The sequence below is a fragment of the Somniosus microcephalus genome, unplaced genomic scaffold (genome assembly GCF_052327205.1).
Source record: "Somniosus microcephalus isolate GS21.2 unplaced genomic scaffold, FLI_Smic_1.0 unresolved_chr1, whole genome shotgun sequence".
Lineage (NCBI taxonomy): Eukaryota > Metazoa > Chordata > Chondrichthyes > Squaliformes > Somniosidae > Somniosus > Somniosus microcephalus.
Genome location: NW_028225179.1, coordinates 51242242 through 51314330, shown reverse-complemented (window position 1 = coordinate 51314330; position 72089 = coordinate 51242242).

The window sequence follows — 72089 nt, the reverse complement described above, 5'->3', positions numbered from 1 at the left end:
ACATTTTCGATATTGTCAATCTGGGTACACGGGCAGCACAAGCGTTGAAGGGGTCTTTCTTGCAGAGTATTTCTGTCTGGATGCAAAAAGCAGGAAATGAATGGCTGAGTAACAGAATAATGTACGATGAAGTGGCCAAGTGGTTAAGGCAATGGACGAATAACCCATTGTGTTCTGAACAAGTGTGTTCCAATCCCCTCTTCATCATTACTATTTTCAACTTTTGATGCAGATAATCATGTATTTTACATAAAATAGGCTTAGGTTCCGAATCTTGTCAGTGGGGATCCTGGTCTGTATCCCTGGATTGTTTCTAACTTTTTTAAAATTAAGACGGCCCATTAGAATTGTTCACCCAATTGTAATTGTATGAAGGTGGAATAGTGCGTTCCCTCCCTCTCTTCCTTCTGCCTTCCTTCCTCTGAGATTGACACCGAATGATAGATTAGTGGGAAAAATTAAAGATTACTGAGCAGAAACATAATATTATCCATTTGGAAGAAATTTAACTTCTAATCATTTTACTAATCATAATGACCAGATAATCCGAGTAGTGTCGTTGATTGAGTGATAAATAATGGATACTACATCAGGAAGAATACTCTGTTCTTTCCGAAATAGTGCCATGGGATCTAAGGCCTCGGTTTAACATCTTATCAGAAAGACGGCACCGTCGACAGTGCAGCTGTCCCTCAGTACTGCACTGAAGTGTCAGCCTGGATTATGTGATCAAGTCTCTGGAGTGGGTCTTGAGTTTGCTACCGCTGAGCCACAGCTGACACCTAAACTCATTTCATTTCGCTAGAGTGAAATGACGGTAATAAAGAGAAAGATGACAGTAGAGAAAAGCTTCAACTTGGCGCCCAAGAATAAACCGGAACTCGATTTCGATTGTCCCTTATAGAAACCGCCCGATTTAAGTTGCAATCGACTTCATAAGCAATGAGAGTCATGCAGTGTCTATAACGAGGGCCGGATCGATTGTATCATAGAATCTTATAAATGAAGCCCTGTATCATCAAGTCCATATCATCATTATTATACATCAAATAGAGAAGTGAATGTGGCCTCAGACAGCGCATTACAGCCCATCCCTGGGAAACGATATACCGCGGCCCAGCCAAACCTTCCCACACACCGTCGTTATTCCATTTGATGTTGATACACCTTCTGAGCATTTCACTGAGTTTTGCGTAAAACAGGCTTTGAATCGCAATCTCGTCAAATCACACTGGTGATTCAGGTCTGTGCACCTGCACTCTAGTTAATATTAGAACAGACCATTGGAGTTCTTCAACTTCTTGAATGATGGTGGAGCAGAAATCGTGAAACAGAGATTGAGAACCATCCCTACCTCTCTTCCTTCCTCTGCGATTGGCACTAAATGAAAGACCAGCGGGAACAAAACCAAATGATTAGGGAGCAGAAACTGATCTGTATCGTTTAGGAGGAAATGTAATTTCAAAAATATTTATCAACCTTAATGACGAGATTTTCTGTTTTAGTGTCTTTGGTTGAGAGATAAATAATGGACAGTACAATGGGGAGAAATCATCATTCTTTTCTGCATACTCTCATGGGATCTGAGGCCTCGGTTGAACGTCATACCAGAAAGACGGCACCGCCGACAGTGCAGCTCTCCCTCACTACTGCAATGGAGTGTCAGCCAGGATTATGTGTTCAGGTCACTGGAGTGGGGATTGCGTTTGCTACCGCTGAGCCACTGCTGACACCTAAGCTCAGTTCGCTTGGCTGGAGTGAAATGGCGGAGATAAAGGGAAAACTGATAATGGAGTAAAACTTCAACATGGCGCCCTAGAAAAATCGTGCATCGTAATCGGCCGCCCGTTATAGAAACCGTCCGATTTATATTTCTATCGATTTTATAAGTAATGATATTCAGGCCTGTCTATAGTGGGCGGGGTCGTAGTCAGTCAATGAGCACTCTGTGTCTGTTTAAACCGGGTGTGCTCACAGTTGCGGATCATTCAGTATGTTAGTCTTTTTAAGGAAAAGCGATTCCAGCTGTGATGACCGAGTTGGTGAGGTTTAACTAAATGTGGCGGGGCTCGTCCGCAATTTGAACCCGGGACCTCTCACATTTTAAATAGCAAAATTCCCTGAGCGAGAATCGTAACACTAGACCAAGGAGCCGCCGATTTTATGCCGGAAGTTGCATTTGCTTTCCCAGCTCTGGTGTGAACCCAGTTCGCAGAGGATCTGTTCATTAAGTGGAAATAGGTTTATCTTATCCTACATCAACTTCTTTATATGAGCAGATTCCCTGAATCTGCTCACAATTCTCTCCATAACAAGAAGGTCGGCGACAACTTAATAAGAATAAGGTGTTTGAGCAATTGTCTGTACGCAACTTCTATCTTTGTAATTCTCAACATCATGTTCAGGTGAATCGTTGTTTGTCTTCAACATGATGTCGGAAACATGTACAGATAAAACGTGCGTTTACACATTTTTTCGTTTCTGTCAAAGGCTTTGTCACTGCGTTGAAACCGAATCCATTCCTGCACGTTATTCTTTGCCTGATAATTGCTGGTTTAACAGTTAATACTGGCCCCATTTCCGTCCTGTCAATAAGTAACACTGAAAGGCTCCTTTAAAACTCCCATCCTTTATTGCAACAAGGTGGGCCTGAGGGACCTAAGAGCCCATGTGGAACAGCTAATAAGTAGATGGTTTGCGGAAACACCAGATTGCACCTTCTGCTCCGGTTGAAATATCAAACCACAAAAGCATTGGCTGCTCTAAGTTGAAGTTCGAATTTACAACCACGGCATTTTTCCGAGACTATACTGTTATATAAGTACCGCGTGCTAACCGATTGCGCCACTAGAACTACACTCGATTTCTGCTGGTTATCTGTGCTCATTTACTTGCACATTTCAGGTTGTCTAATCGTGCAGGGGCGCAATGTTGTTTAATTGAGGCGCATTGGCTGGGTTTATATGAAAGAGTGAAGCAAGAGTTACTCTCATGTGTGAGCGAGCTGGTGAATTTACCAAAGGCTGCACCAGGTCCTGGTGTCATAAGCACTGAACATTTTTACCCAACTCCTAAAATACAGTCTGCAAAATGAGAACCGATGAAAATTCATCACATGCAAAACACAAAAATCCTTTTAAAGTTTTGCCCATGATTCGTTAACCATGTGAGTTACCAGTTGATTAATGACTGTCTCCTGGAATGTGTTGTTCTTTTCACTTTAGAATGGCAGCTCTTATACCATTGCTGCTGACAGAAACAAGCCTTCCAGTGACTTTCCATTCTCTCTCTCCCATGGTTACACAGACTGATGTTACCGGACAGCACCGAGTGTATGCGAAAGTTCCTCAGAGTCTATCGAGGCCTCCTTATCAGGAGCTTCCAGACAATCTGCAGAACACTTTTGAAATTCGGTCAGCAAACCTTCTTGAAGTAAGTTAATGATCCAGGTCTCTCTTCCATAGGGAGAAGATTGAAGAAAATAAATTATTTCAAGTAATTAATTACAATAATGAGAGAATGCACTGCGAGCAGGGTTCGAAATCTACGCGAGAAAACCCCCATTGGATTGCAAGTCTAATGCCTTTACAACTCGGCCATCGCAGCTCACATACCGCCATTTGCCACAAATTAAATTCTTAAATCGCTGACCCTGTTTATTTTTGGTGATGACGGTTTTGTCATATTTAATTTGCTGCAAATTCAGCAAGGCCAGAAGAATCGTAGTGATTATTAGAATAAAAGAAAACTTCCGATATTTAACGGTATTGTAAGATGTTGAGAACAGTATGGAATATTGTGCAGGATAATGAAAATAAACAGCAGGAACATTGTGTTCTGCTCCCACAAGACGCAGATCAGCCACAGCCTCTGCTCCCTGCCCTCCGGCTGCAGAAACCTTGTCTCCAGGTTATAAACTGATTCTAGGTTGGAGATAAATGTTCAGTGTAGAGCTTAAACACAGCGGGTGGGTTCAACTATATAAAGCAGTTATTTTAGACCAGAGACAGCGATAAATGTTCTATATTGCTCAAATGCATCAATGTGTGAATCTGACATTAAATGTGTTTCAATACAATGGAGGATTTAAAGTAGATTCGGTGCCAGCAGTTTCCAAGGTGATCTTTCCTGTGTCTCTCTTGCCTCTGTCTCCCCTTCCTCCCACATGCTGCCAGTTTTTAAATCTTGTTTTAAATCTGCTGCTCTGGACCAGTGTTTCCACAGTCTCACAATCTTTTCTGCAAATACCGTCTCACTGCTTGACTTCTCTGTTTATTAGTTACTAGCTGGGGGAGCCCGGCTTTGCCAGGGCTGTTTTGGGCCGGGTGGTTTTAATCGAGTCCCAGGCTTTGGGGCCTCTCTGTGTCCCTCTGTGAATCTGCTGCCGGGCAACATTTTAAATGGAGTCCCAGGCTTTTGGGCCCTGTCTCTCTGTCCCTTTGTGAATCTGCTGCCGGGCAACATTGCTACCTTTTAATACCTTCAAAGATGAAAATGAAAGTACTTATAAAACGTTTTTGGTAAATCTTTTAAAAATAACATAAGAGATACTAACTTTTACGAAGCTGCATCAGCAGATTTTGAGCTGGAAGTAAATGGTGTTTTTAGGTTGAGGCAATGGCTGCCACATCCCTGAGATGAAAACGATTAGTCCCGCCCACACACACACACCGATTGGCCAACCATCAGGGGACTGTACTGTAGGATTGGTCAATCGTGATGGCACAGGATTGGTGGAACCTTGACGTCAGTCAATCAATGCTAAGTAGCAGATAATAAGTTTAATTTTGAATGTTTTTTGCATAAGGCGCAAACAATTTTCGTCCGACCGAAAAGTAAATACGCTTACGACCGTCCCGGAACCGTAAGCTTTCTTTGGAGGTAACGCACGCGTAGGTATGCTCTATAACTTTCGAGTGGAAGTCGTCAGTTGCTTCCGATTCCTGGGTCTGCAGATCTCTGATGACCTGGCCTGGAACCATAATACTGAGGCTATGCTGAAGAAGGCACACCAGCGCCTTTACCCTCTACGGTGCCTGAGGAAATGCGGCATAAGCACACAGTGGCTTGTGAACTTTTACCGCGGCACCATAGGGCATGTCTTGACGAGTGGTGTCAATGTGTGATTTGGTAACACCACTGCACAGAACAAGAAAGCAATCCAGAGAGTTGTGAATACGGCAGAAAAGGTCATCGGGTGCGCACTTCCGTCCATCGAGGAGATCTTCCAGGCCAGGTGGCGGAACATGGCCCGCTCCATCATTCAGGACCCCAATCACCCTGGGCACAAACTGTTCTCCCTCCTGCGGTCCAGACATCGGTACCGCAGCATCCGAACCAGGACCAGCAGGTTTAAGAACAGTTTCTATCCACAGGCAGTGCGCCTACTGAACTGCTTATCGCACTGCCCCATATATTATAGTTATATGTTTATGTAAATATGTATGTTATACTTATATTACCATATATTTATCATGTTACATTACTATTATTTCCAGTGGTAATTGAGGCTTTTTGGCACTATTCTTCATATCCTGCAACTTGGACTGTTATTGCTATACTTTCTGCTTAGTTGCTTATTGTTTTTATTTCTACTTGTTTTTATTTTTTTGCTTCTATATTATATGCTTGTATTGTGGGAGTGAGTGGGGAGTAAGCATTCCATTGTACTAGTTACATATGGCAATAAAATGATCTTGAATCTTGAATGTTGAATCTTGAATCACCTTGTGGTGAAATGGTGGCGTCTGTGACGGCAAATTAATTGATTTTTCGCTGTGTTCTATCAGCAGGTGGCGCAGAGAACAGAAGATATAAAGCGAGCTATTGGAAACACGTTGGGATCACAGGTTTTTTTGCACAGAATTGAACCTATATAATACAAGATGGAATATTGTAATTTCTGCATCACAATAACCAAATTCTCGTTATAAATGTTGTCTCATTAGTTCCCCAGTGTCAGAGCCATCATTTATTTCTTGTAAGACACAAACACAGGTATTCCTTCAGAATCAACCCACAGATTAAAACTGAGATAAACACAATGAGATACAGACACCATCGGGATTTTAGCGGAACAGACAGGAGAGATGAATCAATCAAAAACGGCCTCAGGCTCCAACAGGTAGCTGATAGATGTCAGTGAGAGGAGGCGGCATAACTACGACGTGATTTGGCTTCGTGGCTTAGCTGGTTAAAGCGCTTGTCTAGTGATCAAGGAGGTTCTGGGTTCAACTTCCAGTCGGGGCCTTTATCCTAATGCACTTCTTCTAATTAGTTTCTTCTCGTGCGAAAGGGCTACGATTATTTTAACTGTGGCTGCACTAGTTCCCATTATGGATTACGGCTCCATTCACTGCGGGTCGTGGGTCGAATTCTACCGCAGAGCTGATTTTGGCAACTTCACCAAAAATCTACCTCTTCTAAGCAGTGCCATGCGTGACTTTGTTGTGGTTAGGGCAGCGCTGGAGCAGCTGATATGTGGTGCTGTGATCATATAATGATCATTGCTCTGCATTGTGACCACAGCAACCTCTGAGCTGGACCAACGAACCATTTTCAAGAAGGAGGATCATCATCTGCTCAGCAGAAAAGTCAATCTGCTGGACGTCCAGCTCTGCCAGACTGCATTTTCTTTCAGACAGCTTTCCAACTGGACACAGGCATCCAACTGCCGTGCGCGCATTGCTGACTGGTTCGAGACAACAATATTAGACTCTCTTTACAAGACTAGTTTTGAAGCTACGACTTATATTATCAAATAAGATATTGCAGAATTAATAGGTCAACATTTTCGTCTGTTTCGGCATCCTCGTATAATACACACTAGAATAGTCAACTGTACTGAAAATGTTGCATTATTTTACTGTGACAGCGAATAATCATTTGAGTGAAGACATTGGCCACGAGGTTTCACCATTTCTTGTCCTATATGCGTGGCTGGAGAGATGGTGCAGCGGGGAGGGCTTTCGATTCCTGAGGCACTGGGACCATTTCTGGGGAAGGTGGGACCTGTACAAGCTGAACGGGTTACACCTCAAGAGAGCAAGTACCAATATTCTCGTGGGGAGGATTGCTAATGCTGTTGGGGAGTGTTTAATCTAGCTTGGCAGGGAGATTGGCACCAGAATATAGGAGTACAAAAGAGGATTAAGGTGCATAAAAGAGTGATAGTGTTGGATAGTACTTGTGAAGAAAGTAGTACTAGAGATGTAAGTAGTACAATATTAGATAGGGGCAGTCTAAGAAAGAGAAAGAAAAATTTAAAAATTGGTTTAGAATGCATGTACGTTAAAGGACAAAATGTGGTGAAAAAGGTTGGTGAGCTACAAGCACAATTAGCCATGTGGCAATATGATGTTGTGGCAATAACCGAAAGGTGGCTTAAAAATGGTAAGGACTTGGCATTTAATATTCAAGGATACAAGGTGTTCAGAAAATATATGGAAGGAAAAATGGGAGATGTGGTGGCAGAGCTGATTAAGGAAGACATTGTAGTGTTGGACAGGGAAGATGTTCTTGAGGGGACAAGATAAGAATCCATTTGGTTAGAGTTGAGGGGCAAAAAGGGTGTGATCACGGTATTGGGTTATTCTACAGGCCCCCAAATAGTGAGAGGGAGACAGAGGAGCAAATCTGCAGGGAAATCGCAGAGATATGCAAGAGCTATAGAGTGGTGATATTGGGGGACTTTAATTACCCAAATATCGATTGGGATAATGCTAGAGTTAAGGGAAAGGAGGAGGAGGAAGTTCTGAAATGGGTTCAGGAGAATTTCCTTGACCAGTATGTTATTGGCCCAAGTAGGAAGGAGGCATTGCTGGATCTGCTGCTGGGAAATGAGGTGGGCCAGTTCGACCAAGTGTTTGTGGGAGAACACTTGGGTATGAGTGATCATCGTATCATAAGATTTAGATTAACATTGGAGAGGAGCAAGGAACAATCTAGAGTGGAACTTCTAAACTGTAATAGGGCTAACTTCAATGGGAAGCGAAATGATCCAGACAGAGTACAATGGAAACTAAGAATGACAGGAAAAACTGTAACGGAACAATGGGTGATCTTTAAGGAGGAGATGTTCCAAGTACAGGCTCGGTACATTCCAACAAGAGTGAAGGGTAAGGGAACCAAAGCAAGGGCTCCTTGGAAGAGGGGGAGATAGAGAAGGTGATGAAACAAAAAAAGGAGGATGTATGATGAATGTCAGGTGCATCCTTCAATGGTGAATCAGACCAAATACAATAAGTTGAGAGGGGAAGTGAAGATGGAAGTAAGATTGGCAAACAGAGAATATGAAAGTAGTATGGCGGTTAACATAAATGGGAAACCCAAAAATCTTACACTGGCATGCAAACAGTAAATGGGTACTAAGAGGCTTGGTGGGGCCTATTAGGGACAAAGAAGGTGATATATGCTTAGAAGCGCAGGGCAAGGCCAGAATGCTCAATGAGTACTTTATATCGGTGTTTACTAAGGAGATGGATGCTGACAAAATATCTGTAGAAGTGGAAAAGATAGAAGCAATGGAAGGGGTGAAAATTGATAGACAGGTTGTACTAGATAGGCTGGGTATTCTGAGAGTGGATAAGTCGCCTGGTCCAGAGGGCTTGCATCCCAGCTTGCTAAGCGAATTGGGGGAGGAGATAGCGGAAGTGCTTGCCATAATTTTCCAATCTTCCCTAGATGCGGGGGAGGTGCCCAAGGATTTGACATTGGCAATTGTGACAACATTGTTCAAGAAAGTGTCTAAGGACAAGTCTAATAACTACAGACTGGTCAGTTTAACATCAGTGGTGGGTAAAGCTTTAGAAACAATAATCAAGGGAAAAACTAACGGGCACTTGGAGAGATTTAAGCAAATTAAGCAGAGCCAACACGGATTTGTAAAGGGCAGATCATGTTTGATTAATCTAATTGAAATTTTTGATTAAGTAACAGGGAGGATTGATGAAGGGAATGCAATGGATGCAGTCTACATGGATTTACGGAAGGTGATTGACAAACTATTAGATAGAAGGCTACTTGACAAAAATTGAGGCTCATGGAATAGGTGGGCCAGTGGCACCTTGGATAAGAAATTGACTTAAGGACAGAAAAGATCTGCAGTTCTTTTCCATATTTCTGTCTATGTTGCATATAACTTGATTCCTAACAACACCGGGTAGATCTCAGTTTTGGAAGCAACAATTGACCCCCAGCATCCAAAGCCTTTTTGGATAAAGAGTTCTAGTTTTCTACAAACCTTTGAGATCAACGTTGCTTTCGGATTTCATTACTAAATGGGGCAGCTCTAATTTTGATATTATGACCCTTTTCTTTGATTCCCCAACCAGAGGAAATAGTTTATCTCTATCTACCCTAGTAATGCATTTAACATGTTAAACACCACAATCCGATCACCCCTCAATCTTTTAAACTCAAGAGGACAGAAGGCAAATTTATATAATCAATGCTCATAATTTAACGCTGTAGGTCTCGGTGATAATCTGGTAAATCTGCACTGCACAACTGCAGGCCAATGTATCCTTCCTGCGTGCCGTGCCCAGAACAGAACACAATGCTCCAGATGTGGTCTACCTAGAACTTTGTAAACTGGAGAATATCAACCTCCTCTTTAGTATTTCAGCCCTCTTGGGGTAAAGGCCAACCTGCTTTGGAAAGTGTGCAGAGGAGGACCACGAGACTAATTCCCAGTATAAAGCAGCTTAGCGGTCAAGATCGGCTGAACGAGTTGCGTGTCGACACTTTACAGAAGCCTAGACTGAGGGTTGATCGGATCGATGTTTATAAGATGATGAAGAGTAGATTTTGTTCCAGTTCACAATTTGTTCCAATTAAATATTTGAGGGAGGAGCAGGGGTGACATTTTAAATTGTATAAGGCCAGATCTTGATCAGATGTCTGGAGGTGGTTCTTTTCCCAGAGAATAGTGGAACTCTGGAACAATCTGCCGGCTCGGGCAGTGGACGCCGATTCGCTGAATTTCTTCAAGCGAGAGCTGGACCTGTTTCTGGCTGGGGCAGATTCACCTCGAACAACAGCTCGGTACTGCGAGGAATACAGTACCAGGGTGATTTCCTGGACTAATTCCGCTCATCTAGATGGGTCAGAGAGGAATGTCCCGAATAGAAACCGAGATGGAAAGGACACACGCTGTCTGAAAGGCCGGCTGATGAGGTGTTGGTGGCAGATAAAATCTACAATGGCTGAACGGCTACGTTGCCAGCGGCTCGTTGTTTTGGTGGTGTGATTCTCGCTAAAGGGTTTCACTGATTGATGTGTGAGAGGTCTCCTGTACAAATCCCGGACAAGTGCAATATTTTCCCATTTGTAGCGAAAAATCATCAGTTTATGGTGCAGCGCAACCCATCTCGCCTCGTGCTTGCTGCAACATTTATGTAATAATAATGACGCACGCATTTAATGCAAGATTATTATGATTCCCGTTCCCAGCAATATCAGGCTCCATACTCATAATTGATCCCAAGCTGCCATTCAGCGATTCTGGTTTGTCTAAAGTTCGACTCAAAATGAAAAATTCCTCGTTCGCTCCGGGTTTCAACAGCATCCAACGTGCCTATAATGACCGATTCTCCCAGGTATTCACACAGAAATTGTTGCCCTGCCAATCCAGGTCAGTAAGCACAGGGGTGATGGCCGGACGGGACTTGGTGAGAGTAAGGACACAGGCAGGCAGGATTACCTCAGTTTTCCGAAGGCGTGCATTGGAACAGTCAAGTTGTGCTCTGTTCTGGGCACTGCACACAGGGAGGATATAGTGCCCTTGGAGTGGTGCAGCGCTGATTTACCAGATTAATACCGAGGCTTACAGGGTTAAATTATGAGGATTGATTGTATAAACTTGGCTTCTGTTCTCTTGAATTTAGTAGATTGATGGGTGAGCTCATCATGGTGTTTAAAATGTTAATAGGTTTAACAGTGCAGATAGAGTTAAACTAGTTCCTCTGACTGTGGAATGAAGTACAAGGGGGAAAACATTAAAACTACAGCCGCTCCATTCAAAAGTCAAATCCGAAAGCATCTTTTCACCTAAAGTTTTGTAGGAATCTGAAACTCTCTTCCCGATAAGTCCATGGGGGTAAATTGTTGCTTCCAAGACTGAGATCGACACGTTGTTGTTAGGTAAGGGGATCAAGTTATATGGAGCAACGGCAGAAAAATGTAGGTGAGATGCAGATCAGCTATGACCTAATATAATGTTGGACCAGGTAGAAGGTTGAAAGGTCTACTCCCGCTCTAAGCTCGTGAAATCTTTTCTCTTCCTTCTCAGCTAACTTTACCCTACATTAGGCGTCGTCAGACTGGATCAATAAATCGTATTTTCACGCCTTCTATTCTGTAAGGTCGCTTCTCCATCCTTCATTCTCCTCTTCCAGTTCTGGCACAGCTAGAAGCAGAGGAGGTCGAAGTTGTACCACGTTCAACCGTACACAGCAGTACTGCGCAGCAGCCAGCAGAGGGAGCAGGTGCTGCAATGCTGCACAGCGGCCAGAGGAGGGAGCAGCAGTGTCAGGTGGTGTAATACTGCACAGCGGCCAGAGGAGGGAGCAGCAGTACCAGGTGGTGCAATACAGCACGGCGGCCAGAGGAGGGAGCAGCAGTACCAGGTGGTGCAGTACTGCACAGCGGCCAGAGCAGCAGTACCAGGTGGTGCTGTGCTGCACAGTGGCCAGAGGAGGGAGCAGCGGTACCAGACACACCTCGATCCTGCAGAACAAACATACACTGGTGGAGGGATTTTACCCCTACCCGCTGGGAGTTAAAATCTAAATTTTCAGCCCAGGACGGAGGCATCTGCGACATGGAATTGCAGAGATCTACAAGAAACTAACTCGTGTGGAATACCAGTTTACATTGTGGGAGAAATAACAAGAAGAAACAGCCTCAAAAGTAAAAGTGAACTCTTTAGGACTGATAACAGGAGAATGATCAACAGTTAGAATGGACTCCAGGCAGGGCGGGGGTGGTCAAAACCCCTGAATGGCTTAGTAAAAAAACTGGATCAAACAATGAAGTGAAGACTACGGATGCTCTGGAGGGCTGTATTAAAAAGGGCTGAATGGCCTACCTCAAGGACCTTGTGATCATTGCGGGTAGTTGTGAAAACGGTGTCCTTCTCAGTCTCAATCATTATGTATCTTAATGGCGGTCTGTATACTGAATAAAACTGGGACATCAATCATTCTGGCCAATTTTTATATCTCAATCAACATAACAAAAAATACCAGATGAACAGGTCATTGTCACATTGCTGTTTGTGGGAGCTTGCTGCGCGCAAATTGGCTGCCACGTTTCCTACATTACAACAGTGATGTACAACAGTACTTCATTGTCTGTAAAGTGCTTTGGGACGTCCGCTGGTGGTAAAAGGCGCCCAATAAATGCAAGTCTTTCGTTCATTTATCTACTTCAGTGAGATGAAAATCCAGAACTGGTTGAATATCGCATTCAACTTCCCGAAAAAACTCGTTGATAGAAAGTGTAGCCGCAGAGATTGCCTCTGATCCGAAATATTTGCACTCACCCTCTTCCCAAACCGCTTGCGTTTCACGTTGAAAGATTTGGAAATTTCTGTTTTATCTTTCCAAATGTTTCAAAGGGAATTCAAGGTCAAAAGTCACAAACAGAATGAGGACTCGTCCAGGATTTGAATGCGGGTCCTCTCGCATATTCTATACTCAGGTCACGGTTAAAGCAAGCAACATACCCCGAGACCAACGAGCCCCTGATAAGCAGATGCATACGTAAAGCGTTTCCATAATCAGAGCACGTGAGACCGAGACAGCTCTGATTTTGCCTTCTCTACCTGTCTTCTGAAACGCCGCACTGCTCCACTCAGACAGTTAATGAGCTGTTAGGATGGTAATGTATCCAGGCAGCAGGTGCCCATCCCGAGAGCAGCAGCAGAGTTTCTGCATTAGTTTGGCGCAAGGCCTCAGATTTGGACAGAGTATCAGCAAAGGCAGTGAGAAGGCATGGAGGCAGTCAGTGACGCAACAACTGCCCCGGAAGTAACCATTCGTTTCTGTGACTGTGGCAAGTTTTGTTTGGGCAGGGGGTTCAGTTCATAGCCCCACCCATCTCCTCCCCCACCGATCGTGATTTCTGCCACATTTGCACATTCAGGACCGGGCCCGGGCATATTCATCCATGTCTCACCCCGGGGCGCGGAGGCTCCTACTGCCCCTGATTATCAATTAACCCATCTGTAAATTAAAACCTAAAAAACTGCTTTACAAAGCACAGGTGCAGACGGAGACGCTGTGACTTTCTGACCAAATCTCAGATGCATCAGACAGATTTTTTTGTCTATAAAGATCAAAGCAGCTCCTATGTAATCCCTGACAGCCCCGATTCAGACCAATAAGCTTACTCAGAACTAGACGGTACCTACCCTGACATAGCGAGCATCATCACAGGCGCATACTTTCCTAGACGGGCCCAGACAGTTCCTACCCTGACACAGGGAGCATCATCACAGGCGCATACTTTCCGAGACGGGCCCAGACAGTTCCTACCCTGACACAGGGAGCACCATCACAGGCAGAGATTTTCCTTGACGGACCCAGGCAGCTCCTACCCTGATACAGGGAGCACCATCACAAGCACAGACATTCATACACAGTCCCAGGGAGCGCCTGCCTTGACAATGGAAGCACCATCACAGGCACAGAATTTCTTACACAGACCCAGGCAGCTCCTACCCTGACAGAGGGAGCACCATCAAAGGCACCGACTATCCTACACAGACGCACGGAGCTCCTACCCTGACACAGGGAACACCAGTACAGAGAGAGCCTGTCCTACACAGACGCAGTCAGCACCTACCCTGATCCAGGGAGCACCACCACAGGCACAGACTTTCATACACAGACCCAGGGAGTTCCTACACTGACACAGGGAGCACCGACACAGGCACAGACTTCCCCACACAGACCCAGATAGCTCCTACCCTGATCCGAGGAGCACCTGTGCAGAACAAATAACTCCTGCACTGACCCATTCGCTCCTACATAGACAAAATAATTCCTACAATGACACAGCCAGCACCTATACATGAGCCCCTACAATGATATGGACACTTCCTGCATGGGCACGGTCAGTTCCAAGAAAGGCACAGAATGATCCTACATGGACCCAGGCATTCCTACGCAGACCCAGACAGCTCCTACACAGACCCAGACATTCCTACACAGACCCAGACAGCTCCTACACAGACCCAGACATTCCTACACAGACCCAGACAGCGCCTACACAGACCCAGACATTCCTACACAGACCCAGACAGCTCCTACACAGACCCAGACATTCATACACAAATCCAGACAGCTCCTGCACAGACCCAGACATTCCTACACAGACCCAGACATTCATACACAAATCCAGACAGCTCCTGCACAGACCCAGACATTCCTACACAGACCCAGATATCTTCTTAATAGAAACCAAAGCAAAATGCTGCTGTTGCTGGAAATCTGAAATATAAGCAGGAAATGCTGGATATACTGAGCAGGTCTGTCAGCATCTGTGGAGAGAGAAACAGTTAATGTTGCTGGTTAATTGCCTTTCGTCAGCTTCTTCATATACACTGGTTACTCCTACACAAACCTAGAAATAACCTACACTGACTCAGATATAACATACAGACTCAGACAGCTCCTATCCCGACACAGACAGCCCTTACATAGACCCATATAAAATATACAGACCAGACAGCTCCTAACCTGACACAGACAGCTCTTACACTGACCCAGATACAATATACAGACCCAGATAGCTCCTACCCTGACACAGACAGCTCTTACACACACACTCTGATATAACATACAGAGCCAGACAGCTCCTACCCTGACACAGACAGCTCTTACACACACACTCTGATATAACATACAGAGCCAGATAGCTCCTACGCGGACACAGACAGCACTTACACACACACTCAGACATAACATACAGAGCCAGACAGCTCCAACCCTGAAACAGACAGCTCGTACACTGTCCCAGATATAACATACAGGCTCAGACAGCTCCTACGCTGACACATACAGCTCTTACACAGACCCAGGTAGCTCCAACACAGACCCACTAAGTTCTTACACAGACCCAGGAAGCTTCTACAAAGACCTGAACAACTCCTGCACAGACCATGACTTACTACTCGGAGAGTTGCTACAAGGACCCAGATATGCCCAAAAAAGGCCCAGACAGCAGGTGAGGTCAGAGAATTCAGCTTAGCCCAGAGATGAAGCCTGGACCTTTCCTGTTCTATAGGCTCAGCAACTCACCAAATAAGATCAGCGAACACCCCACAAGCCGCGGAATGATCCTGGGCCCAACCTGCTCTGTATGGGGCTCAGTACCACACCGGGTGATATCTGCTAACTCAGCACAAACCGGGGTTGAATACAGAGAGTTTACTGATTTGTATGGCTCAGTAGCACACATCATGCGATGATCTAACACACCACAGGCCGGTGATGAAGCCTGGGCCCATCCTGCTTTGTGCGGGTCAACATGATGCCGGGTGAGATCAGCTGATGAAGCACAGGCCAGTGTAGGAACCTCGGCCCTTCCTACTTTCTGTGGAGCCCGGCAGCACACTGGGTGAGACAATCGATCTCAGTGCAGGCAGAAATGAAGCCTGGGACTTTCCATCGCGCCTGTGTTGCCTCTTTGTTGGAACTCTCCATTAGTTCCAATACCCGGATATTTTTCTATAGCCATGTAAAGATTTCCCTTCCAGTATTATTCCAATTCCCTTTGGAAAGTTATTATTGAATCTGCTTCCACCATCCTTTCAGGCAGTGCATTCCAGATCACAACAACTCGCCGTATGAAACAATGGTCCCTTATGTCGCCTCTGATTCTATTACCAATGAGATTCAATTTGTGGTTTCTGGTTACCGGCCCTTCTGCCACTGGAAACAATTTCTCCTTATTTACGATGTCAAAACCGTTCATGATTTTGAACACCTCTGTCAAATCTCCTCTTGGCCGTCTCTGCTCTAAACAAAACCATCTTCTCCAGTCTCTCCACATAACTGAAGTCCCTCATCCCTGGAACCATTCCAGTAAATCTCTTCTATTCATTTCTTCCCTCTCACGAATAATTACAATGACATGTTTATAAAGAAAAGCACGAACATAATAAAAAGGAAAGCGAAATAAATACTGAGCAAAATGGATGTGAATGGTTGGAAGGTGAAAAGAGCAGAAAATCTGAGTTTTATTATCGATCAGTGAGAGGAATCCCTCGATCTCTGGTTCATGGTTTGCAGAACAAGACGGGCCCCTGGGGCGAAGCCAACAGCTGTCGCTCTGCAATAACAGACAGCGAGGGTGCAGTGCTGTGGGACCGGTTAGCTCAGTCGGTGGAGTATAACATTCTTAATGATAGCGTCGTGGGTTCGAGCTTTGTATTACTTTATTTTTAGGCTCATTTCACAGGCGACCCCTAGCTCTGAATTCCTGCAGTGAGTTCAGGGAGTGTTTGACATAAATGAAATTCAACAGCGGTATCAGAAAATCTCTCCCTAATTCGGGACTCTTATCTCTCCAGTATCTCGCTGCTGAACATTGAACTTCACATAATTTCACCTGCAGCTCGGGGTTAGTGTGCTCTGTAAATGTTACAAAGAAACCTTCAGTGTATTTCACTCCGTGTCCAGCCCTGTGAGGTCTCCCCTGGTGTGTCAGCTTTCTGTGTTTATACAACACTTCAGCAGATCACTAACATAACCTGAGCTCCGTAATCAGGTCGGGTCACATTCCCCTGGAGTGAGCAACGAGCGGAGTCCACCCGGGGTTAGATTTTCTTCCAAAAGAGTTACACGAAGCTTCATTAATGTGGGGCCAGAATAGTGCAGTTGGGAGAGCGTTCGACTGAAGATCCTAAGGTCCCTGGTTTCGTCCGTTTTCAGATCTTTTGTGTCTCATCCTTTGGTCCGATTCTCGAACTGAACGATTTACACTGAAGTTATTTATCCACCACTGAAACGTTGGGTTGGAATAGAGAGAAATCAAGGATGGCAAATATTTATATTTTCTGTATTTAGATTTGTTACCTTATCTCCTTCTACCAGTTTCTCTGTATTTTTTCTGTCTCTGGCGGGGGAACATTTGATTTGATGCATTTGTCCTAAACTCATGCTATAGCTCTATAAAGTGATGCTATTGGGGGGCTATAATTACCCAAATATCGATTGGGATAATGCTCGGGTAAACAAAAAGGAGGGGGAAAAATTCTGAAATGTGTTCAGGAGAATTTCCTTCACCAATATGTTCTTGGCCCAATTAGGAAGGAAGCCTTTCTGGATCTGGTGCTGGGGAATGAGGTGGAGCAGGTCGACCAAGTGTCTGTGGGAGAACACTTGGGTATGAGTGATCATTGTATCATAAGATTTAGATTAGCAATGGAGAAGAGCAAGGAACAATCTAGAGTGGATCTTCTAAAGTGGAATAGTGCTAACTTCAATGGGATGCGAATTGATCCAGCCAGGATAAAATGGAACCAAAGGATGACAGGACAAACTGGAGTGGAACAAGGGGGGATGATTAAGGAGGAGGTGTTCCAAGTAAAGGCTAGGTACATTCAAACAAGTGGGAAAAGTAAGGGAACCAAAGCAAAGGCTCCTTGAATGAAGAGGGAGTTAGAGAAAATGATGAAGCAAAAAAGGTGTATGATGAATGACAGGTGAATTCTTCAAGGGAGAACCAGAACAAATACAATAAGTTGAGAGGGGAAGTGAAGAGGAAAATAAGATTGGCAAAGAGAATATGAGAGTAGAATGGTGGCTAACATAAAAGGGAACTCAAAAATCTTCTATCGGCATGTAAACAATAAGTGGGTAGCAAGAGGCGGGGTGGGGCCTGTTAGGGAAAAAGAAGGCAATATATGCTTAGAGGCACAGGGCAAGGCTAGAATACTCAGTGAGTACTTTGTATCAGTGTTTACTTAGAAGGTGGATGCTGACGAAATATCGGTAGAAGCGGAAAACTTTTTTACGCAGTGAGTGGTGATGACCTGGAATTCGCTGCTGCCGCAAGTGGTGGAAGCGTAGACACTCAATGCTTTCAAGCGGAGACTGGATAGGCACTTGAGGGAAATAAACTTGCAGGGCTACGGGGATAGAGTGGGGAATGGGACGGATGGGGTTGCTCTACAGAGAGCTGGCACAAACTCGATGGGCCAAATGGCCTCCTGCACTGCCGTTGTGACTCTATGCTGCCTTTGGCACATCTCGGGACAGTCAGACACGCTGTGTCTATCTGTTCCTGCTTATTGCCATTAACGTGAACAGGCCGCGAGTTAAACATTTATCAGCAAACCGAGGAAAGACAAATAAACGGAATGATGTGTTGCAAAGGTGCAATGGATGTAATTCAAAATAATTTCCACGTGGCATTTTGTGTGGATTTAGTTTTGTAAAGTTTGGATTTTTTATGTTAAGAATATTATAATGAACCGAAATACAGCAGCAACTTGACTCAATATAGCAGCTTTCACAGAATCAGAGAATAGAATGGTTACAGTGTGGAAGAATGCCTTCCAGCACTTCAGCTAGTCCCATGCTCCCGCCCTTTCCCCGGAGCACTGCATGTTTTTCCTTCAGATACTTATCCAACTCCCTTTTGAAAGCTGTGATGGAATCTGCCTCCACCACCTTTTTTGGGAATGCATTCCAGATCATAACCACTCGCTGTGTAAAGAAAGATTTTCTTAAGTCGCCTTTGATTCCTTTGCCAATCAACTTAAATATATGTCCTTTGGTTCTCAACATTTCTGCCAATGGGGCCACATTCACTGTATCTACTCTGTTCAGACCCTCATGATTTTCAACACCTCTATCAAATCTCTTCTCAATCTTCTCTGCTCTAAGGAGAACAGCCCGAGCTTCTCCACTCTATCCACGTAACTGAAGTCGCTCATCACTGGAATCATTTTCTTGAATCTTTTGCTGTACCATTTCTAAGGCCTTCACACCCTTCCCAAAGTTTGGTGCCCAGCATTGGACACAATACTCCAGTTGGAGCTGAACCAGTGTTTTATACAGGATCATCGTAATTTAAAAGCTATTGTACTCTATACCTCTATTTAGGAAGCCCAGCATCCCGAAAGCTTTTATTAACTGCTTTCTCAACCTGCCCTTCCACCGCCAACGATTTGTGCCCATATACCCCAGGTCTCTCTGTTCATGCACTCCTTTAGGATTGTACCCTTTAGTTTACAGTTCCTGCCCTCATTCTTTCCACCAAAATGTATCACTTCTCACTGTTCTGCGTTAACTTTCACCTGCTACGTGTCCGCCCATTCCCCCAGCCTGTCTATGACCTCTAGAACTCTATCACTATCCTCCTCACTGTTCACTATACTTCCAAGTTTTGCGTCAGCTGCAACTTTTGAAGTTGTGCCCTGAACACCCACGCCCAATCATTAATATATATCAAGAAATGCAGTGGTCCTAGAACCGACCCCTGGGGAACACCACTGATTACCTTCCTCAAGTCCGAAAAGCAACATTTCAACACAACTCTCAGTTTCCTGTACTTAGCCAATTTGCTATTCATGCTGCCACTGTCCCTTTTATTCCATGGGCTTTAACTTTGTTGGCAAGTCTATTATGTGGCACATTGTCAAACACCTTTTGAAAGTCCATGTACACCACGTCAATCGCATTGCCCTCATCAACCCTCTCTGTTACCGCATCAGAAAACTCTCTCAAATAGGTGAGAGAGTTATTCAACAATCAGTGAGCGCACCACATTACTTAAACAATGTTCCGATATAAAATTTTAAAAACTACTCTCTAACAGAAAAACTTAGAGTGTAATCAAAAGAAACAAAAAAAGCCCACCTAATTCTGAAAATAATTATTGCCCCAAAACTGGATATTCAATCCTTGAAACACTGCCCTGATATAAACTCAGGACCGCACACTGTGAAAGCTCAGAGATCCCGCCGTGATTCAAACACACAGCATTTTACTGCGAATGCAGATACACTGGCGTTCCGCCACTAGGTCCACAGTTTACAAGTGACGCCGAATCCAGAGAAGGTAGATTGGTGCGGACCGCCGCCCGGGCTCTTGGAGTGCGAGAGGTGGATGCAGCAGCAGCCAGACTGCCTCAACAACAGCGCAGGTTCCCCGATCTCTAATCCAGCCACTGCCGGCGGAGACCTGCTTGAGCCATGCCTGGGAGCCGTTGAAACCAGTGGCTACAAGAGCAGATCAGATGCTGGGTATTCTGTGGCGAGTGTCTTACCTCCTGACTCCCCGAAGCATTTCCACCACCTACAAGGCACAAGTCAGGTGTGTGATGGAATACTGTCCAATTGCTTGGATGAGTGCAGCTCCAACAAAACTCAAGAAGCTCGACAACATACAGGACAAAGCAGCTCGTTCGATTAGCACCCCATTCACCACCTTAAACATTCACTCCCTTCATCAGCGGTGTACGGCGGCTGCAGTGTGTACCATTTACAAGATGCACTGCAGCTACTCGCCAAGGCTTCTTCAGCAGCACCTGCCAACCCCACGAACTCTACCACCTCGAAGAACAAGGGCAGCAGGCACATAGCAACACCATCAACTCCAAGTTCCCCTCCAACTCACACACCATTCTGAGTTGGAAATATATGATCGGTCCTTCATCGTCGCTGGGTCAAAATCCTGGAACTCCCTCTCTAGCAGCATTGTGGGAGTACTTTCATCACACGGACTGCAGCGGTGCAAGAAGGTGGCTCATCACCGCCTTGTCAAGCACAATCAGGGATGGGTAATAAATGCTGGCCTTGCCAGCGATGCCCACGTTCCAGGAAGGTATAAAAAGAACAGCTATGCCACGCACAATGCCACTTAATAAAGGGATTGTTGATGAAGCGCTTGACCTGATCAACGTTCCCTGCATTATCATTTTTTCATTTTGAACTTTGCAGCGAGCATTGATTCGGACAACAACAAAATTAGCCCAATTTATGACAGCGGTGGGATTCGAACCCTCGCCCTCGAAGAAACTGGAGCCTAAATCCAGTGCTTTAGACCGCTCGGCCACGCTACCACGCCAGCAATGGCTTAGTTTTGATACTGGTGACTGATAATTGAAAGCTGGCTCTCCTGTTACTTTTGATTTGAGCCAAGGGCTTTGCAATGCGACATAAGGAAATAAAAGAGCTTTCGGAGGTGTGTTCATGGAGCGAGGTGGTTGAGAGATTAAGGCGGTGGGTCACTAATCGTCTGTGCTCTACACGCATTGTTTCGAATTCTACAATTATTGCATTTAAGACTAAATCTTTTCCCCCTTTTTTCAACACATCCAAGACTCCTGTTTCTGAGTCCTATCCTTGCCCAATTCGCAGAGCGGCTTTTGTTTTGCTGCCTCACTCTATTTGCTCAAAGAAGCAAAGTCCTCATTTCCACCAAAACTGTTTCTTGCACAGAGGTGTTGAAATTTTATGATATGAGCTACGTGAAGTATCAATCAAAGTGGGCAGTGACGTCCTGGTAAAAGTAAATTTCTCTTCAGATGCTGCCTGAGCTGCTGAATATGTCCAGCATTTTGTGTTTTTAATTTTGTGCTTTCACTATAGCAGTTTAGCTGACAGCACAAAACTTGCCTCAAGGGCGCAGCTCCAGGCAAAACGTTTCTGTGCTTTTCTCACACACATGATCAAGCTTAACTTTCCTACACAGGATGTAAGTCAGCCGTTTCCACCCACATTGTCCTGAGCCACGGCATTCCAAACACACTTTGCTCCTGGTATCAGGGAGTCTCAGAGTTTATCAGAGGGGATTGCAATGACAATGGGATCTCAGAGGCTGTGGGGGAATTTAAGGGTTTCTGATACAGCATCAGGTGGGCATGAGGGCTCTAAATGGATATCAGAGAGAGTAACGGATTCTCAGAAGGTATTGGAGAGGTTAAGGGAAATCAGGAGGTGTCAGAGAGGGTAAGGAACGCTCGGGAGGTATGAGAGAGAGTAAGGGACGCTCGGAATGTATCGAAGAGAGTAACGGACGCTGAGGTGCTCTCAGCGAGGGGAACCAATGCTCTGTAGAGTCTCTCAGAGTGGGTAATGAATACTCAGGTTGTATCAGCAAGATTGAGGAAGGCTTAGGAGGTAGCAGCGAGGCTGGTGGAACAAGAGTGGTTATCTTCTAAACATCTCCTTGTCTAAATGTTAACATGGTTAATGAAAGCAAAGTTGAATCCGAATGTAACAGATGTTCTGCGTGTCCCACGTGGGGTCGATGAGAAGGTAGAATAGGGCCGGACTGGACATCTGCAGCTCTCAGAGATACATTTATAACTGACACAGATCCCCCACCCAATACATTAAATAATACTACAGACACATCTAAGTATATCAGTAACTAACAGAGACGCAAATCACTTGCATTCAACACATTAGTAACTCTCAAATACATGTGTATCTAACATGGACACACCCAAATATACGTACAACGATAACAGGTAATTGATTGCTAAAACAAACTTTAATTGAGTGTCTTTAAAGCCATGATGTAAATATGGTAGTTTACATTAACCTTCTTCCAAAGCCACTGGTGAATGCTGTGGAATGAGTTGGGTCCTATCTGATAATTTTTGATGTGGAACTGCAAGTTTGAAGCACAATGGATTGATTCCACTGGCCCTGTTCTGTTGACTCCTTACACAATACATACTTACAACCAAAAAAATCCTGCCTTGGATGGAAGTGGGCTTCGTTTTCTGGAAGGAATAAATCAACTTGGCCGAAAAATTACCTCCAGCAGATCCAGATAAAATTGTTCCGATTAAGTAAAGGTAAAATGTCAAAAGTGAGATTCGAAACCATACATCCAGAAAAAACGAATATTTAAACGGAGAGCCTTAGAACACTCGGCCATCATGACTTCCTGATACAAAGTCTAATGCCCGTGCACTTACACACTGAGGTAAACAAAACGCAAACTGTTGCTGGAAGGCCGAGTGACCAGGATACAATCTCCCCGGATTTCACTGTCAATGTGTTCTGTGTATGAGGAGGCTTTGCCTGGCCATGTGGTATCTTGCTTCACCGGTAGTGATGCGCTGCTTTCGCTGCAGTGGGTCCCCCAGCGATGGGCATTAGGATCAGTGCTTTTCTTGTTATATATAAATAACCAGGACTTGTGTATAGGGAGTCAAATTTCAAAGTATGCGGATGTGTTGTCAATGTAATAAATCGTGAGAATGTTATTGGCAGATTTCAGGAGGACATAGACAGACTGGCGAAATGTTCATGGCAGGTGAAATTTGACGAATTAATTAAGTTTGGTAGGAAGTATCAGGAGAGTCAAAATAAACCACGTGGTACATTTAAAGTGGGTGCAGGAGCAGGACGACCTGGGGGTGTAACTTCAGAAGTATCTGAAGGTGGTAGGACAAGTTGAGAAGGCTGTAAAGAGGGCAATCGCGGTCCTTGACTTTATAAATCGGGGAATAGAGTAAAAACGCAAGGAATTTATGTTCAACCTTCATAAAACACTAACTAGGCCCAAGCTGGAGTATTGTGGCCAATTCTGGGCACCACAGCGAGGAAGGATGTTAAGCCCTAAGAGAGTGTGCAGTGGATAATAGTGGGGTACCAGTGATGAAAGACTTAAGTTATGTGCAGAGACTAGAGCAGCTGCGTTGTTCTCGTTAGAGCAGAGAAACTTAAGCGGAGATTTGAGAGAGGTGATTAAGAACTTGAAGGATTTGGGGAGAGTTAAGAAGAACAATCTGTTTCCGGTGACCAGAGGGCGGGTTACCTGAATTCACAGATTTACAGTATTTGGATATGAAACAGAAGTGACAGGAGGAAGCATTAATACAGTGAATTTTTTATGAGCTGTAATGCACTGCCTGAAGGGGTAGTGGAAGCAGATTTAGTACTAACATTTAAAAGGTAATTGGATAAACACTTGGAAATTAAAAAATATGCTGGGCTATGGGGAAACCGCAGGAAAGTGGGATTAATTGGTTCACTCTTTCAAAGGCTCGATGGGCCGAATGCCTCCTATTGTGTTGTAATATTCTATGATATCGAACTCCATGGCGTCACCTATAGGCGAGAGATGCAAAGGTCTGCACAGCTCTGCTTCAGTGGGATCTTGTTCCCCAGAGATGGGCTGCAATGCCCTGTCTGAGGCCACATTCGCTGCTATTGGCCAGCAGCGGGTTGTTGAAGAGAGCTGCTTTTCGCGGCCTCACGCATTCTGGGCTCTGGAAAGCAGCAACAAAAGGATCGATTTGTTGTTGTGTCTGAAATGCAGCTTACAATAGTTGTTATTAACTGAGGCAGCCCTGCAGGATCTTATAATGATCTCTCACAAATCAACTGAAACCAGTCAGAATGTAAATATCATTTTGCATTTCCAAAATAAACGGTGTGAGTTTCATTGTGGAAACATGGAGAGTGTCTGGTGTGTCTCTCTCCTGAAATATCCATGTCACAGCGAACCAACTCTCCTGCAATATGTGCGGCCTCCCATCCGGCCTTTCGGGGTCTTGTCTGTTAAGACAAATTCTGATTTCCGTGAAGCTAGTCTCAGGCGTTTATATATGTTTGATGTGCCTGCTCTCCGACCACAGGGTACATGGTGGGAATACCAGCCGGGCCCAGCTGGCAATGTTTGCGGCACATTTGTCTTCAGTCGTTTAAACCTGAAACTGAGACATTAAGGTGAAGATTATCCGATCGTTAATGCAACCATCAATTATTTGAGCTGACAGCTGGCAGTGTCAACCGATTGTGCCACAGAGACACAACACTTTCCAAACTGTAACACCAATTCACTGAGCCAGAACCTCAGGTTACAACGGCCAATATGGATCGATGATGTATTGCAAATTACTTTCGGTCTGATATAGATAAGCGGAGCATTGGAGACTGCATTTTATACATTCCGAATTCTAATGTACTGTGACCTCAGCCCACAGTTCTATGCCCGTTTCCAGCCCTCTTTTACATTTTGATGACATCCATCGTATATCCAAGTTTGCTAATGGCACTAAGTTAGGCGGCACAGTAAGTAGTGTAGGTGCGAGCAGAAAATGCAAAGGATAGATTAACTGAGTGGGCAAAACTGTGGCAGATGGTGTTCGACGTGGAGAACTGTGAGATCATCCACTTTAGACCTGAGAAATATAGATCAGAGTATATTGAAAAAGCTCAGAAGTTAGGAACTGTGGAGGAGCAGTAAGTATTAAAAGTCCACGTAGATTAATTAGTTCAAACTACTGGACAGGTACCAATGAAAATGAATGGTTCATGGAATTGTAGCCTTCATCTCAAGTTGGTGGTAATACAGAGTGGTGGAAGTTCTGCTGGACGTCTACAGGAAATATTGGGAAATGGTACAGGGGGAGTAGTAGCCTTAGTGATTAAGGGTGAAATCACTTCAATGCTAAGAGAGGATATAACGAGAGATAAGCAGGCAATGGAGACTTTATGGGTAGAATTAAAGGCTAGGAAAAGACTAAAGACTGTATTGGGAGTTGTGTAGAGGCCCCCTGGTCGCAGCTGTGAAATGCTAGATTTTATAAATATAGAAATTGGACAAGCGTGTAGCAAAAGCAGAGTGGTTTTAACGGTAGATTTTAATTTTCATATATATTGAGATAAGCAGACTAGCACCTATCAGAATGTCAGTGAATTTATTGCGTGTGTCCAAAATAGTTTTCTACAACAATATGTCCTAGAACCAACAAGGGGGCAGGCCATATTAGAATTAGTAACGAGTAACAAGTCAGATTTATTAAACAGACTAAGGGTGCGGGAACATTTATTTAATAGTGATCATAACATGATTGCGTTCAATGTACTGTTTGAACAGGAGAAACGCGAAACAGCTATTGACATTCCAGATTTGGATGAAGCCGATTTCAACAGAATGAGACAGAGACTGTCCACATTAAACTAGGCAAATCTGTTAATAGTTAAAATGAGAGAAGATCAATGGGAGGTGTTCATAATAAATTGAATATGGTACAGAAGCAGTTTATACCCTTGAGGGGCAAGAAATCTGCTGCCCAAAAGACAGGCATGGATGACTAAGAACGTAGGAAACCCCGTTAAAAAAAATTAAAAGCATACATAAATGCAAAACATCGCACAGATCCTGGCGAATGGGAAAGATACAAAGAACAGATTGTAAGAGCAGATACTAAGAGCTACAAAGAGGGAGTATGAACAGAAAGTGGTTAGCACTGTTGCCTCACAGCGCCAGGAACTCGGGTTCGAATCTGACCTCGGGCGACTGTCTGTGTGGAGTTTGCACCTTCTCCCCGTGTCTGTGTGGGTTTTCTCCGGGTGCTCTGGTTTCCTCCCACAGTCCAAATATGTGCGGGTTAGGTTGATTGGCTATGATAAATTGACCCTTAGTGTTAGGGGGATTAAATACGTGGGTTACGGGGATAGGGTGGGATATGTGTTGGTGCAGGGGTTACAGGGATCGGGTGGGATATGTGTCGGTGCAGGCTCGATGGGCCGAAATGGCCTCTCTCTTCACTGTGGGGTTTCTGTGATGAGGGGCAAGGTGCTTTGTTGGTGCCTCGTTGGTTTAGGGGTGTGACTCTCGCTTTTGGATTTTTCATAGTTGTAAATGCGGGAGGTCTCGGGTTCAAATCCCATTGATTGTTAGTAAAAACTCACCTTCTCACAGCTAATGGACACTGTAGAGAACAACATTCCTTTAAATAGGAAAAAAGCAGATTTTGCGCTGATTTCCGCACATTGTCTGAGCGTCACTGGAGCAACGTGAAAACCAGCCAGCCGGGTAACTGAAAAGGTTTGGTGATGTAATCGGCTCTGTGGCGCACTGGAAATCTCATTGGGATCTGTTGAATCAATGAATGAATGAATCAAGATGCAGCATTGTAGAGGTTGTGGGTTCGAATCCGGTTTCTAGGTCAGGGCTCCTTGATTCCGGGGCTCGACAGGGTGATTTTACAGCAAAACCTCAACTTGTTGATGAATGTTCTTCAGAAAGGGAAATTGCCGCCCAAACACTTCCTGTTACACAAGCTACACCAGTCACAACCCACTTTACCGCGGAGCTGGATTGGCGAACCGCTCTCCAGAAAGAAACTCAGCACCTGCTCAGGTCAACTCTTGGAAAACAAATTAAAAAGATGGTCAAACTAAAGTCAGTCTGCTGGGCGTTCAAACTGGACACATGCAGCCAGCTGACAGACAACGAATCACCGACAGTAGTGACGGACAGCACAGCACTGCCTCCCACAGCTGATCAGCCATCCATTCAGACCGGTTCAGGAAGAGAGCATGAAACAGCGGCGTCTGGGAGCAGGATTCGCATTTGTGCAGAAACATCCTGCTCGATTTCATGTCCAACACCTTAAACACTTGGTGATCGCAGCTGCAAGCGGCCGGTGCTGCGGCTGTAGATCAGACTGGGTCGGTCATCACAGGAGCTCTGTCAGACTGCATGTTCTTTCTGACAGCTTTTTATATGGACACGTGCAGCACGGGCCTGTGCGGGCATTGCCTGGTTCAGGCGGAAGCTTTTTGCCTGCTGTGTTAGACCCGGGTTCGATTCCAGCCAATGCAAGACCTTCACATTTTGCTTTATGCACCCCTGAGATCGGCTGAATGGGATCAACTTATTGGGATACATTATCGTCCTAATGAACTGTCTGAGTGGAGCAGTGCGGCGCTTTAGAAGACAGGTACAAAAGGCACAGTTGTTTCGCTCTCAAGTGAAGTGCTCTGCTCGCAATTGCATTGGACCTTGAACCCGCTCTGTACATTAATCTCACTGAAGCAGAGTGTGACCGCTGTGTGTCTGTCAGCGGGTAGGTGACGCGGTTGGGGTTGTTGTGGGCCGCATTCAATCGAGGCTGGGACACGATGCAAGCAGGAGGGTTGCTCCGAGGTCTGGAATACATTGCGAGTCGGGAGCGGGACAAATCGAAAGCAACCACAAACAGAAAACCCAGTCAGCAGATTTGAGAATCTGTAGATCCACTTTGGGAAAGTGAATCAGAGCAGAGTGAAGGGCGAACTGTCCGACTGCCCGAAGCGATCAAGGCACAGCTCGGTCGGCACGTTCCCCTGGTTTACGACGCTGGAACATTCCTCACACAAAAATTATTCACCCCAGTGGAAAAAATTCTAACAGCCGATAATTTATTCTATCGATTGAAGGAATGCCGAACATGGTAACGGAGTGACGGTGGAAAGTTTATTAACGTTGTTCCATTCAGTCGAATTTCGATGAACTTTGATCTTTTCTCATTTTATAGACTGTATTTGAAGGGTCTCGGTAAAAAGTTCAGTGTTTCTGACAGCGGGGTGTGAGTGAGCAGCTGGCGAGTGTAACAGGCTCAGGGCTGGATGCAGGAAGCTCTCTGACAGTCTCTCTCTCTCTCTCTCTCTGATGGGGAGAGTTAATTGACAGCTGGAGGCTGTTGGTGCTTTGATTAATGCAGGAAGTTCCCTCCAAACCATGTTATGATTGGCAGCTGCAATCCACTTGTTTGTCCAGGAGAGAAACATGAACAAAAGTGAATCAGCCCCGGATCATTCTGGGTCTGTTTAAAAGGGAGGCGATTTCAGATACGACGGCCGAGTGGTTAAGATGTTGGATTCGAAAGTCCCGGGGTTTGTTTAGCTGAAGCTCGAACCCTGCTCGCGGCGGACCTGTTCAGAAGTTTTAAATCTGCTTTTTGTTCTTTAATCCTCTCTTTTCACAGTGCGCTGACCCTGAAATTGCTCAGCTTTCTCCCCAATGCTATTTCTCAAGCTAGCAGCTCCCGCCTAACCTCGTGGAGAAGGCAACTGATCTTCGCTGCTGCGCGTAATCATACCCGAATAATTTGCAGGGTCGAGTCCATCCGTGGCCGTTTTACACACTGGGCGATAGCTGTCCTAATGTTCTGAGTCTGTGCAACACGCCGACATTCCTCCCCCAGAGTCCTCAGTCTCTCCGGTATCTCTGCATCCAGTGGTGGGAGCTGCTCTCCGGTGAAGTTTGCTGGCAGAAGGTGAATCTACATTCCCAACATTGTCGATATTCCCATTCCCTCAAAAAATGAAGCCAAACAGAAGGCGGGAATTACGTAGAAGGACGCTGACTTTTACAAAACATAAACGGACCATTGGGCCCAACTGGTGTGTGTCGGTGTTTCTGCTCCACACCAGCCTCCTCCCGAGCTGCTTCATCGCCTCCGATCAGCAAAACCTTCTGTTCCTGTCTCCCTCATGTGTGTATCCAGCTTCCCCAGAAATGCATCTATTCGTCTCAAACGCTCCACGTGGCCGGCAATTCAATATTCTAACCACTCTCTGAGTGAAGAAGTTTATCCTGAATTGCCTATTGGATTTGTCAGTGACTATCGTGTATTGATGACACCTAGTTTTGGACAGCCCACAACTGGAAGTATCTGATATACGTCAACCCTTCCAAAACCGGAGCTCCAACTGCCGACCATTTCCCCTCTACACTGCCTGTAATCAGAAAAGTTCAGCCCCTACTGGGGAGGGCTCATCCTGTCCTGACAAGAAATGAGGACGTTTCCCTGAGCTGTGTGCTGGTTGCTGTGGGGCATTATTTGATTAAACTGCTGTTCTGCCCCTAAAGACACTCGGTGTCTTCAAGCCTTGAGTCTTCCCGACTTGTACCACATATCTGTTGATTTAGGTTGAAGTGTTTACAACCCTACTGGGAGCGGAAGAGAGACAAAAGCAGAGAGAGAGACCGAGAGACAGAGCAAGGCAGGGAGACACACAGCAAGGCACAGAGAGAGAGAGAGATTGAGAGCGAGTTATTGAGAGTGAGACAAAGCGATAGGCAGGAAGATTGACAGTGAGAGCGACAAGAAGCGCAGCAGAGAGATTAGGAGATAAAACTGTACTTGACGGCAATGACTATCCGTGTAATGAGTAATGCGAAGGTGTACTTTGTCATCGGCTCTGTGGCGCAATGGATAGCGCATTGGACTTGTAATTAATAGATTGCTGAAGGACATTCGAAAGTTGTGGGTTGGAGTCCCATCAGAGTCGTTATTTTGCCACCTTCCGGTGGTGAAATTTTGCAGCAAAGCCACAACTGGTTCATTGATGCCCTTCAGAAAATGGGAATGGCCAATAAGATCGCCTGAATTGTGATTGAAGAACAGGCCAGCTTCAATCTGCGCACCTACTTCCAATATTTTATTCATTCCATTGTACTTTCCTGAATTACTTTCCCTGCCGCCTCAGTCATTATTTCTTTCTTTACCGTTTTGTGCTAGTGTTGCAGGTTAGATCAGCAGTGGCCGTTCCAGGAAACCTGCGAAGTCTATCAGGGGAATAAGATTGAGAAAAAAAATAGTTATGGAGAGATAGAGAGATAAATGCAAAGAAAATGAAGGGTTTATGGGACATGTCTGTGCGGAGATTAAGGTGGAGCTTGGGAGAGATTCCACCCGTCTCCTGAAATCCACGAACTATTCCAAGACTTGAGCACAAAAACCTAGGCTGACAGTTCAGTGCAATACTGAAGGAGCGCTGTAATATCGGAGATGCCGTCTTTTGGATGAAACTATAAACCGAGGCTCCGTCTGGCCTCTCAGGTGGACAGCAAAGAGTATTTCGACGAAGAGCCGGGTAGGTATCCCTGGTGTCCTGACTAATATTTGTCCCTCAAACACTATCACTAAAACAGGATATCTGTTCATATCTGTTTGTGGGAGTTTGCTGTGCGCAGTTTCGCTGCCGCGTTTCCTACATCACATAGAAACATAGAAACATAGAAGATAGGAGCAGGAGTAGGCCATTCGGCCCTTCGAGCCTGCTCCACCATTGAATGAGATCATGGCTGATCATCCAAATTCAGTACCCTGTCCCTGCCTTCTCTCCATATCCCTTGATCCCTTTAGCCTTAAGAAATATATCCAACTCTTTTTTGAATATCTTTAATGAACTGGCCTCCACTGCCCTCTGTGGCAGAGAATTCCACAGGTTCACCACTCTCTGGGTGAAGAAATTCCTCCTCATTTCAGTCCTAAATGGCTTACCCCTTATCCTTAGACTATGACCCCTGGTTCTGGGCTCCCCGGCCATCATAAACATCCTTCCTGCATCTAGTCTGTCCAGGCCTGAAAGAATTTTAGAGGTTTCGATGAGATCCCCTCTCCATCTTCTAAACTCCAGTGAGTATAATCCCAATCGACACAATCTCTCCTCATACGTCATTCCTGCCATCCCAGGTATCAGCCTGATTAATTTTCGCTGCACTCCTTCCATGGCAAGCACGTCCTTCCTCAGGTAAGGCGACCAAAACTGCACACAATACTCAAGGTGCGGTCTCACCAAGGCCCTGTACAACTGTAGCAAGACATCCTTGTTCCTGTACTCGAACCCTCTTGCTATGAATGCCAACATACCATTTGTCTGCTTAACCGCCTGCTGCACCTGCATGCTTACCTTCAGCAACTGGTGCACAAGAACACCCATGTCTCTTTGCACTTCCCCTTCTCCCAATCTATTGCCATTCAAATAATAATCTGCCTTCATGTTTTTGCCACCAAAGTGGATAACCTCACATTTATCCACATTATAGTGCATTTGCCATGTTTCTGCCCAATCAACCAATCTGTCCAAATCGTACTGGAGTTTCATGACATCCTCCTCACAGCTTACCCCCCCCCACCCAGCTTTGTGTCGTCTGCATATTTGGAGATATTACATCCAATTCCCTCGTCCAGATCATTAATATATATTGTGAACAGCTGGGGTCCTAGGACCGATCCTTGTGGTACCCCACTAGTCACTGCCTGCCACTCGGAAAACGACCCGTTTATTCCAACTCTTTGCTTTCTGTCCGCCAACCAGTTCTCTATCCAAGTCAATACCTTGCCCCCAATCCCATGTGCCTTAATTTTGCACGCTAATCTCTTATGTTGGACCTTATCGAAAGCCTTCTGAAGGTCCAAATACACCACATCCACTGATTCTCCCTTATCTATTTTACCAGTTACATCCTCAAAAAGTTCCAGTAGATTAGTCAAGCATGATTTACCTTTTGTAAATCCATGTTGACTTTGTCCGATCCTGTCACTGCTTTCCAAGTGCTCTGCTATTACATCGTTTATAATGGACTCTAGCATTTCCCCACTACCGATGTCAGGCTGAATTCCCCGCTTTTTCTCTACCACCTTTTTTGAATAGTGGGGTAACATTAGCTACCCTCCAATACATGGGTACTGTTCCAGAGTCTATCGAGTTCTGCAAGATGACCAGCAATGCATCTACTTTTTCTAGGTCCACTTCCTTAAGTACCCTGGGATGTAAATTATCAGGCCCTCGAGATTTATCGGCCTTCAGTCCCATCAATTTTGCTAACACCATTTCCCTACTAATACTGATTTCTTTCAGTTCCACCCTTTCATCAGGCCCTATGTTCCCCGGCATCTCTGGGAGGTTATTTGTGTCCTCCTTTGTCAAGACAGAACCAAAGTATGAATTTAGTTGGTCAACCATTTCTTTGTGTCCCATTATAAATTCCCCTGATTCTGACTGTAAGGGACCTCAGCTTGACTTCACCAATCTTTTTCTCTTCACATATCTATAAAAGCTTTTACAGTCAGTTTTTATGTTCCCCAATAGTTTACTCTCATATTCTATTTTCCCTTTCTTAATTAATCCCTTTGTCCTCCTTTGTTGAATCCTAATGTGCTCCCAATCCTCAGGATTATTGCTTTTTCTGGCCAATTTATATGTCGTCTCCTTGGATCTTATGCTATCCCTAATTTCCCTTGTTAGCCACGGTTGAGTCACATTTTTTGTTTTATTTTTATGCCAAACTGGGATGAACAAATTCTGTAGCTCATCCATCGGTCTTTGAATGTTTGCCATTGCCTATCCACCCTCAACCCTTTGAGTGACATTCCCCAATCAATCCGACCCAACTCGCTCCTCAGACCATCGTAGTTTCCTTTATTTAAATTGAGGACCCTTGTCCCTGAGTCAACTACTTCATTCTCCATCTTAATGAAGATTTCTATCATATTATGATCGCTCAGACCCAAGGGGCCTCGTGCAAAAAGATTGCTAATTAATACTTTCTCGTTACATAATACCCATTCTAAGATGGCCTGATCTCTGGTTGGTTCCTCGAAATATTCGTCCAGGAAACTATCCCGTGCACACTCCAGGAATTCCTCCTCCACAGTGTTGTTACTAATTTGGTTGGCCCAATCTATATGTAGACTAAAGTCACCCATGATGACTGATTTGCCCTTATTGCACGCTTCTTTAATTTCCCTTTTAATGCCATCCCCAACCTCCGCCTTACTGTTGGGAGGTCTATATACCACTTCCACTAATGTTTTATCACCTTAGCGTTTCTCAATTCTACCCATACAGATTCCACATCATCAGAGCTAATATCCTTCATTACAATTGTATTAATCCCTTCTTTAACCAGTAATGCTACCCCACCTGCGTTTCCTTTTTGCCTATCTTTCCTGAATATCGAATACCCCTGGATGTTGAGTTCCCAGTCTTGGCCATCCTTGAGCCACGTTTCCGTAATCCCAACCAAATCATATTCGTTTACCTCTACTTGCGCTGCCAATTCATCCACCTTATTACAAATGCTCCTCGCATTAAGACACAAAACCTTCAAGCTTGTTTTTCTAACGCTCTTAAAATGATTAGAATTATTATTTACTGTGGCCACGTTTGACTTAAGCCGTTGATTTCTCTGACTGCCACTTTTGATTTTCTCCTTCCTATCTTTTGTTTTTATCCCTGTCTCCCTTTCCTCTGTCTCCCTGCTCAGGTTCCCAACCCCCTGCCATTTTAGTTGAAACCCCCCCGAACAGTGCTAGCAAACCTCCGCGCAAGGATATTTGTCACACTCTTGTTCAGGTGCAACCCGTCCGACTTGTACAAGTCCCACCTTCCCCAGAAGCAGGCCCAGTGATCCAGGAAACTAAAGCCCTCCCTCCTGCACCAACTCTTTAGCCACGCATTCATCTTCTCTATCCTCCTATTCCTATACTCACTAGCAGGTGGCACTGGGAGTAATCCAGAGATTACAACCTTTGAGGTCCTACTCTTTTATCTGCTACCTAGCTCCGTAAATTCTTGCTGCAGGACCTCATCCCTCTTCCTACCCATGTCATTGGTCCCAATGTGAACCACGACCTCTGACTGTTCACCCTCCCCCTTCAGAATGCCCCGCAGCCGTTCAGTGACATCCTTGACCCTGGCACCAGGGAGGCAACAAACCTTCCTGGAGTCATGTCTACGGCCACAGAAACGCCTATCTTTTCCCCTTACGATAGAATCCCCTACCACTATTGCTCTCCCACATTTTTCCTCCCTTCCTGAGCAGCAGAAGCACCCCTGGTGCCGGGAAGTTGGCTGTTGCTGCCTTCCTCTGGTAAGCCATCCCCCTCAACAGTATCCAAATCGGTATACCTGTTTGAGAGGGGGATGGCCACAGGTGTCCCCTGCACTACCTGCCTGCCTCGACTGCTCTGCCTGATGGTCACCCATTTGCCTTCTGCCTGTGCAGACCTTACCTGCGGTGTGAGCACCTCATCAAACGTGTTATCCACGACCCTCTCAGCATGGTGAATGCTCCAAAGCCCATCCATCCGCAGCTCCAGGGTCGCAATGCGGTCTGCTAGTAGCTGCAGCTGGATGCATTTCTGGCACACGTGGTCATCAGGGACACCGGCAGTGTCCCCGATGTCCCACATAGAGCAAGAGGCGCATAACACGGGGCTGGGCTCTCCTGGAATGACTTACCCTTTAATTAATTTAAATTAATTCACTATCACCAATTAAAGATAAACTCTAAGGCGCTTGTATGGCTTAGCAACAGTCCCCGCTACAACAGAAGACCTTAGCAACTATAAACCACAGAGTTAAAGATTAAAAAAGAGAAATACTCACCAACCAATCACATACCTGCTCCCTGGTGACGTCACACTCTGATTACTTTTTACCTCTCTCCCCGCTGCTGAGTTGGTCGAGGCTCGCTGCTCGCGCCAGTTTTTATACCGGGTTCTGCCTCACCACGCTCCCTGGTCTGAACTGGTCGGGCCTCGCTGCTCGCGCCGGTTTTTATACCAGGCTCCGCCTCACCTCGCTCCCTGGTCCGAACTGGTCTGGCCTCGGTGCTCGCGCCGGTTTTTATACCGGGCTCCGCCTCACCTCGCTCCCTGGTCCGAACTGGTTGGGCCTCGCTGCTCGCGCCTGTCTTTATACCGGGCTCCGCCTCACCTCGCTCCCTGGTCCGAACTGGTCTGGCCTCGCTGCTCGCACCGGTTTTTATACTGGGCTCCGCCTCACCTCGTTCCCTGGTCCGAACTGGTCTGGCCTCGGCGCTCGCATCAGAGTTTATACCGGGCTCCGCCTCCCCTTGCTCCCTGGTCCGAACTGGTCTGGCTTCGGCGCTCGCGCCGTTTTTTATACCGGGCTCCGCCTCACCTCGCTCCCTGTTCCAAACTGGTCGGGCCTCGCTGCTCGTGCCGGTTTTTATATCGGGCTCCACCTCACCTCGCTCCCTGGTCCGAACTGGTCGGGCCTCGCTGCTCGCACCGGTTTTTATACCGGGCTCCATCTCACCTCGCTCCCTGGTCTGAACTGGTCGGGCCATATTGCTCATGCCGGTTTTTATACCGGGCTCCGCCTCACCTCACTCCCTGGTCTGAACTGGTCGGGCCTCGCTGCTCACGCCGGTTTTTATACTGGGCCCCGCCTCACCTCGCTCCCTGGTCTGAACAGGTCGGGCCTCGCTGCTCGCGCCGGTTTTTATACCGGGCTCTGCCTCACCTCTCTCCCTGGTCTGAACTGGTCGGGCCTCGCTGCTCGCGCCGTTTTTTATACAGGGCTCCGCCTCACCTCGCTCCCTGGTCCGAACTGGTTGGGCCACGCTGTTCGCCCCGGTTTTTATACAGGGCTCCGCCTCACCTCGCTCCCTGGTCCGAACTCGTCGGGCCTCGCTGCTCGCGTCGGTTTTTATACCGGGCTCCATCTCACCTCGCTCCCTGGTCTGAACATGTCGGACCTCACTGCTTGCGCCGGTTTTTATACCGGGCTCCGCCTCACCTCGCTCCCTGGTCCGAACAGGTTGGACCTCGCTGCTCACGCCGGTTATTATACCGGGCTCCGCCTCACCTCGCTCCCTTGTCTGAACGGGTCGGGCCTCACTGCTCACGCCGGTTATTATACCGGGCTCCGCCTCACCTCGCTCCCTGGTACGAACTGGTCGGGCCTCGCTGCTCACACTGGTTATTATACCGGGCTCCGCCTCACCTCGCTCCCTGGTTTGAACTGGTCGGGCCTTGCTGCTCGCGCTGGTTTTTATACCGGGCTCCGCCTCACCTCGCTCCCTGGTCCGAACTGGTCGGGCCTCGCTGCTCGCGCCGGTTTTTATACCGGGCTCCACCTCACCTCACTCCCTGGTCCGAACTGGTCGGGCCTCGCTGCTCGCGCCTGTCTTTATACCGGGCTCCGCCTCACCTCGCTCCCTGGTCCGAACTGGTCTGGCCTCGCTGCTCGCACCGGTTTTTATACTGGGCTCCGCCTCACCTCGTTCCCTGGTCCGAACTGGTCTGGCCTCGGCGCTCGCATCAGAGTTTATACCGGGCTCCGCCTCCCCTTGCTCCCTGGTCCGAACTGGTCTGGCTTCGGCGCTCGCGCCGTTTTTTATACCGGGCTCCGCCTCACCTCGCTCCCTGTTCCAAACTGGTCGGGCCTCGCTGCTCGTGCCGGTTTTTATATCGGGCTCCACCTCACCTCGCTCCCTGGTCCGAACTGGTCGGGCCTCGCTGCTCGCACCGGTTTTTATACCGGGCTCCATCTCACCTCGCTCCCTGGTCTGAACTGGTCGGGCCATATTGCTCATGCCGGTTTTTATACCGGGCTCCGCCTCACCTCACTCCCTGGTCTGAACTGGTCGGGCCTCGCTGCTCACGCCGGTTTTTATACTGGGCCCCGCCTCACCTCGCTCCCTGGTCTGAACAGGTCGGGCCTCGCTGCTCGCGCCGGTTTTTATACCGGGCTCTGCCTCACCTCTCTCCCTGGTCTGAACTGGTCGGGCCTCGCTGCTCGCGCCGTTTTTTATACAGGGCTCCGCCTCACCTCGCTCCCTGGTCCGAACTGGTTGGGCCACGCTGTTCGCCCCGGTTTTTATACAGGGCTCCGCCTCACCTCGCTCCCTGGTCCGAACTCGTCGGGCCTCGCTGCTCGCGTCGGTTTTTATACCGGGCTCCATCTCACCTCGCTCCCTGGTCTGAACATGTCGGACCTCACTGCTTGCGCCGGTTTTTATACCGGGCTCCGCCTCACCTCGCTCCCTGGTCCGAACAGGTTGGACCTCGCTGCTCACGCCGGTTATTATACCGGGCTCCGCCTCACCTCGCTCCCTTGTCTGAACGGGTCGGGCCTCACTGCTCACGCCGGTTATTATACCGGGCTCCGCCTCACCTCGCTCCCTGGTACGAACTGGTCGGGCCTCGCTGCTCACACTGGTTATTATACCGGGCTCCGCCTCACCTCGCTCCCTGGTTTGAACTGGTCGGGCCTTGCTGCTCGCGCTGGTTTTTATACCGGGCTCCGCCTCACCTCGCTCCCTGGTCCGAACTGGTCGGGGCTCGCTGCTCGCGCCGGTTTTTATACCGGGCTCCACCTCACCTCACTCCCTGGTCTGAACTGGTCGGGCCTCGCTGCTCACGTCGGTTTTTTTACCGGCCTCCGCCTCACCTCGCTCCCTGGTCCGAATTGGTCGGGCCTCGCTGCTCACGTCGGTTTTTATACCGGGCTCCGCCTCACCTCGCTCCCTGGTCTGAACTGGTTGGGTCTCGCGGCTCGCACCAGTTTTTAGACCGGGCTCCGCCTCACATCGCTCCCACAACAGTGACTACACCTGAAAAAGTGCTTCATTGGCCGTAAAGCTTTTTGGGACATCCTAGATAAAAGCAGGACTTTTTTCTTTTGATCTTCTATACCTGGAACCAATAAAGTTAGAATTGAAACGGTATTTGTAGAAAGGGTTGTGAGACTGTGGAATGCACTGGCCCAGAGTAGCAGATTTAAAACAAGGTTTAAAAACTGGCAGCGTGTGGGAGGAAGGGGAGAGAAAGGCAAGAGAGAAACAGATAATATCACCGTGGAAACCACTGGCCCCGAATCTGCTTTAAATCCCCCACTGTATTTTTACCACAATTATTGTCATATTGATATATTGAAGCATTTGAGCAATACAGGAGATTTAACGCTGCCTCTGGGTGGATATATTTAAACTTTCAGCAGCCAGTGAACAGGGAGCAGATGTTGAGGCTGATTCTTGCCATGGCACCTTCCCGTGCAAGCGCAGGAGATGTAGCACCTGCGCTTTGACCTCCTCCCTTCCCCCCATCCGGGGCCCCAAACACTCGCTCCAGGTGAAAGCGCAAAGTCCTTGAACTTCTTTAAATGTAGTAAACTGTATTCGCTGCTCACTCCGCGGGTCTCCTCAATATTCGGGTGACCAAACGCAGATTGGTTGATCACTTTGTGGAACAACTTCATCCAGACCACAAGCGTGACTCTGAGCTTCTGTCCTCGGCATCCTACACTGTTCTAATAAAGCTCAACGGAAGCTCGAGGGTCAGCACCTCATCTTTTCATCCGGACTCAATTTCAGTTCATCAATTTCAGTTCATCAATTTCAGTTCATATCCACTGTTCGCATTTTGTGTACAGCAGCTGTTGGTAATGACTCTGCTTTTGCCAGATACACCTCCGCTGGATCCATCTTGTGTTTCTTTGCTTCTCCCAATCCCACCCCTACAGCCTTGCACCATCACCCCTTATGTCATTTAATCTTTCCTGCCTTCCGCCCTATCACAGACCATCCCCTTGTACTTTCCTCCGCTCCCACTTTCCCTGCCATTTTATTTGCTTAAAACCAGTTACATTTCTAACTTTTTCCAGTTCTGATGAAAGCTCATCAATCTCGGATGCTAACTTTGTGTCTCTCTCCACAGAAGCTACCCGCCCTGCTGAGTGTTTACAACATTTTCTATATATTGCAATATTCCTGCAGTTTATATTCATTACCCTGCAGAGTACTCGTACTGTTCTCAACATCTTCTATTACAGTTAAATATCAGAGGTGTTGCATTACTGTAATGATCAATGTGATTCATTTCGACTTGTGGTTACACGCCAAATTGAATATCACAAAATCAGCGCAATAATGATTGCGGAGATACAACACATGGTGCAGGGTCAGTGATTGGACAATTGCGGTCATGCAGATCTAAATGTATCGACTGGATTCTTGCCCCATTGACTACTGGTATGAATGGGACATGTGACCCCCATCTCTGGTCGGCGTGTCCTGCCGGTGGGATTGGACATAACCAGGGATGGGGATGGAGGAGTCTGGGACGTTGGCTGAAAGTTGTGATTCTTTGAGTAGGACTCTTTGAGTATGACTATGTCAGGTTGTTGCTTGACTACTCTGTGGGGCAGCTCTCCCACTTTGAGCACAGGTAAGTGAGCAGGACTTTGCCGCGTCGAATCGGTGAGGTTTTAGACCAAACCTAGAGCACTGTGAGCAGTTCTGAGACACCACACCTTAGTAACCATATGTAGAATAGGGTGTACCTGTAGGTTTTAGTAAACATTATTAAGAAATATAACATGTGAAATTGTATGTTAAAAGCCTGTATAAAATGGCGAATGTCTTAGAGAAAAGCAGGATGGACAATTATGCCAACCTGACTGAAACTGCTGCGTTTTCAATTACTGAAGTAACGGAATGTAGTGCTAAGTTTATGGAGACTGGTGGTGACGAGGAATTTAGTAATATTATGCTTAAAGATACAAGTCCTAGAGAAAGAGATAGGAGTTCGGGGCATCCTTCATTGGTACAGCTATAGGATGGACAGATTGTTTAGAAAACATTTTTAAAAATGTTCTGTCAAAAGTGAACATCAAAGATAAGGGTACTTTGTTGTGCAATACTTTTAGCAGATGTCAGAGGGTTAATTTCTACCCCGTAGGCAAAACTAGAGGAAAAAGGGAAAAAAGATACAGGTTTTCAACACTGAAAGTAGTGCGCACCACGTAACCAGAAATTGATAGGAGCTGCAGTCAACAGAACGCAGCAAAAACCCAAAGACGCGAGCTTCAGTCAACAGAACACAGCAAGTTACATCAGCAGACTGCGCCACAGTCTCTCGGAAGGAACACCAGGGTTAGCTGAGCAGACTATGACTATCTTCTTGTTCAGTATTGCTTCTTTCTACTGGAAGTTTAATGCTTAATTAACCTGTTTTATTATACCCAATATACTTGTACCCAGAGTGGTTTGTGTAGTCACAGACAAATTATTATAAGAGCTATTGAAAGCTACACATATATTGGCCTGGGAGGGAGTGCAGTGTAGGTTTACGAGAATGAAAACATCGAAACATAGAAGCAGGAGTAGGCCATTCGGCCCTTCGAGACTGCTCCGCCATTCAACGAGATCATGGCTGATCATCCAAACTCTAGCACCCGGTCCCTACACTGACAGCCATCCCACCCAAGCCCTATCCCCGTATTTAATCCCCCCTTACACTAAGGGGCGATTTTTATCATGGCCAATCAACCTAACCCACACATCTTTGGACTGTGGGAGGAAACCAGAGCACCCAGAGCAAACCCACACAAACACGGGGAGAATGTGCAAACTCCACACAGACAGTCACCTGAGGCTGGATTTGAACCCACGTCCCTGGCGCTGTGAGGCAACAGTGCTAACCACTATGCCACCGTGCCGCCCTAAAGCGGACTCCAAGGGTTAAATTAGGAGGAGAGGTTACACGAATTACGGTTGTATTCCCGATAATTTAAAGGTTAAAGCGAGATTTGATTGAAGTTTTCAAGATATTAAGCGAACAGATAGTATAGATAGAGATAAACTATTTCCACTGCTTGGGGAGTCCAGGACTAGGGGATATAGTCTAAAAATTAGAGCCAGGTCTTTCAGGAGTGAAATTAGGAAACACTTCTACACGCAATGGGTGGTAGAAGTTTGGAACTCTCTTCCACAAACGACAATTGATGCTGGATCAAATGTTAATTTTACATCCGAGATTGATAGATTTTTGTTCACCAATGGTATTAAGGGATATGGGCCAAAGGCGGGTATATGGAGTTAGGTCGCAGATCAGCCATGCTCCCAATGAATGGCGGAACAGGTTTGAGGGACTAAATGGCCCACTCCTGTTCTTATGTTCATATGTTGTATAAAGTTCTGCTTAGACCACATCTGAAGTGCTGCGTCCAGTTCCGGGTACCACATCTCAGGAATGATATAATGGCCTTGGAGCGGGTGCAACGCAGATTGACCAGAATGATACCGGGGCTGATAGGCGTAGATTATCAAGAACAGCGGCACAGACTAGGCTTGTATTATTTTGGATATAGAAGATAAAAATGTGATATAATTAAGATAGTTAAGCTACTGTCAGTTCCGCTCTGTAACACACTGACCTGTTAACTGTTTCCAGATATTGTCGCTCATTTTCACTATTGGATGTGTTGCAGTCTGCTGACAACAGGCAGTTAAACTGAGCAAGATTTCAGGCCTGGCGGTGAATGCTGATCCTGACGGATTTATCTGTCTCCAGGCGCTGGCGGGGATTGGAAAGCTCTTGTGTCACACTAAGTAAAGCTAGAAGTCACCAACATAAGATAGTCACCAATAATTCCAATAGGGAGTTCATGAGATATTTATTTACTCAAAGTACGCGCTACAATAATAATAATTGAGGTAAATAGCATTGATGAATTTCAGGGGGAGTTAGGTAAGTACATGAGGGAGACAGCAATAGGAGGATATGCTGAGAGTTAGATGATTTGGCTGGGAGTAGGCTCGTGTGCAGCATAAACGCCGGCAGAGACCAGTTGTGCCGAATGGTCTTTTCCTGTTCTGTACATTCGATGTAAATTGTCTGAAAGGTTCACAGATCCGCACTTCGTTTAGACTCCAGAATTTATGCAATTATTTTCACGAAGCCTCTTAATAGCCTCGCGTCCTTGTCTCTCACCACCTCTGGTGGAAGGTCAGACTCCCCGCAGAAACCATTCTGCCCGAGCCGTCATCGTGGGATTCTTTCATTTTACGGTTTTGAAACAGGACAGAGAAACAAATCTGTTTCCTTCTTTGACCCTGTGATTCGCTATTCTGCATGTATGAGAGAGAGAGACAGAGAGAGCGGGAGCGAGAGTGACAGAGTCAGAGAGAGGGAAGGAGGAAAAGGGAGAGACAGAGAGAGGGAGAGAGCGAGAGGGACAGACCGGGAGAGAGATATAGACATCCTTGTCAACCTATTTAATTGTTAGCCCCAGCAGTTTGTAAAGATGATCAATGGAAGGACTTGTATTTTATCGCTTTGCCCGACTTCAGAATGTCCCAAAGCGCTTTACCGCCAATTGTGTTAGAACTTGGTGTTCCCGCCCTGGACTTGGGAAACTACAGCAAATTCGCAACAGCTTCTACCTCTCTTTTCCTCTCTCTCTCCCTCTCTCTCTATTTCTCTCTCTCTATTCTCTCTCCCTCTCTCTCGCTGTCTGTCTGTTTGTTTCTCTCTCTTTCTCTGTCTGAATCTCTATCAGACGGTTTCCCTCCTTCTTTATAACTGAACAGCGACAAGCATTCGCAGCCTGTCCCGGGGTGAGTTACTATGGGGTATCACTGGGACCACAGGCTCGCTGTAAGGTCTCTTCCTTAGATGGGAAGCCCGGAGAGAGAGGCAGACGTGCGCAATGTTGAAGCGGTGAATAATGGCACCTTCCTTTGTAGTTATTTCTAACATTTTATAATGTTCTATTTGAGATGCTGTGCACTCCAATGACTCGCTATCTCTGCGCCTGTTTCTTCGTTTCTCCCTCTGAGTAACCCTCTGTCTGTTCCTCTTTCTCTGTCTCTCTCTCTCTGTCCCTATTTCTGCCTCGTATTCTGTTTCTCTCCCTGCTGTCTCGCTCTTTCTCTCTCTCCCGCTATCTTTCTATCTGACACAGATACATTCCCTGTCTGTGTGCCTGTCTCTCCATCTCTTTTCTCTATCTGTCCATCTCTGCGTGTGTGTGCAGCTGTGTTTGGATTTGTGTGTGTGGATCTCTGTACACATGAAAAGGATTAAACCATTCAGCCCTTCTACCATGTTCCACAATTCAAATCGGTCATGGCTGATCTGTATCTTAACTCCATTGTTGCCGTAAACTTTAATAACCTTGCCTAACAACAATCTATCGATCGTAGTTTTGAAATTTCTCTACTTTCGCTTCTCACTCTGTCTATTTGAATTGCACCGCAGATCAGGAAGTTTTTGCAGGGAGAGGTTTTAGATGCTCAGACTGGAAGGAAGTATAGAGTGGTGTTCCCCAGGGGTCGATAGTAGGACTGCTACTCTTTTTGATGAAGATTAATGAACTTGGGTATAGAGGGCATAATTTCAAATTTTGCAAATAATACGAAAGACGGTAATGTGGTAAACAGCGAAGACGATAGCAACAGACTGCAGGAGGACATATAGAGACTGGTTAAATGGGCAGACACGTGACATATGAAATTTAACGCAGAGAAGTGTGAAGTGATATATTTTGGTAGGAAGAATGAGGAGAGGCAAAATTAATTAAATGGTACAATTTTAACGTGAACAATTATTTACTTTAATCGGCTCCCTCTGGAGATCACTGGCCCCGAAACTGGTCAGAAAGCTCCCCCCTGCATTTTATTAACCGCCTCTAAATGGTACAATTTTAAAGTGGATGCAAGAACAGGGAGTCATGGGGTGTGCGTACACAGATCTGTGAAGCGGTCAGGACACGTTGAGAAGGCTGTTAAAAAAGCACGTGGGATCCTTGGCTTTATTAATAGAGTTCAAAAGCAAGGAAGTTATGGCAGTTATTGCTAAAACTTTAAAAACACTGGTCAGGCCTCAGCTGGAGTATTGTCTTCAATTCTGCTCACCACGCTTTAGGAAGAAAGTCAAGGCCTTGGAGAAACAGAAGAATAGATTTACTATCATGGCACCAGGGGGGAGGGACTTCATTTATGTGCAGGGACTGGAGAAGCTGGGATTTTTCTCTTTAGCATAGAGAATGCAAGAAGAGATTTGAAAGTAATATTCAAAATTATGCACGATTTTGATAGAGTTCATCAGGAGAAATGTTTTAAAAAGTCATATTAAAGGTGATAAAACATCTCTAGGCACGGATAGAGGTCGAACCCCTGATCTGTCGGTTTACGAGACCGACGACCTACAACTTGGCCACCGCGCCATCAGGGGGTGCCCTAGCTAGCAAATTCTGAATCGTTTCAATTAGGTTAAAATAGCACAGGCACAAATGGACGAAAATAAAGCAGGATACTGGAGCAGGCAACTGACCCGCCTCATTTGCATGAATACTTTCATAAAACCTTTCACAGAAACATTGAATCATACATCACAGAAGGAGGCCATTTGGCCCATTGTGCTCTTGAAATCGCAATCCAATTCGTCCCAGCTCTTTCCCCATAACCTGCAAATATTTCCTCTTCAAGTATTTATCCCATTCCTTTTTAAAAGTAGCCATGGTGTGGAGATGCCGGAGTTGGACTGGGGTGGACAAATGTAAGAAGTCTCACAACACCAGGTTATAGTCCAACAGCTTTATTTGAAATCACAAGCTTTCGGAGCGCTGCTCCTTCTTCAGGTGAAGTGGAGAAATGCATAAAGACACAGTGTTGAGATACCGCGGCAAACGTGGGAGTCGAGACCAGAGCTATTGAAAACACAACTGTTTTATTCTAACCACATGGCAAACAGGAACTAGAAAAGCCCGCGCATCCACTTAAATACTTCCCATACAGGAAGTGCTCCCGGCAGCCTGTCCCTGCGGGAAACAAGATGCTGGAGGAAAGGGCCCCCGGCTGGGGGCTTCTGCTTAGACTGTCCGTGCCGCCGTGAGCGGATTATGTCCAGTGGTGGCGTGTCACCACAGAGCTCCCCCCAGAATCCGCTTAGGAGGAGTGGACGAGTCGTGACGGTGGTCTAATGGTTCTGCCGCAGCGGCTCTGAGTGGGCGCTGGTCTAGTTGGTTGGGTCGGGCGGTTCGCTGCCGGCTGTGCTGGCTTGACGGGGGGACGGCCTCTAGTTGGAGGCTGGGCCACGGGGACCTGTTCCCCTGGTTCTGTGTGTGTTGGTTTCAGCCGGTCGATGGAGACTGTGTCGACCCTGTCGCCGAGTCGCAACTCGAAGACCTTGTCCCCGGTTTGTAGTACCTCGTACGGTCCATCGTACGGGGGTCGCAGGGGCCCGCGGTGCACGTCGTGTCGCACGAAGATGAAGCGTGCCTGCTGTAAATTTGGGGGGATGTGAGGTGCGAGTTCGCCGTGTCGGTTGACCGGAAGTGGGGCGAGCTGCTGAGCGGAAGAGAAAGAGTTGAGCCGCTGCTGTTCGGCCGACCAAGGCTTGTTAGGCTCCGGGAGGAATTCGCCTGGGACGCGCAGCGGTTGTCCGTAGACTAACTCCGCTGCCGAGGACTGGAGGTCTTCTTTGACCGCGGTGCATAGGCCGAGTAGCACCCACGGTAGGCGGTCAGTCCAGGTACTGTCCTGCAGGCCGGCGCGGAGTGAGGCCTTGAGTGACCTGTGGAACCGTTCACAAAGCCCGTTGGCCTGCGGGTGGTACGCTGTGGTGCGGTGGAGCGTCACCCCGAGGTTGCGTGCTGTGGCCGTCCAGAGTTTGGAGGTGAACTGGGCACCTCTGTCAGAGGTTATGTCAGCCGGTACGCCGAACCTCGCAACCCAGGTGTTAAGGAACGCCCTGGCGATGTCGGCTGTGGTGGTGGAGGTCAGCGGCACTGCCTCAGGCCAGCGTGTGTAGCGGTCGACCATCGTGAGGAGATAAGTTTGGCCTTGCGAAGGCGGCAGGGGACCGACGATGTCGACGTGTACGTGGTCGAAGCGGCGGCTGGGTACCTCGAAGTCTCCCAGGGGTACTTTGGTGTCCAGCTGTACCTTAGCCCGTTGGCAGGCGAGGCAGGAGGTGGCCCAAGTCCGAACATCTCTGCTGAGGCCGCGCCAGACGAAGCGCTTGGAGAGGAGTTTGACGGATGCGCGGGAACCCGGGTGAGAGAGCCCGTGGAGCGCGTCGAAAACGCGGCAGCACCAGGTCCCAGGGACGACCGGCCTGGGTTGGCCGAGTGAGACGTCGCAAGTGACTGCCGTGGCTTCGGGCCCGTGCGCGACCTTGGCTAGGCGTAGCCCTGGCAGGCTGGTAGCCGCCGAGAGGAGGTCTGGGTCTGTGAGCTGGGCCGCTGCTAGTTGTGCGTAGTCGACCGCGAGGTGATTCGCACAGACGGCGGGACAGGAAAGGCAGTCGGCGACCACGTTGTCTCTACCGGAGACGTGCTGGATGTCCGTAGTAAACTTGGACACGGCCGCGAGCTGGCGTTGCTGCCTAGCGGACCAGGGTTCGGTGTGCTTGGCCATCGCGTACGTGAGTGGCTTGTGGTCCACATACGCGGTGAAGTGGCGGCCTTCCAGGAGGAACCTGAAATGGCGGACCGACAGGTGGAGCGCGAGAAGCTCGCGGTCGAAAGTGGAGTATTTGACCTCCGGGGGGCGCAGTTGGCGGCTGTAGAAGCAAGTGTCTGCCACGCGCCATTGACCCACTGCTCGAACACGGCCCCGACCGCGTGGTCGGAGGCATCGGTGGTGAGCGCGACCCGGGCATCGGCCTTCGGGTGCGCGAGCAGAGTGGCATCGGCGAGCGCGTTTTTGGTGGCATCGAAGGCGGCTGCCGTATCAGTGGTCCAGGCTACGTCCATCTTGCTGGATTTTCCTCGAATTGAGTCGTATAGGGGCTTCATGAGGGCTGCAGCTCTGGGGATGAACCTGTTGTAGAAGTTCACCATCCCGAGGAACTCTTGGAGGCCCTTGATGGTTGTGGGGCGGGGAACTTGCTGGACGGCCTGCACCTTGTTGGGCAGGGGGACGGCCCCAGCAGGGGTGATGTGGTGACCGAGAAAATCAATCTCGGTGAGGCCGAATTGGCACTTCGCCGGGCTGAGGATGAGCCCGTGTTGGGCTAGGCGCCCGAACAGGATGCGAAGGTGTTCGAGGTGTTCCTGTTTGGAGGAGCTGGCCACGAGAATGTCGTCTAGATAGACGAATAGGAAGTTCAGGTCCCGGAGGACTGAGTCCATAAGGCGCTGGAAAGCCTGTGCTGCATTCTTGAGGCCGAAGGGCATCCTCAGGAACTCGAACAGGCAGAATGGGGTGATGACGGCCGTTTTGGGGATGTCCGCGGGGTGTACGGGGACTTGGTGGTAACCGCGCACCAGGTCGACTTTGGAAAAAACAGTTCGTCCGGCCAGTCGGGCCGAGAAGTCCTGGATGTGTGGCACCAGGTATCGATCGGGGGTGGTGGCGTCGTTGAGGCGACGGTAGTCCCCGCAAGGGCGCCAGCCTCCGCCGGGCTTGGGGGCGATGTGGAGTGGCGAGGCCCAAGGGCTGCTGGAGCGGCGGATGATGCCAAGTTGTTCCATGGTGGCGAACTCGGCCCGCGTGATTTCCAGCTTGGCCGGGTTGAGGCTGCGGGCGTGGGCAGAAACTGGGGGGCCGGTGGTGGGGATATAGTGTTCCACACCGTGCTTCGCGGCTTTGGCCGAAAAGGTCGGGTTAGTGAGGGCGGGAAACTCAGCTAGGAGTGCCGAGTAGTCGTCCGTGGCGTTGACAGTAATGCCTTTCAGCCGGAATCTGGACTCAGCTTGAACGAACCAGGCTTCGGCGAGGTTCTCCCAAAAGTCTGGTAATTTAACCGTGACTGCGTTTGTATCCGTCATGCTAGCTTAGGATTCGTCCTGAGCGTCGGGGTCACCAGTGTTGAGATACCGCGGCAAACGTGGGAGTCGAGACCAGAGCTATTGAAAACACAACTGTTTTATTCTAACCACATGGCAAACAGGAACTGGAAAAGCCCGCGCATCCACTTAAATACTTCCCAGACAGGAAGTGCTCCCGGCAGCCTGTCCCTGCGAGAAACAAGTTGCTGGAGGAAAGGGCCCCCGGCTGGGGGCTTCTGCTTAGACTGTCCGTGCAACCGTGAGCGGATTATGTCCAGTGGTGGCGTGTCGCCATAACAGCTTATATAGTCAGAGAATCATGTCAGATGTTTACAGGTAACCTTTCCAACTGCCATTTATCTCACCTCGGCAGAGAGATAATCACAGCAGTCAAAGGTGTGCATGGTGTCCAAACAGGTCAGTCAGGGAAACATTACATCAAAGAACAATGAGGGGTTAAATATTGCAGATGCTGGGGTCTGTATGAAAAACAAAAAAACAAAAAAACAGAAAAAAACATTTTTTTGGGCTGGAAATCACAGCAGGTCCGGCCGCATCTGTGTAGAGAGAACAAGCCAATGTCGACTCGAGTCTGGATGACCCTGCGTCAGGTGGGGTTACATGTAGCGTGACATGAATCCGAGATCTCGGTTGAGGCCGTCCTCATGGGTGCGGATCTTGGCTATCATTTTCTGCTCGACGATTTTGCGTTGTCGCGTGTCTCGAAGGCCGCCTTGGAGAATGCTTACCCGAAGATTGGAGGCTGAATGTCCTTGACTGCTGAAGTGTTCCCCGACTGGGAGGGAACACTCCTGCCTGGTGATTGTTGCGCGGTGTCCGTTCATCCATTGTCGCAGTGTCTGCATGGTCTCGCCGATGTACCATGCTCCGGGGCATCCTTTCCTGCAACGTATGAGGTAGACAACGTTGGCCGAGTCACATGAGCATGTACCATGTACCTGGTGGGTGGTGTCCTCACGTGTGATGATGGTATCTGTGTTGATGATCTGGCATGTCTTGCAGAGGTTGCTGTGGCAGGGTTGTGTGGTGTCGTGGTCGCTGTGGCCCGTCGGAACTGTCGATCGACGAGTCGAGCGTCATATCCCGTTCTTACAAGGGCGTCTTTCAGTGTCTGTAGGTGTCCATCGCGTTCCTCCTCGTCTGAGCAGATCCTGTGTATTCGCAGGGCTTGTCCATAGGGGATGGCTTCTTTAACGTGGTTAGGGAGGAAGCTGGAGAAGTGAAGCATTGTGAGGTTGTCCGTGGGCTTGCGGTAGAGTGAAGTGCTGAGGTGTCCGTCTTTGATGGAGATTCGTGTGTCCAGGAATGAGACCGATTCTGAGGAGTAGTCCATGGTGAGTTTGATGGTGGGATGGAACTTGTTGCTGTTATCGTGTAGTCTTTTCAGTGATTCTTCGCCGTGGGTCCATAGGAAGAAAATGTCGTCGATGTATCTGGTGTATAGTGTTGGTTGGAGATCCTGTGCAGCGAAGAACTCTTGCTCGAACTTGTGCATGAAGATGTTTGCGTATTGGGGTGCGAATTTGGTCCCCATGGCTGTTCCGTGTGTTTGGGTAAAGAACTGGTTGTCGAAGGTGAAGACATTGTGGTGAAGGATGAAGCGGATGAGTTGTAGGATGGCGTCTGGAGATTGGCTGTTGTAGGTGTTGAGTACTGAGGCTGTCGCAGCGATGCCGTCATCGTGGGGGATACTGGTGTAGAGTGCCGAGACGTCCATTGTGGCGAGGAGTGTTCCTGGTTCAACTGGTCCGTGGGTGCTGAGTTTCTGTAAGAAGTCTGTAGTGTCGCGACAGAAGCTGGGGGTTCCCTGTACGATGGGTTTCAGGATGCCCTCGACATATGCAGAGAGGTTCTCACACAGGGTTCCGTTGCCTGATGCGATAGGACGTCCAGGTGTGTTGGCTTTGTGTATCTCTGGGAGGCAGTAGAAGTCTCCGATGCGGGGAGTACGTGGGATGAGAGCATGGAGGATGCTTTGAAGGTCTGGATCGATGGCTTTGATCAGTCTGTTGAGTTGGCGGGTGTGATTGCTTGCTTGCTTGCTTGACTGCTGTGATTATCTCTCTGCCGAGGTGTGATAAATGGCAGTTGGAAAGGTTACCTGTAAACATCTGACATGATTCTCTGACTACCCCAATACGCAAATATCTTCATGCACAAGTTCGAGCAAGACTTCTCCCTGCACAGGATCTCCAATCAACTCTATACACCAGATACATCGACGACATTTTCTTCCTATGGACCCACGGCGAAGAATCACTGAAAAGACTACACGATAACATCAACAAGTTCCATCCCACCATTAAGCTCACCATGGACTACTCCTCAGAATCGGTCTCATTCCTGGACACACGAATCTACATCAAAGACGGACACCTCAGCACTTCACTCTACCGCAAGCCCACGGACAACCTCACGATGCTTCACTTCTCCAGCTTCCACCCTAACCACGTTAAAGAAGCCATCCCCTATGGACAAGCCCTGCGAATACACAGGATATGCTCAGACGAGGAGCAACGCGATGGATACCTACAGACACTGAAAGACGCCCTTGTAAGAACGGGATATGACGCTCGACTCGTTGATCGACAGTTCCGACGGGCCACAGCGAAAAATCGCATAGACCTCCTCAGAAGACAAACACGGGACACAACCAACAGAGTACCCTTCGTCGTCCAGTACTTCCCCAGAGCGGAGAAACTACACCATGTTCTTCGCAGCCTTCAACATGTCATCGATGACGACGAACACCTCGCTAAGGCCATCCCCACGCCTCCACTACTCGCTTTCAAACAGCCGCCTAACCTCAAACAGACCATCGTTTGCAGCAAATTACCCAGCTTTCAGGAGAACAGCGACCACGACACCACACAACCCTGCCACAGCAACGTCTGCAAGACATGCCAGATCATCAACACAGATACCATCATCACACGTGAGGACACCACCCACCAGGTACATGGTACATACTCATGTGACTCGGCCAACATTGTCTACCTCATACGTTGCAGGAAAGGATGCCCCGGAGCATGGTACATCGGCGAGACCATGCAGACACTGCGACAATGGATGAACGGACACCGCACAACAATCACCAGGCAGGAGTGTTCCCTCCCAGTCGGGGAACACTTCAGCAGTCAATGACATTCAGCCTCCGATCTTCGGGTAAGCATTCTCTAAGGCGGCCTTCGAGATACACGACAACGCAAAATCGTCGAGCAGAAAATGATAGCCAAGTTCCGCACCCATGAGGGCAGCCTCAACCGAGATCTCGGGTTCATGTCACGCGACATGTAACCCCACCTGACGCAGGGTCATCCAGACTCGAGTCGACATTGGCTTGTTCTCTCGACACAGATGCGGCCGGACCTGCTGTTATTTCCAGCCAAAAAAAATGTTTTTTGTCTGTTTTTTTGTTTTTTTGTTTTTCATACAGACCCCACCATCTGCAATATTTAACCCCTCATTGTTCTTTGATGTAATGTTTCCCTGGCTGACCTGTTTGGACACCATTCACACCTTTGACTGCTGTGATTATCTTTCTGCCGAGGTGTGATAAATGGCAGTTGGAAAGGTTACCTGTAAACATCTGACATGGTTCTCTGACTATATAAGCTGTGTCTTTATGCATTTCTCCACTTCACCTGAAGAAGGAGCATCGCTCCGAAAGCTTATGATTTCAAATAAAGCTGTTGGACTATAACCTGGTGTTGTGTGACTTCTTACATTTTTAAAAGTAACTATTGAATCTGCTTCCACCGCCCTTTCAGGCAGAGCATTACGGATCATAACAACTCGCAACGTAAAACAAAATCTCTTCATCTCCCCTCTGGTTCTTTTGCCAATGAGGAAATATTGGATCAGCGGAGTTGATTTTTTGGAACAGAAGAGGCTGATGGGAGACTTAATTGAGGGGTATAAAGTTATGAGGGGCCGAGATAGAGTGGATAGGAAGGACCTATTTCCATTAGCAGAGGGATCAATAAGCAGAGGGCACTGATTTACAGTAATTGCTAGAAGGATGATCTGTGGCGCCATGATCGTATAGTGGTTTATACTTTGCTTTCTCTTTGCAGCAACCTCGGTTGGAATCCGAGTATTGGCACAATTTGCTTTAAACCTTCTGTCCCTTGCGGCACCTGCTAATTAAACTCAGAGAATCATCATTATTTATTCAAAAAAGAAATCTGTCTTGTTTGTGGTGAAACCTATTTATTCCTTCAAAACCCCATGCTCTCACATACCTGTGCCTTATTCTCCATAAATCACACTCGCCTCTTACAGCTTGTTATCCCTTCCACAACCAATAGCCCTTCTTCACTTTCCTCCTTCCATTTTGTCATTTTCCTGAGGGTTTCCCTTAATCTGACATTCACTTTTACCTACTTAGTGTCAGCTGTGGCTCACTGGGAAGCACACTGGCCTCTGAGGCAGGAGGCCGTGGGTTCAGTATTCCTTCTGCAGGGACTAGAGTATATAAATCCAGACTGCTCCTCCAGTGCAGTACTGAGCGAGTGCTGCACTGTCGGAGGTGCCGTCTTTTGGATGTGACGTTAAATCGAGGCCCCGCCTGCTCTCTCAGATGGACGTAAAAGATCCCATGGCACTATTTCGAAGTAAGAGCAGGGGAGTTATTCCCGGTGTCCTGTCCAATATTTATCCCTCAAACAACATAACAATAACAGATTATCTGGTCATTATCACAATGCTGTTTATGGGAGCTTGCTGTGCGCAATATGGCTGCGGCTTTTCCCACATTGCAACAGTGACTAAACTCTAAAAGTACTTCATTGGCTGTAAAGCGTTTTGAGACGTCCGGTGGTCGTGAAAGGCGCTATATAAATGTAAGTCTTTCCTTTATTTACGAAGTTAAATTTTCTCTGCTTCCACCGCTGTTCCTGAGGGCACATGTCCCATTCGCATCAATGCACATTAGTACCTTGGAACTAGTCGATAGATTTCAATCTGTGGGCCTGCTCGACAGACAAGCACTGCGAAAGCGGGGCCACCCTTTGCAAGGGCAGGGGCCCGATTGTTCACAAAATTTCCTTGGGGAATCTTGTGATAGAGTGCTTGTTAACTGAAGAACTGGGGGTTTTTTTCATGCTGGCTGGCGCTTTTCCCAAAACTGTTGAGGTGCGTGTGTGACAGGCAGCGCTAGCTCGCTGCGATCGAGGGTTTAAGCGTGAAATATTGGCCCACTGGTGCGGTGCAGTAAGATCGAAAGCATTCTGCCTTAATCTTAACAGGTCTGTTGAAGTGTGCCATTGAAAAAAATAAAGGGTAAGTGAAAAGAGCGCTAGAGGGTGAAAGCCGCGATTACAGGTGTTTGGCCATCATTGAAAGGTTTCTCAATGCCCGTGGCACGGGACGCTGTGTTCTTTATGAAGAGCGGGAGCAGGAATAAAGTTTAACAGAAATAAGATGTACAGACTTGGTGCCAATCAGAAAACTGCGCTGGTCTAAGATCGATAAAAAGCTGGAAATTAACTTCATTTTCAAAGGATAAAGTTAACGCTTTTTTACCAGCTCCCTCATCATTTGTTTTTCCCGTTAATCTTTCAAGTGGTGTAAAGCCCGTGTAGATTGGAGTTCGCTCTCAGCTTGTCCCATCGATGTGAAAATGAAACAGGAGGAGGCGAGGATTGCCCCAAACAGCAGAGCTGGGCACTGACTCTGTTTCTATTGCTGCAGGAGATGTTCTCTTCCTCTAAAGATTACCCTCACCATTAAAACGCGTGTTATATCTCACAGCCTTTAAAAGGACGGTTTTATAACATGTTGGAGAGCTTTCAATCAAACATATTTTAATAACTGTGCAAAAAGATGAGGTTAGGACTGGAACTGATAAGATATCGATCATAGAGTTAACATCAGAATCAGGCTCATTGTCCAGTGAGGCAGGAAACTGTGAACACGTTGGAAGGGAATGTAGGATTGAGGGACGGAAGGGAGGAAAGAGATTTCGATTCGATCTTCATTCCATTAGAGCTAGGTGAAATATTAGTTTGAGAAAGTGGGAGAATTTTTACCAAACAGGGAGAGAAAAGATTGTCTAACTTGGGGACTGTAACATTTTCAGGCCACATATCTCCCAACTAGATCAGCAGTCCCTCGCCTTAACCTTTCACTAACCTCGATCTACCTTTATTATCCAAAAGGAATCATCCAAAAATCCCTTATATTTCAGCATTTCTGTTTCCAAACGGTAGAAACAACCTTTAAATAAAGTCCATTTACCGCATGACCTGTCCGTGCTTCCAGATTGACAATGTGGAAAATGTGGAGCAGGCGTCTGGAAAAAAACGGATTCACATTTTTCCCTCACAGTTCCGTCACATCTGTGACTGAATTCCCGTTTTATTAATAAAATTGCCGTTTTCTTGCGATATACTGAACACAGGTCTGCACTGATTTTCTGGCAGTTGTTATTTGAAGACGTGTGGAATGTCTCCAGGCCGAGGAAACTGGTTCTATTAGAATGTCTCGCATTAATTGGTGTAAATTCCCTAACCGAGAATCACACCCCCAGACCAAAGAGCCGCTGACCCTGCTCTGAGTGTTTAGTCTCAGCAATGACGATTTCACTGGTTTGGAGGTATGTAATTTGCTACGAATTCATAAAATTGAAAAGAGCCGCAGCGATCATTACAATAAACTAAACCCCCCGTTATTTAAGAGGAGTGTAAGATGTTGAGAACAGTATCGAATATTGTGCAGGATAATGAAAATAAACAGCAGGGATATTGTGTTCTGCTCCCACATGACACAGATCAGCCTCAACCTCTGCTCCCTGCCCGCCGGCTGCTGAGACCTTGTCTCTAGATTATAAGCTGATTCTAGGTTGGAGATAAATATTCAGCCTAAACACAGCGGGGAGGTCAAATATATAAAGCAGTTATTTTAGACCAGCGACCTCGTTACAACTTATATATTGCTCAAAGGCATCAATGTGTGAATATGACATTAAATGTGTTTAAATATAGAGGGGAAATTTAAAGCAGATTCGGGGCCAGTGGTTTCCAAGGTGACCTTATCTGCTGTTCTCCTGCCTCTCTCTCCCCTTCCTCCCACACGCTGTAGGTTTTTATACATTGTTTTAAATCTGCTGCTCTGGGCCAGTGCATTCCACAGCCTCACAACCTTTTCTACAAATACCCTTTCACTGCTTGACTTCTCTGTTTATTAGTTATGAATCACCTTGAGGTGCAATGGTGGCGTTTGTGACGTCAAATTAAAAGGCAACCGATTGGAAACACGTTGGGGACAAAGTTTCTTTTTGCACAGAATTGAACTAAATCATTCAAGATGGAAAATTGTATTTGCTGCATCACAACAAACAATATCTTGTTATGAATGTTAGCTCATTAGTTCCCCAGTGTCAGAGGAAGAATTGTCTGATCTCCTCATTTATTTAATGTAAGACACAAACACAGGTATTCATTAAGAATCAACTCACAGACTGACACTGAGATAAACGCAGCGAGAGATACAGACAGCATCGGGACACAAGGTGGACAAGAGAGATGGATAAATACAAAACGGCCTCAGACTCCAGCAGTTAGTGACCGGTAGCTGATAGATATCAGTGAGTGGAGGCGAGCAACAGAGACCTAATTTGTCTCTGTGGCTTAGTTGTTCAAAGCACCTGTCTAGTAAACAGGCGATCCTGGGTTTGACTTCCAGCGGGGACTTTTTTTTCTTCTTCATGACTCTCCAGGGGTGAGTTTCTTCTCGTGTGAAAGGGCTATAATCCTTTTAAATGTGACTGCGGCTGCATCAGTTCCCATTCTGGATAAAGGCTCCAGTCGCTGTGGGACATGGGTCGAATTCCACCGCTGTCAGAATTTCTGGCGGTGCTGATTTTGGCCTTCTCCAAAAATCCATCTTGTCTAAGCGGTGCCGTGCGTTACTTTGCTGTGGACAGAGCAGAAGAACAACAGCTGGTGTGTGGCGCCATGATCATATAGTGGTGAGTACTCTGTGTTGTACCCGCAGTAACCTCGGTTGGAATCCCAGTCACGGTATAACTCGCTTTATATATTTTGGTCTCTGTGGCACCTGCTGATAGAACCCAACAAGAAATCAATCATTACTACATGAAACAAATATTATTTGTTGGCGGTGAAAACCTACTTACTCCTTCAAAACCCCGAGCTCTCACATGCCTGAGCTTGATGCTCCATATTTCAAACCCAACTCTTCTCCCAGCTTTTTCTTCCTTCCACAATCAATAGCCTCCTTTTCTTTCCTCCTTCCATTTCTTTACCACTTTCCTGAGGTTTTACCTTAACCTAACATTCACTTTCAACTACTTAACTTCAGCAAACTTCAGTTTGCTCTGCGACAATCGTTGTTCCTGGGGGCACATGTCCCATTTGCACCAATCTCAATTGGTGCTTTGAAACCAGTCGATACATTCAAACCTACGGAACCGCTCGACAGACAAGCATTGCAAAAGCAGGGCCGGCCTTTGGAAGCAAAATAGCTGGATTGCACACGGAATTTCCTTGGCCTAATGGATAAAGCGTCTGATCTCGCTGCTAATCGTAATCGGGATTGTTGCCAGTCACGGATCATTCTGTGGCTATTCAAAATGGGTGAGCCCACAGTCCCGGATCATTCTGTGTGTTAGTCTTTTTTAAAGGAATGCGATTTCAGCTGCGACAACCGTGTCTGTTCTATCTCCCGCACTTCTGCCCTCACCCCTGGCCCTCCCTCCCGGAACCACGATAGGGTTCCCCTTGTCCTCACCTTTCATGCAACCAGCCTCCACATTTAACGGATCATCCTCCACCATTTCCGCTACCTCCAAAGTGATCCCACCACCAAATGCACCTTCCACTCCCCTCCCCTCTCAGCATTCCATAGGGACAGCTCCCTCCGAGACACCCTAGTCCACTCCTCTATCACCACCAACAGAGCTTCCCCTTCACCTGGCACCTTCCCGCGCAAGTGCAGGAGATGTAACACCTGCCCCTATACCTCCCCCCTTCCCACTGTCCAGGGCCCCAAACACCCTTTCCAGTTGAAACAGCGATTTACTTGTACTTCTTGCAATCTAGTACACTGTATTCGCTGCTCACGATGCGGTCTCATCTACATTGGGGAGACGAAACGCAGATAGGGTGACCACTTTGCGGAACATCTCCGTTCAGTCCGTAAGGGTTACCCCGAGCTTCCGGTCAGCTGTCATTTTTATTCACAGCTCCATTCCCACTTGGACCTCACCATCCTTGGCCTCGTGCATTGTTCCACAGAAGCTCAATGTAAACTCGAGGAACAGCACCTCATCTCCCGATTAGGCACTTTGCAGCCTTCCGGACTCAATATCGATTTCAACAATTTCAGATCATAATCTCGGCCCCTATTACATTTTTACTTATTTTTTTTCCACCCCTTTGTTTTGGGTTTTCCCTTCCCCCCCTTTCCTTTTTTTCTCTCTCCCACATGGCAGTGTCTGTCATCCTGCCAATACACTTCGCACCTAATCAGAGCCATCTTTTCTCTCCACTGTCCTGTTACCATCACGTCTGGTTTTGAATACCTCTTAATGTCTCTTTACTACTTTTGTTCTATCGCAGCCCTGCCTTCGATCTATTTAATTTCCTTTCCAGTTTGGAAAAGGGATTCACCTGAAACGTCGACTCTAATTTCTCTCCACGGTTGTTGCCTGGCCTGCAGAGTTTTTCCAGCATTTTCTGTTGTTATTTCGGATTTCCATCATCTGCAGTATTTTTCTATCGTACGAGTTGTCAAGGTGTTGTGTTCGAAGTTGCATTGGGTTTCCCTACGCAGGTGCGAACCCAGCTCGCCTAATTCGAAATATATCAATCTTTTCCTAAATCCGCTCCTTTATATGAGGTGTTGCGCTGGATTTGCTCACAATCCTCCCCACAACTTCTTGACGACGGCAAACATTTTCTTATCTGTTCTGAATTTGACATCAAACCGACCATGTTTGACAGTCCCTCACCTGAATTAACGGAAGGCCTTTTGCTTACAGAGCTGATTGTACATTTTCAAACTTGTAGATCTGGGTGCACGGGCAGGACAAATGGTGAAGCGGGCTTTCTTGCAGATTAGTTCTGTTTGAAAAGAAAAAGTAGTAAACGAAAGAGTTGACGGGGGATGAGGTGACTGAATGGTTCAGGCGACGGACTGCTAATCTATTGTGCTTTGCACGCGTGGGTTCGAATCCCATTCTCGTTGTTTATGATAAATGTTTGAGGTTTGACACCTGCGGTTATTTTGACATTCACCTTTAACGTCATGTCCAAATTCACCTTTTGCTCCCAAGCCTGCTTAATTTAGCTTATGTCATGCCTCAAGTTACCAATATATACTTTAAAGGGAAAACACTTGTAAGTCTATGGAGAGTGGGACTAATTAGATAGCACTCTCAGAGACAGCTTACTTCAGTACCGTCAGAATCTGAGATTCCAGTACTTAATGAGTTTCACACTTATATGTCGGCAGCTCGTTGTGCTACGGGTATAATTATCACTTTAGGCGTATCACAGCTGAATTGCGATAGATCCCAGCTCCAAATTCTGGTGGAACCCCACTTGATTGTAGTCAAATCTCAGCTTCTTACAGCCAATCGACATTGCAGAAAACATAAATACTTTCCATTCAAAACATGCCGTTTTTACCCTATCTTTCTAAATTCCAGATCTTCACAGGAGCAACTGAAAACAAACCAACTGAGTAAAGTTAAAGATTCCGTCTCTGTGTTTCTTTGGAGGTCTTACACCCGTGTTTGATTCTGGCCAATGCAGAACCTTTTCATTTTGCTTTCTGCACCCATGAGCTCGCCTGAATTGGGATAAACTTACATTCAGCGTCAACCTTCTTGAAACACCATCTCCCCTGAATATTAGTCAGTCCTGCTTTCTCCAGCGCTGAAAGTGTATGAGAAGCTGGCTTGTGAATTGGTCCGATGGGTGCCGAATTCAAACTGTACAGGGTTCTGTACTGGCCGGGAATCAAACCGGTGTGACCAGCCTGCCTGGTCTGATTAAAAGGGGTGCGAACCTCTTCTTTCGATCAGGCACATTACTGCCTTCCTGAATTACTGGAATGCCTTTTGCTTACAGAAGCTGATTCTACATTTTCACCATTGTCGATCTGGCTGCACGGGCAGGACAAGCTGCAAAGCGGACTTTCTTGTGGAGTATTTCTGTTTGGATGCAAAAAGCAGGAAATGGAATGGCGGAGTTGTCGTAGACGGGAGACGAGAGGTTAAGACGATGGAATGTTAATCCATTGTGCTTATTTACTGTGTTGAATGTTTGATGTTGATAAACCTTCCCAGCATTTGACTGAATCTTACATAAAATTAGCTTTAATTTCTAATCCCGTCCGAACCACTGGTCTTGGCCCCTTCATTGTTCATATCTTGTTTAAATTAACACGGACCATTGGAATTCTTCACCTTCTCCAATGAAGGTGAAACAGAGATCGCGAATCGGAGAGAGAACTTTATTCCTTCTTCCTTCAGCGTCAATCTTCTGGAAACACCTTCTGCCCTGAATATTAGACAGTGCTGTTTTGTCTAGCGCTGAAATGGTCCCACGGGTGCCGAATTCAAAACACCATGCAAACCCACCACAAACACCAAAATATTACCGCAGCTTCGGGCTCTAACTGCCTTTAACGAAATCCTTCTCCTTTCTCGCTCGGGTCTCAGCGTCTCCCTCCTTGTGGAAGCTCGGAGCTGTTTCGCTGAGGTTTGTCCCACGGATGCTTAACTCAAATTATTACTCTTTTCCTTGAAAGCAGAATGACGGAAAGTTTGATACAAATGTCTTTTTTGTGCTATGTTTCATGAAACTTTATTAATTTAAAATTTTAACCGAAGTACTTTAGTACGAATTCCAGCATCCACAGCATTTTGCTGCTGTATTTTGGTAAGAAGCGCGCACTTGCATAGACCGGGAGTACGAAACCGTGCCTCCCGCAATGTAGGCATGAATTTAGCCCCTGAACCACCAATGCTTACCAGATCTACAGTGTCAATTGTCCAGTCACAGTCTTGTTTCTGATAATGCAAGGCTAAAGGACAATGCGAAATACTGCAGAGTCTGGAAATGAAATTATTCAGAGAATGCTGTAAACACTCCGCAGGTCCGGGATCTTCTGTGGAGACGGAAAAACAGGGCTAATGTTTCAGGTCGAAGAGCTCTCCTCAGATCCAAGGTTTACACCAATCATTTCAAATAAATGCTGGTAATTTTATAAAAATTGTTATTTCCATGCTCTGGTCAGCGTGATTTCCAGATACAGTTTTATTTTGTTGCTTAATATCACAAATTATACAACAAAGCTGGGAGTCCACGCCAGAAACGTCTGTTTATAAACAGATACTTTAACCAACTAACCCACGGAGCCAAAGCATTTTCCCTGGGTTATAGGAATTGCCGGTCCCTCTGTTATCGCTTATCTTTGATTCTCTATCTATGAGTTGTTTCTGAATCCCTGAGTTTGTGCTGCTTTGTGGGTGAGCGGCAGACTTGTAGATATATCCTGCTCGTGCTGCCAGATTGGCAATGTTGAAAATGTGGAGCAGGCTTCTGTAAACAAACGGATTTACATATTTCACTCACAGTTTCCGTACACCTGGAACTGAATTCCCGCTTTTAATAATAAAATCGCGGGTTCCTTGTTATATACTAGGCACGGGCTCTGCACAGTATTTTTGGGCAGTTATTATTTCAAGACTGCTGCAGTGTCGCCAAGCTGAAGGAATTGGTGATGTTTGACCAAAAAGCAAGAAGCTCGTCCGGGATCTCTCGCATTTCAGTCAGTGGAATTCCCTAAGGGAAAGTAATTTGCAAATTTTGAAATTGTGCCCTGTACACCCAAGTCCACGTCATTACTATGTATCAAGAAAATCAGTGGTCCTAGTCCCGATCTCTGGGGAACACAACTGTGTACCTTCCTGCAATCTGAAAAACAGCCAGTCACCTTTGCTCCCTGTTTCACTGTCACTTAGCCAATTCCGTATCCATGCAGCCACTGACCCTTTTATTCCATGGTCTTTAACTTTGCTGGCAAGCCTATTATGTGGCACTTTGTCTAACGCCTATTTGGAAGTCCATGTACAGCACATCAACCTCATTGCCCTCATCAACCCTCTCTGTTACCTCAACAAAAACTTCGTAGAAACTTACAGTGCATAAGGAAGCCATGTGGTCGGCCCTGCTTGTGCTGGTTATTTTGTCCCACATATCACGTTTTGTGCGTAATCCTATCAGTAAATATTTTCTTCATTTAGTTAAAGTTAATGTTTTGATTAAGGGATTACGTTCCATCAGCAGGTGCCACAGATAACAGGAGATATAAATCAAGCTGTGCCATGATTCGAATACACAGCTGAGGTTGCTGCGGCCACACTGGAGCGTACCAAACACTATACGATCACGGTAACGCATGTTAGTTGCTGCAATTCTGTCCTGACCACAGTAAATTCACACAGGGCACTGCATAGAAACGGTGGATTTTTGGTAAAGAGGCTAAAATAATGTGATTTCTGAATCCGTGAGTTTGTGCTGCTTTGTGGGTGAGCGGCGGGCTTGAAGAGAAGACCTGCCCGCGCTCCCAGATTGACAATGTGGAAAATGTGGAGCAGGCTTCCGGAAATAAATGGATTTACATATTAACCTCACAGTTTCGGCACATCAAGGACTGCATTCCCGCTTTTAATAATAAAATCGCGGGTTTCTTGATATACCCTGGACACAGGCTCTGCACAGTACATGTGGCAGTTTTTATTTTAAATTTTCTTCAATATCGCCAAGCCGAGGGAATTGTTGATTTTTGACTAAAACGCGAGGGACTCATCCGGGATTTGAATCTTCGCCTCTCGCATTTAAAACAGCGAAATTTTCTGCGTGAAAATCGTACCAGTAGATAACATCTCGCTCTGTCTTTGTCTATGAGTCTCTCTGTGTTTTACCCTGATGGACTTCTCAGGTTTCCTTGAACGGCCGAGGCTGATCTAACCTGCAACACCAGCAGACAAGGGTAAAGAAAGAAATAATGACTGAGACGGCAGGGGAAGTAATTAAGTAAAGTAAATTACGGACTTTCAAGACGAATCTGGTGAAGTGAGGCTAATATTGCTAACTTGAAATATTTTGGGTATTTCTGGATATTGTTGAACATTGTACAAGAAAGCGGGATTGGATGGACAGAAGCGGTCTGAAAGGATGGCTGAACAGCTGTGGGTGGCAGCGAAATCCTACGGCTTCGTTTCCAGCGGCTCTTTGGTCTCAGGGTTTTGATTCTCAATTAAGTACATAAGAACATAAGAGATAGGAGTAGGAGTAGGCCATTTGGACCCTCGAGCCTGCTCCGCAATTCAATAAATCATGGTTGATCTTCAACATCATCTCCACTTTCCTGCACTATCCCCAGATCACTTGATTCCCTTAATATTCAAAAATGTATCGATCTCTGTCTTGAGCAGACTCAAAGACTGAGCCTCCACAGCCCTCTGGGATAGAGAATTCCAAAGACTCACCACCCTCTGAGTGAAGACATTTCTCCTCATCTCAGTCCTAAGTGGTCAACACTTGCTCTGCTGGACACAGGCTCTGCAGTTAGAGGATTTCATTGATTGATATGGAGAGGTTCCCTGGTTCAAATGATTTCTTTACAGAAGGCCGGATTGTCTTTTCTCCAGAGAATGTTTGAGCTCCAGAGGACAGAATGCACAGGGTTTTATGACACAACACACGTGGAATGAAGCAAATATTTCAAGGAGGTGAGCAGATTGAAGCTGACATTTTAATTATTCACAATTCAAGTGAACTCGCTGGCGATTCCCAATCCTAGAAGGACGTAAATGAACGAGTTGTGGTTTTGCTGCAAACGTTCATCAACGAAATCGGACTGAACAGCGACTCTGGTGGGAATGGAACCCAAAAACTTTGAATGAAGTTTTCACCCATTAACTAGAAATGCAACGCGATATCCATTGCAGCTCAGGGAGCGTCTGTGGAGAGAGAAACAGAGTTAACATTTCAGGTCGATTGCGCTAAGTCAGAACTGCAGAAAGCTGGAGATGTAACCCGTTTTTAACCAAGTTTAGGGGCAGGGAAAGGGGGGAGGGGAGGAAAGAACAAAAGGGAAGGTCTGTGATAGGATGGAAGACAGGAGGGATTAAGAGACCAAAGGGATGATGGTGCTTAAAAACCTGTTACATGTCCCATTCGCACCAAACTGAATTGGTGCTTTGAAACCAGTCGATACATTTAGACCTGCGGGACCGCTCGACAGACAAGCGGTGCGAAGGCAGGGCCGACATTTGGAACCAAAGCAGCTCGATTTTGGCCGAAATTTCCTTGGGAAATCAAGTGAACTGGGGAGGCTAACTGAAGAATTGGGTTTTGTTTACCTGGTAGTCGGCGCTTTTCCCTCAACAGTTGATGAGTGTGAGCGGCGGGAAGCAGTTCATAGCTGCAAATGAGGGGAGAAATATGCAATTTTGGCAAAATGGTAATCAAACAGGATAATGGACTCGTAGGAGGGAACAAAGAGTGTAAGACACCCTGCGGATGGATCAGACAGGGTAAGGGACGCTCCGGATGTAGCAGACAGGGCAAGGGACGCTCTGGATTGATCAGACAGGGTAAGGGACGCTCCGGATGTAGCAGACCGTGTAAGGGACGTTCTGGATTGATCAGACAGGGTAAGGGACGCTCCGCATGTGGCTGACAGGGCAAGGGACGCTCTGGATTGTTCATACAGGGTAAGGGACGCTCCGGATGGATCAGGCAGGATAAAGGGCGCTCGGATGTAGCAGACAGGGTAAGGGATGCTCCGGATGTAGCAAACAGGGTAAGGGATGCTCCGGATGGAGCAGGCAGGGTAACGGACGCTCCAGATGAAGCAGACAGGGTAAGGGACGCTGCGGATGTAGCAGACAGTATAAGTGGCGCTCTGGATGTAGCAGACAGTGTTAGTAAAGGTCCGGATGGGTCAGACAGGATAATGGACGCTCCCGATGGCTCAGATAGGGTAAGCAATGCTCCGGATGGATCAGACAGTGTAGGGACGCTGCCGATGGATCAGACAGGGTATGGAACGCTCAGGATTTCCCAGATAGGGTAAGGGACGCTACTGATTGATCAGTCAGTGAAAGGGACGCCCCAGATGTATCAGATAAGTTAAGGGATGCTTTGGATACATCAGAAAGGATAAAGGACGCTCCGGATGGATCAGACAGGGTAACGGACGGTCCGGATGGATCAGACAGGGTAACGGACGCTCCGGATGAATCAGACAGGGTAACGGACGCTCCGAATGGATCAGACAGGGTAAGGGACGCTGCAGATGGATCAGAAAGTGTAACGGACGCTGCGGATGGATCAGACAGAATAACGAACGCTCCGGATGGATCAGACAGGGTAAGAGACGCTCAGGATTTACCAGATAGGGTAATGGGCTCTCGGGATTGATCAGACAGTGTAAGGGACGCCCCGGATGTACCAGACAGGGTAAGGGACGCTCCAGATGTACTGGACAGGGTAAGGGACGCTCCGGAGGTAGTGGACAGGGTAAGGAACGCTCCGGATGGATCAGACAGGGTAACGGACGCTCCGGATGGATCTGAATGGGTAAGGAATGCTCCGGATGTAGCAGAAAGGGTAAGGGACGCTTCGGATACATCAGACAGGGTAAGGGACGCTCCGGATGGATCAGAAAGGGTAATGGACACTCCGGATGGATCTGATAGGGTAAGGGACGCTCCGAATGTAGCAGAAAGGGTAAGGGACGCTTCGGATACATCAGCCAGTGTAAGGGACGCTCCCGATGGATCAGACAGGGTAAGGGATGCTCCAGATGTAACAAACAGGGAAAGGGACGCTCCGGATTAATCAGACAGGGTAAGGAACGCTCCAGATGGATCAGAAAGGTTAAGGGATGCTGCGGATGGATCAGCTAAAGTGAGGGACGCTCAGGATTTACCAGATAGGGTAAGGGACGCTCCGGATTGGTCAGACAGTGTAACGGACGCACCACATGTTCCAGAAAGGGTAAGGGACGCCCCGCATGTACCAGACAGGATAAAGGACGCTCCGGATTTACCAGACAGTGTAAGGGACGCTCCGGATACACCAGACAGGGTAAGGAACGCTCCAGATGTATGAGACAGGGTAAGGGGCGCTCCGGATGTATCAGACAGAGTAAGGGATGCTCTGGATGTACCAGACAGGGTAAGGGACGCTCCGGATGTATGAGACAGGGTAAGGGGCGCTCCGGATGTATCAGACAGGGTAAGGGATGCTCTGAATGTACCAGACAGGGTAAGGGACGCTCCGGATGTATGAGACAGGGTAAGGGGCGCTCCGGATGTATCAGACAGGGTAAGGGATGCTCTGGATGTACCAGACAGGGTAAGGGACGCTCCGGATGTATGAGACAGGGTAAGGGGCGCTCCGGATGTATCAGACAGAATATTGGATGCTCTGGATGCACCAGACAGGGTAAGGGACGCTCCGAATGTATGAGACAGTGGAACGGGCGCTCCGGATGTATCAGACAGGGTATGGGATGCTTTGGATGAACCAGACAGGGTAAGTGATGCTCCGGATATACCAGACAGGGTAAGGGACGCTCCGGATATACCAGACAGGGTAAGGGACGCTCCGGATGTATGAGACAGGGCAAGGGGCGCTCCGGATGTATCAGACAGGGTAAGGGATGCTCTGGATGTACCAGACATAGTAAGGGACGCTCCGAATGTAGCAGGCAGAGTAAGGGATGCTCTGGATGTATCAGACATGGTAAGAGACGTTCCTGATGTGTCAGAGACATAAGGCATGCTCAAGAGGTGGCAGATAGGGTAAGAGACGCAGGGCCTATCAGACAGGGTAAAGGGTGCTCAGGATGTATCAGAGAGGCTGATGGAGGCAGAGTTATTGCTTTCTAAGCTTCACATTTTCTGAATATCAATAAAAGCAAAAGTTGAATCCCGATGTAACAGATGTTATGCCGAATGCCACGTGGGGAAAATGAGAAGGTAGAATGGGGTTGGACTGGAAATTTGGCAGCGCTCAGCAATACGTTTATAACTGTCACAGATTCCCCCACCCAAAACATTAATAAACAATACAAATAAATCTAATTAAATTTTTAAAGAACAGAGGCGCAATAGCATTTATATCTAACACAATAGGAACTCAAAAATACATTATTATCCAACATGGAAAGACCCAAATATACTTACAACTATCACAGGTGATTGATTGCTAAAAAAAATACCTTAATTGTTTGTCATTAAAGCCATGATATTAACATGGCATGTTGCATTGACCTTCCTCCAAAGCCGCTGGAGATTTTTGGAGAAAGATTTGGGTCCTGACCGATTATTTGTTAGGCGGATTAGAAAAAGTTTTGAGCGCAAGTCCAATATTCGAAGTCAACGTTAATAATGTGCTCACGTGAGACCTTTCGCAAATTTCAATCTACAATCCCCAAAGCGAGATTCATACCCCTAGACTTAAGAGTCATTCTGTCTAGAATGCAGATCCACTGAACTGGCTATCAAACGTAAAATCAAATGGATTTGTCATGTATTGTCCATTGCATTTTGACTGATTCAGGTAAGGAGAGTATTGGAGACAGCAGTTTTACATTCCCAATACCAATGCTCTGTCACGTGTGCCCGCAGTTACATTCGCGTTCCAAGCCCTCATTTTACTGTTGATGACTTGCCCGGAATGTGCTTGGAGAAGTGTTAGAATCGCAGTACAGCTCTTCCCACTGTCGCTTCCTCTAAATCTCCGTCCAGGATTTTCACCAGTGCAAGGTTCATCAGCTTGAGCTACTGTTTAATTTGTTCTCGGCATTAACTGTGTTGATCCTTTAACTTGTCCCACTACACGGCATCTCCAAATTTGTCGATTGCACCTCGAGGGCACTTTTCTTACGTAAACCTGTAACATATGCCGAAGAAAGATTCAGTTTCAGCGATTCCAACAACAACGAGTCGATCGATAGCAACCTCGACCATCCTCACCTACACGCTACCGATGCAAATCTCTGCGCTCCTCTGCTTCAGTGATATCTTGTTTCACAGCGATGGGCAGTTTACGCTCTGTGAGACTGCAATTGTTGCTTTCCGCCGGCAGCGGGCGCTTGGCGTGAGCGGGGCCGGACAGGCGGCCTGAACTTCGCTGCTGTCACGGCCACACTCATTCCGGGAGCTCGGAAATTGCAAACAAACTCATGGGTTTGTTGCCGCATCTGAAATGCGGCTCCGAACTGTTGCTATTAACAGAGGCAGCGCTGCAGGATACTGTAATGATCTCTCACACTGTCGGTATCTCTGTAGAGTTCGAGTATTTACAGAACTGTATAGAGAAAAGAAGAACACCGCGAAACTGTTAATGTATTTTATTGATCTCTACCTTCAACAGATGATTGAACCGGGGTCGTGTTGTCCTTTAGACGGAAGTGATAATCGCTGCACTTCAGAAACCGCTGCTCTGCAAAGAATTATAGGAACAACTCAGAAGAGAACTGTCATCTATAAATGCTCTTATTCGTGCGACATGGGTTCCATTCACTTTTAGAAAACTGCTAATTCTATTAATTACGCAAAACTCATTATACTTTGCAAAAGGTTTGTGGTAATCGCCATTAATCAACCGATAACTTTCTGTTTCGGACTGACCGAAATACTCACATGGTTTAACGAGTCATAGGAAAGCTTAAAAAATGTGTGTTATGCATGTGATGAATTTTCATCCATTCTCATTTTATAGAATGCACTTTTAGACATTGAGTAAAAATGTTCAATGTTTATGACCCCAGGAATCTTGTTTAGCTTTTAGTAAATTCACCAGCTCGCGAACACATGAGGGTAACTCCTGCTGCACTCTATCATATAACCCCAGCCAATGTTCCCCAATTAAACAACATTAACCAGTGCCCCAGCCCACCGCACTATTAAACCACCTGAAATATGCAAGTAAATGAGCACAGATGACTAGGGCCGACCGTGCGCAGCTCTAGTGGCGCAGTCGGCTAGCGTGCGATGCTTACATGACAGTGTCAAGCTCGGAAAAATGCCGAGGTTGTGAGTTTCGAACCTCACCTGGCACAACCAATACTTTTGCGGTGTGATATTTCTAACGAAGCTGATGGTGCAGTTGGTGTTTCCGGAAACTATCTGCTTATTAGCTGTTTCAATTGCGCAATTATTTTCCTCAGGCCCACCGTGTTGCAATAATGGATCAGAGTTTTAAAGGAGCCCTTCCGTGTTACTTATTGACAGGACGAAAGTGGGGCCAGTTTTACCTGTTCAACCAGCAACTATCAGGCAAAGAATAATGTGCAGCAAATAGATTCGATTTCAACGCACTGACTGAGACTTTGGCACAATCGAGAAGCTGTGTAAACTCACGGGTTATCTGTATGAACATACGAATTAGGAGCAGGAGAAGGCCACTCGTCCTCTCGAGCCTACTCCACCATTCAGTAAGATCATGGCTGATCATCGACCTCAACTCCACTTTCCCGCACGATCTCCATATCCCTTGATTCCCCTAGAGTCCAAAAATCTATCGATCTCAGCCTTGAATGTACTCAAAGACTCAGCATTCACAGCCCTCTGAGGCAGAGAATTCCAAACATTTACAACCCTCTGAGTGAAGACATCCTTAAGGAAGCTCGGAGCTGTTTGCCTGAGGTTTGTTCAACGGATGTGAGAGGATGGATTAACCTTTCTTAACTGACGAATGACGGAGAGTTTGATACAAATTTTATATTTTGTAGTGTTGTTTCATGGAACTTCTGCAATATAAATAGTTTACCGAAATACTTCAGTATGAACATAAACTTTGCATTGGTTGAGCAATCGAGCCCGGGTCTGGCACGCGGCAGGCGAGCATTCTTCACCTGAACCACCAATGCTCAGCATACCCTACGGTTTACTTCTCCTGTCACATTCTTGATTCTGTTAATGAAAGAATAAAACACAAAGCAAAATGCTGCAGAGTCTGGAGATGAAATTATTCAGAAAATGCTGTAAACACTCCGCAGTTCAGGGATCATCTGTGGAGAGGGCAACACAGGGTAGATGTTTCAGGTCGGTGAGCTCTCCTCAGATCTAAGGTTTTGCACCAATCATTTAAAGAAATTGCAGGTCATTTTATTAAAATTGATATTTCCACGCTCTGGTCAGTGTGATTTTCCAGAAACAAAGTCATTTTGTTGCTTAATTTCACAAATTATAAAACAAAGCTGGGAGTCCAAGCCAGAAACACCTGCTTACTGAACAGGCACTTTAACCAACTGAGCCACGGAATTTTAAGAGACAGGTAACTTTTCAGGTCGACGAAGGGTCATCGACCTGAAACGTTCAATCCGTTTCTCTCTCCACAGATGCTGCCTGACCTGCTGAGTATTTCCAGCATTTTCTGCTTATATTTCAGATTTTCAGCATCCGCAGTATTTTGCTTTTGTGCCAAAGCATTTTCCCTGAGCTACAGGTTTCTCTGGTTGTGTTTGTCTTTCATTCTCCATCTATGAGCTGTTTCTGAATCAGTGAGTTTGTGCTGCTTTGTGGGTGAGCGGCAGGCTTGAAGATATGTCCTGCTCGCGCTCCCAGATTGACAATGTGCAAAATGTGGAGCAGCCTTCCGTAAACAAGCCGATTTATATATTTACCTCACAGTTTCCGAAAATCTGGAACTGAATTCCCGCTTTTAATAATAAAATCGCGGAATTTTTGACAGTTATTATTTTAAATCTTCTGCAATGTCGGCAAACTGAGGGAATTGGGGATTTTTGACTAAAGAGCGGGGGCTCATCCGGGATTTGGGTCCTCACCTCTCGCTTTTAAATCAGTGGATTTTTCTGTGCGAGAATCATACCGCTTGACGCCATCTTTCAATTTCTCCGCCTCTGTGTCTTGTCGCTCTGTGTTTTCCACTGATGGACGTCTCAGGCATCCGGTCTAACCTGCCACACCAGCAGGAAAGGGTAAATAAAGAAATAATGACTGAGACGGCAGGGGACGCATTTAAAATTCAAATTCGAACTTTCAGACCAAACCCGGTGAAGTGAGGATGATATTGTTGACTTGAAATATTTCGGGTACCACTTGATATTGCTGTACATTTTATAGGAATGCGAGATTGGAAGGACAGAAGCGGTCTGAAAGAAATCTTACGGTTTCGTTGCCAGCTGCTCTTTGGTCTCGGAGTTTGAATCTCGCTCGGGGGGTTTCATTGGTTGATATGGGAGAGGTTCCCAGGTTCAAATGATGTCTTTTTACAGTTGCAGAATGTGCGCAGATTGAGGCTGACATGTTAATTGTTCACAATTCAACCGACCTCATTGGCGATTCTCAGTCATTGAAGGACGTCAATATGGTTTTGCTTCAAAAGTTCATCACCATAACCTGACTGAACAGCGACTCTGGCGGGACTCGAACCCACAACATTTAAATGACCTTTTCAACCATTACACCAGAGCATAAGAAGTAGAAGCAGGAGTAGGCCATACGGCCCCTTGGGCCTGCTCCGCCATTCAATAGAATCATGGCTGATCCGAATCTAGACTCACGTCCACTTCCCTGAGCTCTCCCCGTAACCCCTAATTCCCGTATCTGGTAAGAAACTGTCTATCTCCGTTTTAAATCTATTTAATGTTGCAGCTTCCACAGCTCTCTGGGGTAGCAAATTCCATAGATTAACTACCCTCTGAATAAAGAATTTTCTTCTCATCTCAGTTTTGAAAGGGTAGCCCCTTATTCTAAGATTATGCCCCCTAGTTCTAATCTCACCCATCAGTGGAAACACCCTCACCGCATCCACTCAATCAATCCCCCTCACAATCTTATATGTTTCAATAAGATCGCCTCTCATTCTTCTGAACTCCAGTGAGTAGAGGCCCAACTAACTCAACCTTTCCTCATACGTCAACCCCCTCATCTCCGAAATCAACAGAGTGTGCCTTCTCTGAACCGCCTCGAGAGCAAGTATATCTTTTCTTACATATGGAAACCAAAACAGCGCGCAGTATTCCAGGTGTGGCCTCACCAAAACCCTGCATAACTGCAGCAAGACATCTCTGTTTTTATACTCCATCCCCCTTGCAATAAAAGCCAAGATTCCATTGGCCTTCCTGATCACCTGCTGCACCTGCATACTAACTTATTGTGTTTCATGCACCAGGACCCCCAGATCCCTTTGTACTGTAGCACTTTGCAGTTTCTCTCCATTTAGAAAATAACTTGCTCTTTGATTTTTTTCTGCCAAAGTGCATAACCTCACACTTTCCAATATTATATTCCATCTGCCAAATGTCTGCCCACTCACTTAGCCTCTCTATGTCCTTTTGCAGGTTTTTTATGACCTCCTCGCTCACTGCTTTCCCTCCCATCTTTGTATCATCGGCAAACTTGGATATGTTGCTCGAGGTCCCTTCGTACAAATCATTAATATAGATTGTAATTAGTTCGGGTCCCAGCACTGACCCCTGCAGAACACCATTAGTTACTGATTGCCAGCCCGAGAACGAACCATTTATCCCAACTCTTTGTTACCTGTTAGATAGCCAATCTTCCACCCATGCCAGTATATTACCCCCAATCCCGTGATTTTTGATCTTGATCAGTAATCTTCTGTGTGTCACCTTGTCAAATGCCTTTTGGAAGTCCAAATACACTACATCCACTTGTTCCCCTTTATCCGCCCTGTATGTTATGTCCTCAAAGAATTCGACCAAATTTGTCAAACATGACTTCCCCTTCATAAAACCATGCCGACTCTGTCCTATTAAATTATGTTTATTCAAATGCTCTGTTACTGTTTCCTTAATAATGGACTCCAGCATTTTACCAACGTTACATTAGCAGTTTTCCAATCCCCCAGGACCCTTCCTGATTCCAGGGAGTTTTGGAAAATGATCACCAATGCATCCACAATCCCCACCGCTACTTCTCTCAAGACCCTAGAATGTAGGCCATCAGGTCCGGGGGATTTATCCGGCTTAAGTCCCATTATGTTACCGAGTACCACCTCCTTAGTGATTTTAATCGTGTTTAGCTCCACCTCCCGCATTGCCCCCTGTTTGTCCAGTTTTGGGATATTTTTAGTGTCCTCTGCTGTAAATACTGATACAAAATATTTGTTCAGCCTCTTTGTCTTCTCAATGTTCCCCACCACTAGTTTCCCGTTCTCATCCTCTAAGG